We start from the raw sequence: 66,765 nt of genomic DNA, 5'->3' as shown, positions 1-66,765 counted from the left end.
GGATTTTTCCACATCCACTACAGCCAGAGCTCCCGCTAGTAGATGTCGACAAAGAAGCACTTCCAGAACCCGAAGCAATGGAGGGGACCTCCACCGAGCGAATCACTTTCTTGAAGCATAGACATGGTAGCTCCAAGGCGACTAGCGTCAACTTCGGGTACTTCTTCGACAATAATATCCTCCAAGGGAGCAGAAAAAGTAGTCGGGGGATACGACTCTATTCCTGCCTCCACAAAGATAGTCTACATCCTCGGGTGGGATTAGGATCTATCTTCACCTAATAGATAGTATAGGAACGTGTATATGCAACGTGATTTTTTATATTACTCGCTAATATGCTAGAGGATGGAAGATCGTCAGTGGATGTACACGGGCTGCTCTAGTCAGAATTCATTGACCAATGAATGGATTGACAAGACGGATGCTTTCTTGGAACGGGCATTTGCAAGTGTCAAAGGAGCTAGATTGACTTGGTGTCCGTGTAGCAAATGTGGAAACATGCGTCGGCAAACCAAGCTAGACAAGGGCAAACATCTTGTGAAGAACGGATTTACGTTAGACTACACCAGATGGATCTACCATGGTGAAGCCGATCGTGGGAGAGACGAGGTCTTGAGACAACGCATTGAGGAATATGATGATGATACTGGAGTGGGAGACATGTTAAATGACTATCATGAAGCACACTTCAATGAAGCACGTAGGGAGGAGGAGCCAGAGGCTACTGCAAAGGCTTATTACGACATGTTGTCTGCGGCACAGCAACCCCTTCACGGGTATACCAAGGTTTCTCAACTGGATGCCATTGCACGCCTAATGACTGTGAAGTCTCAGTTTAGCTTGAGTCGAGACGCTTTCAATATTATGCTGACAGTTTTTGGCAGTCTGCTCCCGAATGGTCACATCTTGCCAAAGAGCATGTATGAGGCATAGAAACTCCTTCGTGCACTTAAGATGTCATACGAGCATATACATGCTTGCCTGAAGGGATGCATCTTATTTAGGAAAGAGTATGCGGAAGCAAAGTACTGTGTGAAGTGCGAATCGTCTAGGTTCCTGGAGGTAGACTCTGGTGATGGTCAAAAGAAGCAGCTTGCAATCCCCATGAAGGTTCTACGGTATCTTCCTTTCATACCGAGGATCCAACAGCTTTACATGACTGAAGAATCCGCGAAACAGATGACATGGCACAAAAACGGACATCGATACAATCCTGAGAAGCTGGTACACCCATGCGATGCTGAAGCCTGGACAAGCTTTGATGCGATTTATCCTGACAAAGCTCTAGAGGCCCGTAATGTACGTGTTGCATTGGCAACAGATGGGTTCAATCCTTATGGAATGGTGGCCGCCCCGTACACCTGTTGGCCCATGTTCGTTATCCCCCTCAATCTCCCCCCTGGCATCCTCTTTCAATGACAGAATATATTCTTATCATTGATAATTTCAGAGCACCCGGGGAATAATATGAGTGTGTACATGGAGCCTCTGATTGATGATTTGGTCCGTGCTTGGGAGGAAGGGGTATGGACATATGACCCAGCTACAAAGACAAACTTGAAGATGCATGTTTGGTACTAGTACTCCCTGCATGACTTGCCGGCATATGGGATTGTCTGCGTGGCTGGTGTGTTCACGGGAAGTTCCCATGCCCAGTATGCAAAGCATCTTTGAAGTTCATTTGGTTGTTGAAGGGTGGCAACTATTCTTTGTTCGACAAACATCAACAATTCCTCCCTCCTGACCATCCATTTAGACGAGACATCAAGAACTTTACGAAAGATGTTGTAGTTAAAGACCCCGCACCACAGATGATGACAAGGGCCGCAGTTCGTGCTTAGTTAGACGCTCTCGAGGTCAATAATGAAGAAGGTGGTTTTGTGGGATATGGCGAGCAACATGCCTGGACTCAGAACTCGTACTTGTGGATCCTCCCCTATTTTGATAACCTTCTTCTTTCACATAATATTGATGTAATGCACACTGAAAAGAATATCACCGAAGCAATTTTTGGTACAATCATGGACATTTCTGACAAGACAAAGGATAACGTTAAGGTTAGAGTGGATCAAGTGAGGTTATGCAACAGGCCAAAGCTAGACATGGCGCCTCCAAGAGCTGGCAAGCCGTGGAGAAAGCCTAAGGCCGATTTCGTTCTGACAAGGGCCTAAAGGAGGAAGGTACTAGAATGGTTCCAAACGTTAATGTTCCCTGATGGGTATGCAGTGAATTTGAAGAGGGGAGTGAATTTAGGTACTATGCGAATCAACGGGCTCAAGAGTCATGATTACCATATATGGCTTGAGCGCCTACTTCCGGTGATGGTTCGAGGCTATGTCCCTGAGTATGTCAGCAAGTGCTAGCGGAGTTGAGCAATTTCTTCCGCCAGCTTTGTGGGAAGGAGTTATATCGTACCGTGGTTGTAGAAATGGAAACAATGGCGTCTGTGTTGCTCTGTAAGTTGGAGAAGATCTTTCCACTAGGCATCTTCAATCCGATGCAGCATATGATTCTATACCTCGCATATGAAGCACGAATGGGGGGGCCTGTGCAGGGCTGTTGGTGCTATTCAATTGAGAGATGTCAAAAGGTTCTTCGAACTAAATGTAAGAATAAATGCAAAATTGAAGCATCCATTGCAGAGGCATACATTCTGGAGGAGGTGTCAAACTTCACAACAAAATACTACACTAACAACCTTCCTAGCGTGCATAATCCACCTCCTCGTTACAATGCCAGCGAAGATGAATTGAGCTTTAGCATTTTCCGAGGGCAACTTGAAAGTGCAAGTGGTGCGACCCACAAGACCTTGAAACATGAAAAGTGGCGCACTATCATGTTGTATGTGTTGACCAACCTATCCGAGGTGGAGTCGTACATGATGTAACTTCTCAACAAACTTGTTCTGAACTAGTCACCATTATTTTTCCAACTCGCATATTTCTCGTTGGTACAGGAATTTTTATCGCCAATTCTAGCAAAAATCAAGGCAACCGTACCCGCACAAAGCTGAGACTCTTCTCAGAGAGGGTGCGGGAAATGGAATGTCCGATTTCATTTCTTGGTTCAAACAGAAGGTACAATCCAATTTCATCGTCAATTCTCGTACATGCGAATAATATAACGAACCACCCTGCGTGAACTTGCAGGGCTGAACTGATGCGTCTATGAATGTTGAGTTGAGACAGGTTGCCGATGGCTGTGACTGTAGGGTCAGGTCGTTTACCGGTTATGACGTCAATGGGTATCGCTTTCACACAACAAGGCACGAGCAGAGTCGGCCCAATTAAAGAACCACAAATACTGGAGTTTTTACGCCAGGCTTTGATGGGGTCGAGTACTATGGAAGAATTGAAGAAATATACGAACTAACTTTTCATGGTTGCAAACCTCTTAATCCAGTCATATTCAAATGCCATTGGTTTGATCCATCTGTCGTGAGATGGGCCCCTAATCTTGGGCTAGTCGAAATTCGACAATCATCCGTGTTACCAGGAGATGATGTCTATATTGTGGCTCAACAAGCCACGCAAGTTTATTATTTGTCATACCCGTGCCAAACCGATAGCTGTCTTAAGGGTTGGGATGTTGTGTACAAGGTATCACCACACGGTAAACTACCTGTACCAAACAATGAAGATTATAATATAGACCCCGACACGTACGAAGGAGAGTTATTCCAAGAAGATGGGCTCGAAGGGAGTTTTGTGATAAATTTAACCGAAGCGATCGGAATGGAAGTAGACAATGAGAGGGTTGCTGCAGAGGACGGTGGAGACGAGGTTCAGAATGTGAAGGACTTAGAATTAGTTCAATGATTACAGTTAGGCAATGACAGTGATGACGACATTCCTCCTTCGGAGCACGGGCTTGATTATATCGACACGCGTGATAGTGATGATGAGACTTATGATCCGGCTAATCCCGATCATGATGATTATTTCTAATACATGTATGAGTCATACTAATTTATTTATAATTTTTCATACCATGTTATTTTGCATATCTTTCTAATTATATTTTGTTTATCTATACTGATTGGTTTACTCTTTTTAATTGCAGGTCATTGAGCAATGGAGGGCGGTATGAGGAAGCTCACGGCAATTTGTGAGAGACTGGCCGCTACAGGGACTGGTTCAGGTTCAGGTTCTGGGTCAGGTTCAGGTACAGCTTCGGGGAGGGGTCGAGGGAGGTGTCGTGGCAGGCCTCAACGCAGGGTTGAGGAGGAGAAGGAGGAGGTCCAGAGGCCTCGAGGGAAGGGTAAAGGGAAGTGTAAAGCGGCGAGGCCCCTGTCGCCTGAACCTGAGGTGGAGGAGGGGGAGGAGGTACCTTCCGCACACGCAACTGGTGATGAGGAGGAGGAGGAGGAGGAGGAGGAGCAGGAGCAGGAGCAGGAGTGGGAGGGGGAGGCAGGGGATGCCCAGTCCAAGATCTAGTTGCGAGGTCCCTCATCCCTCCCGAAGCGTCCGATACCTGAGCATATACGCCCGCTGATTAAACCGAGTGGGACCAAGTAAGTAACTTTAAATATTCTCAATAATTTTGTTATGTTGAAAGTTACAAAAGAAACTAATGATTTATATTAATCACTTGTGCAGAAGTTGGATTAAGCTCAGTGGGGGTGGTCACAACCGCAAGGTCAATGGGATCCTTGGCCTTTTGTGCAGGCTTCACTTCCCTGGCTTGGTGGTGTACGCCGGACAGCAGCAGCCGGCCTACACGTGGGACCACTACGTCGCCACCCCCGACGTCTCTGATCATGAACAGAGGAGATTCTCCAACATAGCGGAGCGGGTGAAGGCCGAGCTGTGGGTAAGTATTCCTGACACTACATTGCTCAATACATCACCTTCGTTGGACATTCTTGAAATAATAATTGTATACATCGCATCTATATGCAGGACTTCTATAGATGTCAGGAGGGATTCGAGGCCAAGGCGATGTCCGTCTCTGAACTAGCCGCCAAGAAGCTCGTGAAGGACATGCACTACGAGGTGCGCATCCAGGCCATCATCGAATTCTATGCTCAATACAGAAGGATAAAGGTCAGAAAAGAGGAGGCAAGGATAATGAACCTGACCAAGGACCAATTCGACCAATTCATGAGGGTAAGTAAAGAACGTTGATACTTACTTTATTTAAGATTAATTAGGCTCAATTTATTTTTTCATATGTCACACGCTTCATGATGTAGGTGCCTCCGTGGTGGTGCCGTGCGCATATCCAGTGCTGGGAAATGATGGTGGACGTGTGGTTGGAGCCCGGGTGGTTGGAGAACCACCTTGCTTGCCGGCAGCGGTGTTTGCAGATGCTAAGTGCACGACACCATCAAGGCAGCCTGAGCCTTGATGAATATAGGGAAAAATGGGTACGCTTCTTCAATTCTTTATTCTAACGCTTAATTCTGCATAATTTCTAATCATTTTGTATTTTTTTTGCTGCAGCCGTCGTCACATGATGGCCGGCCTTGCTCCCAGCTCAAGGCATGGGTTCTGTCCAAAAAGGGCAAGGTGATGACCAACATCGACTTCAACCCGGAGGACCCGTTCGAGGCGTATAGCCATCCCAGCATCCACAGCCGCGTCACCAAGTATACAACGGTGACAAGGGAGGTTCACGAGCTAGAGTTCGATCCGAGCTCTGAGGATATTGATGGAGAAATCGTGATGAGGGTGGGAGGAGGCAAGAAGCATGGCCGATATTGGATTGGTGACGCCGTAATTAACACGGCCTCTACTCCCACTCTCTCACATATCCGAGCAAGGAGCACGGACTCGAGCCCTGCGATACAGCCACGACCAACCACTGCACAGTTCCAAATGGAGGCTCTCCAGGTTCTTTCTCTTCCATCCATCATTCGTTGGTTGTTATGTACTTTAGCTTTGCATTGTAACATTGCAATGAAATATTGTAGGCCCAGTTGGAAGCAACAAGGAAGCAACAAGAGGAGATGGCGGTAAGGATGGAGCAAATGGTTCAACAGAGGATAGAGGTCGAGCGGCAGAGGATGGAGGAAGAAAATCGGATGAGGATGGACCATATGTTCTAGTACATGCAGAATTTTTTTTTTGCTTCGAGCATGGGTCAATCTTTGCCACTGCCACCGATGCTATTCCATCCACCTCAGTCACCCATAACTACTCCTGTGATTCACTTGACACATTGTGCTTAAGATTGAATACTTTAATTTAAACAACTTTAGATGTTAGCTCAGAATGTCCTATCCTATGTGCAGAATCAATCGGCGGCTTCGAATACTCAAGACCAAGATTTGTCACAGTGGTCTCCTTGGCCTCCACGGTTTTAGGCTTTGCATTTGTGACTTGAACTTGGATTTATGGCTTGTTTCATGCTTACTTTGGATTATGTCTGTGATGTTTATGAATAATGCTTGTAATGGTGGTTGTGAATTATGCATGTAATTGTTTATTATAAATGCCTGTGATGATATGTATTGTGAATTGAGAGGGGTCCGTTATACGTGACAAAATAGGTAAAAAAGGGGGTACTGCCAACTTTACCGAGTGTTACACTCGGCAAAGAGGCGCTTTGCCGAGTGTTTTGGCTTTAACACTCGGCAAATGGGCAGTTGCACCACGTTCTGGTGCTTTTTTGCCAAATGTATTGGCTTAAACACTCAGCAAAGAAGCCATAAAATGCTGCTAGTGACCCATGTTTGTCGAGTGCCAAGCCCCCGACACTCGGCAAACTGCAAACTTTAACGTGTTTTCCGAGTGTCAAACCACTGACACTCGGCAAACGTTAAGGTGTTTGCCGAGTGCCATGCGGCCGACACTCGGCAAACTTTAATTTGTTGCCGAGTGTCTTCCGTCTGACACTCGACAAACTTGTCATTACCCTGGACGCTGTTACCGCCCTTTTCGCTGAGTGTTTATCTTCGCCGAGTGTTTTTTGACCTTCGGCAAACCTTTTGCCGAGTGCCCGATGTTTGACACTCGGCAAACACTTGTTTGCCAGCGGAAAATTCGTCGAGTGCTGAATGCCGAGTGTTACACTCGGCAAACACTTTGCCGAGTGTTTTTGGGTCTTCGCCGAGTGATTTAAGGAGAAATTCGTTATGTTTGGGTACAAAACAACCACATTACATCCTATTAATGCTTATAGAAAAATAATATGATCTTATCAACCATGCTCTCATAGGGTCCTACTTCTAGCCAAGTAAAATGTGGTCGGCCACTTGAACAATATAATGCATCCGTGTACTCATAGGAAAAAAACATCCGTGTGATGATGTATTGCATTCTTGAGAAATTAATCATGGACTCTCAGACCCTCAGTTGGAAGAACAGGCACTTCAGCAAGCATGACTCAAGAAACCAACTGCTACCCTCACGTGAAAACCATATTGAATCATTCATTACCTTCATCCGTAATCTTCCTTTGACCGCCAGAAACACATTCCTTTGCAGAAGCACACACGCCCTAGCATTGCGCACACTGTGGATCGAAAGTGCAATATAGAGTTGAATAAAATTCAAGAAAGCTTCCATGTAAACATATATTGGACATAGGAATAATTTCAAGTTGTTCAGCGCGCAAGTTGACACAATCTTGCACATTGCTCCGTTCCTGATGCCTTCTACTCCCTCCGTTCCAAATTATAGGTCATTTTGGCTTTTCTAGATTTATATATATTATTATACATCTAAACATACGCTATATCTAGATGCATAACAGTATCTATGAACCTAAAAAAGCTAAAACAACTTACAATTTCGAACGGAGGAAGTAGTTCTCTAGTAGGTATCCTTAGTTTTTCCCGTTCATCAAGAAATCTAAACCCTTCATATCATATCTATTACTGCTAGTCCAGATCTTCCAGTAAGTATATGCAGTACATAATTAACTAGTGTAGCCGGTGCATCCGCATGGCATGTGGATTGACTCGGTTGTTGCATTGCATGCTCGACAGTGGACGGATGCCTGCTGTTTATTAGTGACCGGATGGCTCAGGAGTGACGTTGCGGTTCATTCGTTTGTTCTATCGACGCAGGTATGCAGCCCACACACACCGAAATGATAAAAGGACTTGTTCCACGCCCAGAGGCATCTTCTGTTCTTGCCCGTAACATTATGTGGCAGTTTCTAATTCCTATGGTGGTTGGAACACCAACCGAGGTTCAAGCCCACTTCCAGTACGTTCTATCATCAAAGACGATAGATTGGCGATGATCTTCTGGTATCAACACAAACTTGCGCCCATAGACAGCAATCTATGATTTCTTGGCTAGAGCTTAATTTCACTGATCTACCCACTACATCCTACTATCGCAAGTTGTGGCAGCTTCGAACATACACAGTGCATTCCAATCTTTGTTTCTCGAGTTTTAGATGGTTAATCTGAATTTATATTTCTCCTATTGCCCTCTTTCTTCTTTCCTGTTTCCTGGACATGTACTCCCTATTTAAAGAGAAATAATCCTTCATGTTTGGTGCAACAATCACAAGAGAATCAAATCATATCCTATTATTATATTAACGATCCTGTTCTCACACCATCCTACTTCAACCCAAGTAAAAATGCAGTAAGACACTTGGCTAGAGCTTAAGCTCATCATTGCACTTTATGCAATATTCGTTACATATTTTACACTGATAGACCTAGTTCTCATTTTGCTGCACTCGATACTCAATACGACATGCTCTGGTTGTCAACTTCATATATGTTCTTGATGTATCAATGTTTCCTTAGTGGGCATCCCCTTAGCAGTTCGCCTGCCAAGAATCTCACATGTTTTCTGCCAGTTCAAATACTGAATTAAGATTTTAGTGTTGCTTAATTTGATGGTCTGAACAAAGAAGGTCTGGACGAACATAGACTAAAAAATGATCCAATTAATGTTGTTGGCAAACAAGATCATCAGCTTGAATAATGCTCCATGCGTGTTATGATATGTTGTGTTGCTTGAAAGATCATGGACACGGACTCTTTGTAGGTACTCCATCAACTCAAGAAACCTAGTGCTAGTTTTAAAACTAGTAGTTTCGCAACAAAATCATATCTTGTTCTTGGCTTCTTGCAATGGACTTATGAAGTCTGATAATTGACACAAACATAGCTCAAATAAATCCAACTGCATATACTAATTGAGCATCTAACCAACAGACGATAGCACACGCTGCAGGAAACAAAATTTGCAAAGAAACAAGACGTCAGCTTGTTGCTCCAAGAACTTTTCACGTTGTTACAACAGTTTGGCTCGCAGCCATCACGTTGGCAAAATATGGCAGCAAGCTAGCTCACAAAGCTACCCCTGTCAATCAAAATGTCAGCACAGAATTAACTTCGAGGCCAACAGATGTGTGCTAAGCTTACACGCTCGTCCAGGTATGGTTTGACAAACCATCAAGATACACCTGCAATTTCATTGCTTCATGATGCCACACTCAATCCAATAGGGCATGGCTACTCTCCCTCGGTTACCATTCACGGAGACAGCTGGATGGTTTCTTAAGAGGCGCAAAGTCCGTTGTGCGATAGGTCATGCTATATAGCGAAGCGTGCAAGCCGCCGGTGTGTCATCGTTAAAGCCGGTGGAGATTGGTCGCATAAGGTAGCTGAAGTCATGACCCTGTCGCGTTCTTAACTTTCTTTTTTTCTTCCACCCCCCCCCCCCCCCCCTCCTTTTTTTTGAGGAAATTGTATGTCTAGAGACTAAATGTTCCGCGGAACAACCCTTCTATCCATATTCAATAAAGGATAACTTATGGTGCAACAACCATGCATGGAGCTTAATTACCCATGTCCAAAGTTCACTCTATGCTACTCGATATGAAGAAGCTGTCTTGTTACTTCCTAGTCCCTACGTTCCAAATTATTATTGGTTTTGATTTTTATAAATACATAATTTTTTATATGCATCTAAACATTCAGTAAATTAGAGTACTAACACTAGTATATTCCTTTATGCACACGCACGGGGCTAGCAGTATTTTCAAAAAATACAATGGTACCATGACTTTGTTAAATACCTATATATAATTTAGGATTTATGGATGACTAATCTGCAAATATTCACTATATTTACTCGCTATATTCCTCTACGGAATTGAAATCTTATGAAAAGTTATTTTCTTTAATTTCGTTTCCCTTACATTCATGATAGTTGTTATATATTTTGTGGTCACCCATGGCATAAGATATCATTTCGTTTTTAAAAAAAATTAGAATCGAATCCCACCACATATTAGAGAGAGAAACTTGCATTAGTGTATATGTGAAATTATGTGGCACTTTCTGTAAACTCTTTTATAATGAAGTAAGTAGGCAATTTAAATGAAAGTATTTGGGTTCATAGGATAATTTTTCATAATGGTAGAAATGTGAAATTTAGAAGAGGTGGTAATTTTTTTTGATATTTTTGGTATTCTAGAGGTGATAATTTAGAAACAAATGTATGGTGTATTTCAGGTTAACTTTTCGTGATGAAAAACATGGACGATTCAGAAAATTGTCATATCCAATGCATATCATTTAATGATGATCAATATAGTATGATGTTTTGCGTTTCTACAAGAATTTCTATGATTTGTCTTTTTCCCTTGTTGCATGTCTAGCAAGAGAATTGCTATGGATGCTGAGCCTCTGGTTTAAGAGGAAATTCCTTATTTGACATATGATTTGTCTATGATTTGGTGAATTTTAATTTTAAAATCATAAATGCACACGTGTGTTTTTAAGAATATGGGGTTCATCTTCATTTATTTTATCACTACGAAAAGATTCATGAATTTTTGAGGTGATTTGATGGTTGATTTGTCCAACTTAACTAACAAAAGTGATGAAAATATCAAATAAAGAATGAAAGTTTGAACTCAGTGTCATATAAGGAAAGAAATTTTCCAGGACCAAGGAAGGAATTAAGTCATCTTGTAGTGTCAAATAAGAAATTTTCTCCTGGTTTAACGGTAGAAGATGCGCTCATTCCTTCAGCTAGTTTATTATATAGATTCAACTACATTGTTTCCACATCTTAACAAAGTTGCAATTCAAGTGAAACATGTTATTCTTCTTATAAGCACTGCTTAGCACATATAATGTGACGAAGAAAACAGGTTTTCTTAAAAAATTAACTGATCACTTCCATCCGTTCTTTTTTTGTCCACGGCCGTATACCAACCCAGAAATAGCAACGAGCGCTATAAAACGCCGGCCACACGCCCAGGAGCAGAACCAGGCACCCCGCAATTTTAGCCCGGAGACAGGCCGGCACCCACCAAGAATGGCACGCCTCGCCGCCGTGGCCGTGGCCTTCGCAGCCATCGCCGCGGTGGCCGGCGCCGCTGAGTCCTACTACGCGTCCGTGGAGAACCACCTCCCCGAGCGCGGCATGAAGCTGGTGTGCCAGGCGCTGGGCGGCATGTTCCTTACAGAGCTCAGCGTGGTGCCCCGGGGGCGCGTTCCCCACGGCAAGGCCGGGCGGCGCGTCGCCGAGCTGATGGTGGAGGGCGACCGGAGCGGGTGGGTGCGCTGCAACTGGGCGTACGCCGGCAACTACGTCGCCGGCCTCACCCTGCTCGACTCGCGGTGGCCGGAGGCCCGGAGGTGCCGAGATCCCGCCGGCGAGGGCCTCTGCCGCATCTTGTTCGAGCACGACACCGTGTTCCTCAAGACGCCCGGCGGCGGGGTGCGCGTCATCGGCGACCTGCCGGTGAAGCGGTGCCGACGGCACTGGCTGCTCTTCAGCACCGAGTGCTCGTACCCGGACCACCCCTATCCCTACGCCGGCCGGCGCCTCGGCAACGCCTTCCAATACTTCGCCATCTGATTGCCTTGTTCTTCTCTCGGTGACGGTTGTAATTGGGCCAGAGGGGTGCCAACCAATTTGGGGAGTCAAATTTTGTAAAATTTAGTCAAGGCCTTCCCACATATATAAAGTACAAATTACAAAAACATGCGTCACAAGACTGCTTATGGGGCGAAGGCGCAATTCAAGAGCATGAAACTGATGAGTTCGAATTGGAACTCAGCAAATCAACAGCTTTCAACTTGGATTTCCATTCACAAATTCCCAAATCCAACATGGATTCGAGAATTTTTGCCTGAATCTGGTCGAAAACCATGAGCTTTTGATTCAGACTGAACATGAAAAGAAACTAACGCTCAACATTGGTAAACAAAAGCGCGGTAAATGAAAAGCAGGTAGCAGATCGTCCAGAGTGCCACGGCAGATCCCTGCTCTCCGTGGCAGTAGCAGCGACGAGCCGACGACCAAGCTAGCAGAAGTGACGAGGATGTATGCATACGGTCATACTTGGAGAATGGCACGAGGATGGAGGAGACTAACAAGGCTGTCCAAGTGGAGAAAGAGGTCCAAAGCTCATCCGGTTCGAGTCTACAAGGTGGAGGCCCAAAGCAAATCAAAATTCGAGTCCACTTGAAGTCCAGAAGCAGCCCGCACAAAAAAGACGCCCAGGTCACGTACGGGCTCCGTTTTGGGTGTTCTATATATACATAAAAAGCTAAGGAGATAAGCTTTCCAATGGTACCGGTCTTAGGCCTAAATTCACTTAGAGTCAACGGGAATTATCAAAATAAGTGGATGTCCAGAATTTGTCATGGTGTTGCGCTATTGTCTTTTGTCATGGGGGCGAATCCGGGGGGGGGGGGTCATGACCTAGCCCTCATATATTCAGTAGCCGCCACCACATTAGGGTTTGGGTTTTGTTTAGTCCTAGTTTTGAGAAACAGATCATTGTTATTGGAACTGTGGCGACAAGTCATTTTACTATGATCTAGGATCTCTGTTCTTATTCTTCTTGACTGTGGCGATGAGTCCTTTCATGCTAAGAACTTGAACTCTTTTATCCACTTTTGCTTCATCCACATATGCAATTTCAGATTGCGTTCTTCACATCCTTATCTGTGTTCTTCGATTCGCTTGCAGGAAAAGCCTTCGTGGTGAGGTCAATCATGTTGTGCATGGTTGATAACCAGAGGAGACGCGGTGCTACGATTGCGGGGTTCAGATCTTGTCGATCGGAAGTCGGATCACGTGTGTTCTATCTCCACCAAATCAAGAGTTATCCCCACCTGACGGAAGATCGGGCTAGTGCTACGTCAAGAAGCCAAAAGCACGATCGACTCGGTGATGAACATGATGATTGTGCCATGGGCGTGGAAGAGGACATCAAATGGAGGGACGGCTATCAATGCTATCAGAGGATCTAGAAGGAGGGTGCTGCGCATTAGCACCATTCCTAACTTTAAAAAGCACTGCTAGCTTAATTCAGATGGCAGTTGTGCAAAAATGCTTAATCAATAAATCGTGGTACGCATCTGCTGTTGTTTCTTCCGGATTAAATAAAGCTTCAATTCATATCTGAACTTAAATGCTCGATATCTGTTTGCTGGTTGGTCTTGCCATTTTAATTTGCTGTGCAGCTTAATCTGGGATTTGGCACCGATGCAAAAGATCTACACAGAGGCGTCTGTCCGTGTTGTGAGTTTATGCAGGTGAAAACCTTGTCTTTGATGACTCGGCTCGGCGGACGCCGCTTCCCTCCCTGCACGCATCACTTTGCAAGAACTCATTCCTTGGCTTGATGTACTGTTGTCTTCATGGTTTAAGAGGGAAGTGTTGCTCAAATTCGATGGAGCTTTTGGAAAGAAAGAAGCTAGCTTAACTGGTTTTTATTTTAATTTTAATTTTATTTTTTTACTAAAGAAAGAAGGTAGCTTAACTGTTATTCAAGGGAATGCCGACCATCATGTTTGCTTCGGTCGCCGTTTGGGACTGCTGGTCAAATGCTATTGACCGGTTGGCGGAAATTAAATAGGTCTTCTAGGACATTTAAGATGCATTAGATGCACCATTCACCAGCTTCTTTTGTACGAGGACGACGGAGTTTTGGAAATGTATGGTACAAGAGAATAGAAGCAACCGTGTCATACTTTTTCTTCGTAGATGCAACATAGGCCGATAGGTAGTTTTGAGCAATATGTTGAGTCTGAGATCCTATATTTCTTAATGCTGCAAGGAAAATGGATCTTGCTAAGCCATGTTTGTGATTTTAGTAATTAATGACAACATAAATATTGGAACTGTGCATTTATCAAGATGTACCTTTGTAGGTCCCAAGGATGAAATCCAAAGCCATATAGATGATAGTAAAAAATCCAAAGCAAGGAAAATGGATCTTGCTAAGCCATGTTTTTTTTCTAAGGCATCCAAATGGTGGTAAAAAAGTCGAGATAAAGACACATGAAGACATGAAGCGAATCTTGCTAAAAATGGATTACTGGCGCATATCACCGACTAAGTCGGTGATGATAGTTATGGCACCTGATCAAATGGTGTCTGAAGGAACAACACCATGGCCAACATCACGAGATATCAGCGGACAAATCAGTGATCATCGGCTCAGCTCGGTAACAGCTCAGATTTGGCTCTAGAAACTTTTGTGCACTGTGTATGCGATGGAGACAACAGTAATCAGGAGCACTGGTGAGTCACTGGACAATATGGTGATGCCCATGTGGGGCCAGGGCAGCAGCGGCTCAATGGCTAGTTCAGTATGTACACCGAACAGTCCGGTGTTCGGTGTGCATAGATTCTGTGACCATTGGAGCAATGGCCAGCTCTTAATAATATAATTTCAGTATTTGTAGATATAAATGACACCCCAAGTCAATGAACTTCTGGTACATTTTACTCTAATTAATTTTAAAAATTGATAACCCCACGCAATTGTTCCTTTGTTTCCTTCCCCAACGAATTGCCGACCGAAAGTACATGAGTCCAAAAAAAGCAGAGTTATGGACTCTACAGAAGCAGCAAATGTTTCACTACAAGCGGTTAGTCCGCGCCTGATCTGACGTCTTAGCATACAGCCAGAGATGAGTCAGCACCATGTTAAGTTGTTACACAGGGCTGGCACGGTGATAAGAACCTCAAAAGCGCGAAGGCGAAGTAGTCTTCTTAAGCGTTTAATCCTGGGGCCTTCCACTCCAATCGCCATGAAGATGGCTCTCTCTGTCTCTATAGCCTCGCTCTCTCGTGCAATCCTTTATGCATGATGGATGCACTCATCATGCAAGGCTAGCAAGAGGTGAAGAAACAGAGGGAGGGTCGTGTATATGTAGGCACGGCATGTGGTGTTAGATGCTAGAAAACATGCAGTACCATATGGGTACATATATGTAGTTGTCAAGGAGCAAATGCTGTACAAATAAAGAGATAAATTACATGCAGTACATATATACTCCGAAGTTGTCAATGAGCAAAAGTTGTAGTGGGTGAAACTTAATTCGTATAGGATTCGAACCGGAACCTCTCGATTCGTATATAGTGTTCTTACCATCTCAGCTACAAAGCTTATCGAAAGCAGGGTGTGCGCATTAGTAGCTAGATCTGCTATTCTTTTCTCTGTATAGGCATGATGATGGCATGCACTAGCATCATTCAAAACTTCATGATTTTCCAAAGCACTGTTAGTTTAATTCATATGGAAGTTGTGCAAAAACCCTTATGTGTATGATAGAACTTGAGCAAAATTTCGTGTAAACAGGAAGCCGTTAAATCACAGCTATTGCCATACGCAACCATAGCTTTAGGCTCAGTACCAACTTCGAGTATTTGCATATGAACAGCAGCAGCAACCAATGGGTGTATTATGATTTAGGAAACGTTTTAAGGACACGAAGCAGGAATGGCAGTGAAATTGGTTCCATTGCAGTTCTTTCTTCAGTAATTCGATAGGCGATACAGTCACTGTTTTGTGACGTTGTATCAATTGTCCACGATCCCATGAAACTCAAGTGTTTATATTTGCCTTCATTTGTCATTTTTCATTTGATGTTGCAATACCTGATTGAATTTCTGTTGGAACATGATCTGGACTTCTCTCCGCAGGATTTCAACTTCCAAAGCATACTCTCTTCGTTCCTCTTGGGATGTCAACTCGTCCAATTGTACTCTCAATGCGTCCAGGGTACCATCCAGGCCTGAAAACTTCTGAAGATCTGAGGCATCAGCTGAAGTAAGCTGCAGCAGACTCCTAACAGCTAACAAAGCCTGCATAATGATCAAAACAATTGTGACAGGAAGATTAACATCTCGTACTTCATGGCAAACGTAAGGAAGTATTCACTTAGATTCCATTTTAAAGTTTACCTTCTCCTCAAGGTCAAGGTCAGGAGCTGATATCATGTCAACTACAGATTTTATGAAAAGGTGATTGCTTAAGAATGGAGCCTGTGACTTTCCTGCACTTAGCTGAAAGTCAGCTACATATGCCAGTAAAGACACGACCTTTTTCTGAAGCCGGATATTGGTGCTAGCTGTTGACAGTATGTGCTGCAAACAAACAACGCATTGGTACACTTCAAACCTTGTTTTTCTAGATGTTCAAAATATGATTTTCTTTCTTCTACCTGCAACATTGCATACCCATTTTCTGAAAGGAAGAGCTCCTGGCCATGTTCATTGTCCCTAATCAAAGAGGATATAGCATACAATGACTTTGCAGCTTCTGCTGCAGAACTGGAATAACCCATGTTCACTAATCTTTCCAATGCTCCATAACCAAGGATCTAGCCAAGTGCAGAAAGAGATGTGTAAATACTGATACCCTATAGAATGATGCAGTGAAAGAACAGAAATAGTTCCCTGAGTAAGGATAGGACTAAAAGAGAGAAATCACCATGGGAAATAGTTGGAGACCTGTTAAGATGTTGATAATACCTGGTTTTGGACAAGAGCATTATTCTGACTGGCTTTACCCAGCACCCATGCTGATGTAGTCCTTATTCCTTCATCTGTGTTGTTAAGTTCCTGAATCAACGGAAGAAGGCCTCCAAGTTTGTCAAGGTCTGAAAATAAGCATAAGAAAACAATGTGGCCATAAGAGAAGCAGAGAAAAGGTACAACTCTTTTTGTGCATAAACTGACAGAAAAAAAAACAGAAATAAGCTGCCAATTTTATCTAATGGAGTAACAGGAAATGGAAACTTCAAAACAAAGTTTTAACCTTCGGAACAAATAAGTATTCAATAGGTACATGGATCATTTTAGCATGCATCAATTGCAGGTAAATCACTACTGTGTTTGTAAACTGAACTCTGTGGACAAAAGACAGGAAAAGGGGAATCTGTTCTCTGTAACTGCACAATCTGACAGACAGTCATGCATGAGTTGAATTTCTGACGATCAGATTTCAAGCATAAGTTTATTCAAGAAAAGAACACATGATTTACCATTAGCATTGTCGATGGGCTCAACGAGAACTAAAAGCTCTTGCAGTGCACGCTGGCGGTCCTCCAGAGAAACAGAGGAATTATTTAAGTCAGCAATAGCAATCTTCATCAAGTCAGCATCTGATGGCATCTTTAACTTCTCCATCAGCTCCTGCAGGGCAGTTGTTTAGATGATGGTAAGATCACTAAATATTTTGTATTTTGCATCTTCCAAACCTTGGTCTGAACTCTGAAGATCAACTTTTACAACCAAGAGAAATAGCAGAGTTTTTATTCGGGAAATCCCTAAATTAATGGAGATTAAACTTAAAGAGAACTATAAACTTAAATAAATTAAGAAGTGTCCATCATTCTGAAGCAATCTGCCAATCTCGTCACCTTAATCTCCATCTGCCGCTTGAGTAACTCATCCGCTGATAACCTCTCCAATTCTGCAGCTTTTTCTCTCAACTTATCCGGGTCAGAGTTCCCTGCATCAACAATTCTGGAGTCACATTCCTAGATAAATTTGCGCCACTTCAATGAAAAATCAAACGAATAAGCAAGAATTAAATTTCCAATAAGAAGTTCACCCAAATTGCAAATAGTTCGGGCTAAAATCGGGGAAATCACTCAGCTAATGAGGAACCCCCGAACTCCCGAGCCGTACCAATCGCCCACTGCAGCATGCCATCCAGCGAATCGAACTCGCGCCCCTGGTCCCCCGTCACCGACTCCTCTCCTCCGCCGCTGCCGCGAGCTTCGGCCTCAGCGAGAATCTCCCCCTCGTCCTTGCCCGTGGCCCACTGCCTCGGCTGCCCGAACAACGACGACCTGTTCGACCCTTTCTCCACCGCCCCCGCTGCCGGAGAGAACAGGAGCAGGGCGGTGGCCAAGACGGCGGCGAGGAGCGCCGGGATGCGGCAGCGGAGAGGCTGTTTCGCCCCCGCCATGGCTGCCAGGAAGGATCAGAGTGAAGTGGAGGCGACGCAACGCAAACGCAATGCGGGCGATGGGAGGGAGGGATCCGGTTCGAACCGTGTAGAATTGCCGGGTGGATTTTGCAGTTTTATACCGGGTGCATTTATTTCAAATGAACCCTTCCAACCATGATATATTCCATCAAAACCATGTTATGTATAAAAAAGTGCCAACATTTATTAATTTGGAAAAAATAAAACAGTTTTTCTTATATTTATCAAGGAATTGAGTGCTTGAAGGAGCTCTTTTACACAATATGATGTGCACCGCACAATGCACTGTTGTTCTTTTAGCTAATTACGCAAGTGCAGAGCTAATCTATTGCACTCTCTTCTAACATTGCTAACCTCACACATTGTGACCAGTTTGCATGGCTTCTTGATCTCCCTGACAATATACTCCTTCCGTTCCAAATTGTAAGTCATTCTAAGAATCTTGAAGAGTCAAAGTATCTTAAGTTTGACCAAATTTATATGATAATATAATAACATTTATGATGTTAACTAAGTATCATTAGATCTTTATCAATTATATTTTCATAATATATCTATTTGATGTCATAAATCTTTATATTTTTCTCTATAATTTTGGTCAAACTTGAGATGCTTTGACTCTCCAAGATTCTTGGAATGACTTACAATTTGGAACGGAGGAAGTATGATTTAGGCGTTTGACACCAATCTTTTTTCTTCCTCTAGTTTTACATAGGTTCAAAAATATATTTCTCCTTCAAAAAAGGAAAGAAATTTCTTTAGTGAGATCATAGTGTTAAGCTTGTGAGACAGGTTCAGGCTAGAAAGCGTAACACCTTATGTCGTGTGTGTTGAGTTGCTAGAGTTGTTTTTCTTGTTTGTACAAGAGCCAGCCTTTTATAGGCTAGGCCCATGGGGGGGATTGGTTGGGATGAGCCTTGCACCCTAATCCATCCCACTACTTTGTGCGTGTGAACACGGTGGCCCAATGGCTGCGCTCCTTGCTACAGTTCCTCTGATGCGTAGTCCACTTGCCCTGACGCCCCCTTGCCTTGGTATGCACGGCACCGGAACACCCATCCAAGTCCTCTGTATCTCAATCTCATATTTTACCATCTTACTTCAGTAACCCTTGCTTTTATCATCCTGGGCCCACCGTCCTGGGACGGGGAGCACTGAACCTAGCTCCCGGGGACCTTCCCAGGAGTCCTTCACCATTTCCCAGGTCCCTAGTGAGGGGTCCACCCTTCTGATAGTGTTCCTGGGAGGCCTTTTGTTACCGCCTGGGTCCTTAATGTGGACCCGCCTCCTTGGCAGAGGGTGGCCGGGAACGTGGCAGGGCACCCTTGACACGAGGGCAGCGCCAGCCTCCTGTGGGATGGGACAAGTGAGGCTATCGGTCCCTGAGGCTTTTAGGTGTGTCCCATCGGCCGTAGTGATGTTGCTTTTACGCGGACGGGGCGCCTGCTGATGGCCTGCCTTGGCTGCCGCACCCTTCACACGCCAGGATACGTCACCGCTTGCTTCACCTCGAAGGGAGCCTTCCCGGGGGACCTCCTCGGGTGCGTCCTACCCCCACCATGTGGACCACTTGCGGGTCCTGCTGGGTAGGCGCGATATTTTCATGATCCTTCCTGGGCCTCAGATTCCCCGACCTATCTCCTTACTTGGGCTTCTCCAAGAGGGAGCCCCTTTTGAATAGGCGGGCCTCACTTGAAAGTGTCTTCTCGAGGGACCCTTGTTCCCTTGGCGCTGACAGCAGCCCCTGGCCCTATGCTGGAACACTTGCCTTAGGTCAAGCATGGGGGCTAGTAAAAGGAGGGGGGCCACCTCTTGACGCTTTGCCTTCACCTTGTGCCCAAATGCCTAGGATTCGGTTGGGATTCCCCTATATTCTGGGATCCTCCAGCACTAATTTCTCAGCGGCCATTTCTCGAAGCCGAAGCGCCACAGCCGTAATCTTATAAGATTGCATGGGAGAGCTCTTAGGGCTTTCTTCTTTTCCACTTATCTTTTTCAACCCTTCGCCTTCTTGCCGTGCCCTTTCTTCTGCTTCTATACGTACCTCCATGGCTAGGAGCGATCGGTCTAGTCGTTAGGCTCCTCCTCCGCCACCGCACGACGACCGGGTCGCCTACCTCAGGCGCTCCACCATCACAGCCGCAGACGCCCTAGATTGCATCTGGGCACTGCTACCTCCGGTCGGGCTAGACAGTGGTGGGGCAATCCGGAGGGCGACGGATCCGGTGAGCCCCAACGAGCCACCAAAGGTGGTCATGTTCCTTCCATTCTTCTTCTGCAGCCTTCTTCCTCTATTCTCCGTATTCTTCCTCCGCGTGCTGAGGAGTACCAGGTGCATCTGGTGCACCTCACGCCCAACATCGTCCTCACGCTAGCCATCTTCGCGCATCTGTGTGAGATGTTATTCGGTGTGTGGCCCTCGAACAAACTCTTTCGCCACTTCTTCTACCGCCAATGTCTGAGTGTGGTAGCCAGCAGCGCTCCCCGCATGGTGGGGGTGTGCTTCTTTTACATCGCCATGATCCTCCACGACAAGTGGGAGGACTAGAAGAGGTGGTGGTTGCACATGAACGCCATCGTGTCCCATCAACGCCTCTGACTTTCGGATTCTCCCCCAGTTGCCATCGCCGACACGGGGTTGGCTAAGCCGGACCTTGGGGAAAAATGTCACCCTGTGCTGGATCGGATCGTCCAGCTTTGGCAGGCTGAGCTTATGTCAAACCATGGTGGTGGTAGACTCCCTTCACCGCTGTATTGCGCCCCTGCGGGCGCGGGCTTGCCCAGCGTGGTTCTACACCGGCATCGATGACACTACCCGCACGCGCCAAGGGGTGGGCTCTGACCTCTCCGATGCGGAGATTGCAAAGTTGCTGATGCTGATCGTGGAGGTACGAGACCCAATGATGGGGATCCTGTCAGGGCCTGCTGTGCCCCTGTGTGAGGACCAGGCGTGCCACGCTCTCCTCTCGACACTCCCAGAGACCGATGCGCGTGGGCTCGTCACGCACCGCGCTCGCCCTTCCGGTGGCATCCACATCAAGGGAAGAGCGAGTGGATCATCACGGACGGCAGCTCCCAAAGGGGAGGGGAGGCGTCAGCGGCCTCCTAATCTAGTCCCGATAGGTCTTCTTCATCATCGACGCCGCCACCACTCTCTCCTCCACCTACTCCACCCGTCCCGAGGCAAGGGACGTCATATGTGATGGTGGGGAGACCAGCGGGTGCGTCCGCTAGCCGTTTCCCCCTGCCCAAGCGTCCTAGGGCAGGGACGACCGTGGTGGCCTCGGCGTCGCAGTGGATCTACACAGGGCCTAGACGCAGGTTTGACCTTCGCATCCTTTCTGTTCACTGTTATCCCCTCTCTTTTCTTTTCTTTTTTTATGGTGATTTTTATCTAGGAGCATGAGCGGTTCGTCGAGGTAGATCCTTCTTAGAGAAGCTGGCAGCAAGGACCCATTGTCTTTGCCACTTTCCGTCTCGTGGATCCTTCCTACAGAGGGCCCTCTTCTCGTCGGACTACAGTCCTCTGCGAGTGGGGCCCCTACGACTACGAATGACCCCAACGAGTCCCGCTAGCTTTTGCCTCGCCCACGTGTCATTAGCCAATCGGGTCTTGGGGTTTGTCGGTGTTTTAGACCGGCAACCCGCCTAGAGGGTACCCTAGATGGTCTTTTATGCGGTAAGGGTCGTCGAGAATCAAGGAATCAATGGTGATGCAAGGAACACGATTTAGACAGGTTTGGGCCGCTAGATCGCGTAATACCCTACGTCCTGTGTGTTGGTTTGTATTGAGTTATGTTGAGACGTGTATGTCTGTGTACTTGAGGGGGGTCCCTGCCTGCCCTTATATACATGGGAGGGCAGGATTACAAGTCTGAGTCCTAGTCGGGTACTATTACAAAGTTCTACTCGGTAATGGCTCGAGTAGTTTTCCGTAAACATACTTGACTAGTCCGAGTAGGATACTCCCATCCTTGTCCTGATCTTGTCCGAGTACGTCCCTTGGTGGGTCATCCAAGGCCTACTCGTGGACCTGGGGTGTATGCCCGACAAGCCCCCGAGTACTTTGTAGTTGTGCGCCACAGTCTTGGGTACTGCGGGCACTATCCGAGTAGCTTAGTCGTAGAGGTTGCAGACCGAAGTGCTCGAGTACTGTCGCGTGGCTGGAAGGTACTCTTTTTGCTCCTTCAAGTCGTTTCCATCCCGAGTAATTTTATATGGTAGTGCGATGTCAATCGCACTCCATATGGAGTAGCCCCCGAGCCTTAGGTTGAGTCGAAGAGTCAGGCTTAGGGTCAAACCAGCTTTTGTCCATTTTACCCTTGGACATCTTAGTAATTGAAAAAAACTGACCAACGGGTACGGTACCCACAGCCCCCGAGCACTTAAGCGATCTTTGTCGTTGAAGTGGTCAGCAGTCCGCTGAAAAGAGTAGCGGTTGGGTGTTTAAGGCGATTAATGCGTAATTAATCTGTCCGTTGCGCAACCGACGTTTGGAAACCGGAGCTGGCGGAGATAAAACTGGAAGGCCCCCTTTCGGTTATTGTTACGCCGTACTGTAATCAGATCTCTTTTTCTTCCTCCTCTGCGCCTCCGCTCTGCGTTTCGCCGCCGCCAGTGCCGCCGCCGCCGCTGTTGCCGCTTTTTGAGGAAGATCCGAGTGTGAGTTCCTTCTGAGGTTGGCATCAGCGAATGCGCACGAAGAAGATGGGCAAGAAACTCGAGAAGATCCAGGGCAAGGCTCCGGTGATGGGCAAGGTGAAAACCAAGAAGGGGAAGGAGTTGGTGCTACCGGCGCCGAAGGTGGGGCCGACGGACCAAACTGCGCCGGCGCCGCTCGGGGCAACCTGGCAACATTCGGTGATGAAGGAGGAAGCGGTCCAAGCGCTAGTCGATGCGAAGCTCCTTCAGCCGAAGGAGATTCTTGAGTGGCGCCCCGCATTTCCAAATGCGTGGCAATTTGAAGAACATCTAGGCGAGACAGTGATGCTCATGCATTTTGTGGAAAGGGGGTTGGCGGTGCCCACCTCCGACTTTTTAGAGGTATTCTCAAGTATTACAAACTTCAGCTTGTCCACTTGAATCCCAATGGTGTACTGCACATGTCTATTTTCGTACACCTTTGCGAAGTTTATCTGGGAGTTCCTCCAAGCCTTGAGTTGTTTAGGAAGCTGTTCCGTTGTAAGCCTCAACCGAGTGCCCAACGGACGAAAGTCTTTGGAGACGCTGGGTTCCAACTCAGGAACTCGGGCGCATATATTGAGTATAATCTGACCGACTCCCATGGGGAGTGGAAAAAAAGGTGGTTCTACATCGGGAACCATGAACCTCGCTTGCCTGTGGTGACTGGTCACGCGCCCAAGCACGCGGAGAACTGGGTGAGTGAACCCGAGGACACCCCTGAGCTCGATCACCTGATGCAGCAGATCGCCGAGTTGAAGGCACTCGGTTTGATTGGAATCAACGTGGTGGTCAGCTTCCTGAAGAGAAGGGTCCAGCCCCTTCAACAACGTGCTCACTCGAGAAGTGAGTATGTAGGTCTTAAGGATCCATCGCGTATGTCCCATGAGGATATATTTGATGATGACGTGGAGGCGCTACTGGCCAAGTTTTTCAGGAACTATCAGGGAGTACCAGTAATCCCTGCAGCCCTCCATCAGTATGATGCCTAGTATGAGCCAGAAGTGGTATGTCTTTGCACCTAACTTGTTCTCTTTTGACTTATGTGATATTTGCCGCTGATACCGACTTGTGTGTTTGTAGTCTCGAGTTCTTGCCGGCTACTTGGCGCAGTCGGAAGAAGAGTCGGGAGCTGTTGTTGAGGAGTCGGAGGACGAGCCCTCTCCTCCTGTTAAGAGACGCAGGGTAGTCCGCAAGATGTCTAGGGCTAAGTCTGCTTCGACCCCTGAGAAGTCTCGGGGTACCAAGGTATGTAGTCGTGAACTTGTCTGTTACTGATGGATTTGAACTTGTTAGTGATGCGATGAATTTTGTCTTTATTCGTAAAGGCTGTAGATACGGCGCTTGGTGGAGATGAAGCTGTTTCTGAAGAAATGGTCGTGACCGACCCAGAAGTTGGTGATGTGTCTGTTGACATGGTGCCGGAGAGGGTGCCATCAACAGAAACTAGGGTAGCCCCCGAGTTATCTGCGCTAACTCCATCGGCTGCCATGCCGCCCATTACTGACCAGGCGGTCCTGGGGCTGCCTGCTGGAGTAGCGGGTGCAGCAAAGGAGGTGTCGCCAATACTTGCTACTGGTACTTTGCTGTCCAATGTGATCGCTAGTGGTAAATGTTGTCCCTTCCGATTGTATTCGTTTGAGTAGTGCTATAGTCTTGACTTCAGTTTTGTAGGCCTTGGCGAGAAGACAGTGACGGTGGCTGTTCCCGTGGCACCCATTACTCGGCCGCCTGTTGCTGACAAGAAGCGTGTGCGACTGCCACCACGTTCGACTCGATGAGCTTTCTTGTCTGTTTGAATGACTTTGGGTTGTCTTGAAATCATGTAGTGATGCTTTTTGGTGCAGAGATGAAGAGGAAACCATCCCTGTAGAGACAGGGGTAGTGCCGGATCCCTCGACTACAAAGGTTGCCAAGAATGCCAACAGTTCGGAAATATTCAAAGAGCACCAGCATCAGCTATGAATCCAATTATGAAGCCTTGGCCATTTAGAGGATGTGGAATTGATCTCATCAGCTAGATTTATCCATCATCAAGCAAAGGTCACAAATTTATAATTGTAGCAACTGACTACTTTACAAAGTGGGTGGAAGCAATTCCCTTGAAGAATGCTGATTCAAGTAACGTCATTAATTTTATCAAAGAACATATCATCCATAGGTTCAGAATTCCTCAAACCATTACAACTGATCAAGGGTCAATGTTTATGTCCAGAGAGGTTGAGGAATTTATCTATGGATTGGGGATTAAGCTATTGAATTCTTCACCTTATTATGCTCAAGCTAATGGTCAGGCAAAGGCTTCAAACAAAAGTGTGATCAAGTTGATAAAGCTCAAGATTGATGAAACACCTAGGAAATGGCACGCAACATTGAATGATGCGTTATGGGCTTATTGGATGGCTTATCATTAGGCCATTAAAGTTTCACCTTATCAATTGGTTTATGGGCATGAAGCGGTATCACCTTGGGAAATAAAGACTGGATCAAGGAGGATTGATAGTCAAGATCAGCTTTCAGGTGATGAGTATTATGGTCTAATGAAAGATGAGTTGGAAGATTTGGTTCATCGTTGATTGATTGCATTGGAACGGATTGAAGCCGATAAAGCTCGGGTTGCCAAGTATTAGGTGGTACCCAAGAGTTTTTGAGAAGGTGAATGGAAGATGATATTGCCGATAGTGACAAAGGATAATAAGTTTGGAAAATGGTTGCCTAATTGGGAAGGACCCTATCGAGTTAATCGTTGTGTTCCTGGAAATGCATACATTTTGAAAACTCTTGAAGGAGAAGTATTCGCAAAAGAAAATGAAAGATATTTAAAGAAATAGAATCCTAGCATTTGGGTTGGTATATAATGATTGCCAAGTATTAAAAACAGGATAGATGCAAAAGAGTTATGTAAAAGCCGACATGAAGAGACAAATAAAGTGTTTTTACAAAGCCTTCTCGAGGGCCTCAATCGCACGCAGGCAAATCTGATCCACGTCGGCTATTAGCTTCATGTCCTCTTCATCTAATCCAGAGATCTTAGTGATGTTTTGGTGTTGGCAACGAGCTTCATTAACAAGGGTGGCCAACTCCTTCTTCTCTTGGATGGCGAGGGGGTGGTTGTTGATCCGATGCTTGGTTGTTGTAATCTCTTGATCGACTCGGTTTGTAGCTGATCGCGTTCAGCTTCCAGTTCTTTCAAGCATTGCTCTGCATTAGAGGAAGAGGCAACCAGCTCATCGAATTGCTATTTGATCTCCTTGGCTTTCAGTCGACTGACTTCCAATTGAGCTTCTGCCCTGTTGGTTTATTTGCCTCTCGGCTATGCGCTTTTTGGCCGATTGAACTTGGACATAGTTTGCTTCGATGAAGGCTGCAGGGGTCACCATTAATACTAGTTCTGGGCTTAGATGCTACCTAATTTGCTTGAATAGCTTCTGTATTGGCTCTACGTCCTCCATAAGAGTCATTGTGTCTTGGTTAAGCAGTTGCAGCATAGCCGACAGTTGGTTTTTAATGTTTAAAGGAACTGACTGAGCTTTGGGATTTGAGATTATTTCTTCATCATCCACATATTCGTCGATGCTGAAGGAGAATAAGGCCGATGTTAATGGCCTATCAACCTCAAAGATTGATCAATGTAAACATTTATTAATTAAGAAGAGTATTATTGACAAAAGCAAAAATTGATACTTGGATATAAGTCTGTTGCTACACATGGGCATCGGCTTGGATGTTGTCTTCATCAGCTACGGACCCTGAGGGATTAAGGAGATTCCTAGGTGATAATGAAGCCGACGGCATAATTCTAGCTGGTTGATTGTTTCTTCATGAATTATTTCTTCCTGCAAGAAGATTATGAGTTGATATATAGAGAAGACCAGGGGTGTTGTTAATCTAAGGTTTTACCTGAATCGATGACAGTAGTTGTTGCTGGTTCAGATCATGTTGCTCTTACAAGTCCTCACTTTCTGAATGATGAGCCAATACTGAATCTGGTATTATCTGTAGCAGAAGGAAAGTTAGCAAAAAGGGATTGTTGTAGGAAGTAAAGAAAGCAGAAATCATACCCTAGATGCTGATCCAATGTGTGATTGTCTTCTCTTTCATTGATGAGTGTCTGTGGAAGACAATTTATGCTTGCTAATGGAAGGGATGCCTTTGAGCAAAGTAGATACAGGAGGAGCACCGGATCCCAGGATTGGAGCAGAAGTTGGAGGACCTTAGTCAATCGGCCGACCAGAGTTGCTCACAGTCAGGCTTTCATTATCAATTATTTCCTAAAGAAGTAGGAAAAATAAGAGGAAGCAATAATAAAAATTGAAGATAATTAAGAATCAAGGCTATTACCTCATTGTTTGAGTCATATTCTGGAAAGATTTTCTTGTAGTAATATGTAGCCGATTTGTTGGCCAGATGACTCTGACATTCGCTCCACCACGGGATAAAGAGCTTTGATGCAAACCTCGAGAGACACTGCCATTCTACGAGGGCTGGAAAGGGTAATGAGGAAGTCAAGTTTTTCAGCCTGTCAAACTTAAGGAGTTGATTCAGAGGATCCCTGGCTCTCACTTTGTCCATAAAAAATAGGCCGATTGGGACTTGGCTAAAACCCAGCTGATGAGCAAAGACTGATGGGTTATAAAACCTGTAAGAAGGCTTTAAAGATTTTCCTTGGCCAAATCCGACAGGCAGTACGCAATGGGAGATGCTTGCTAATAAGATGGTTGTGCTACGACTGTCGATGCCCACTTGGTCCAAGTCTAGGTCAGTTGGAAATTCAAAGTTATTGTTCTTCTCTACATGTACAAACCAGCGAGATGATGTTGGAGAAATTCAGTGTCAAAGATCTTGAACAGATCGGCTATTGAGGATGTTGTCAATGAAGCTCCACGACAAGCTGATGCTGCTTCACCAAAAGAGGTACATCTTTGACGCATGATTCTATCGCCTTCATCATAGTTGGTGGGGAAGGGGTTTGCTGTCAGAGTTCTCCCAAATCTCGATGCAGTATAGACATTAAGATAGAGTTGGATGAACCACCATGGGCCATTTATTCAGACAATGGGTGAACCTATCCTCAGTTTAACTGACACTTGATGCATCAGATAATATACACCGCCTAGAAGATATTGTCCAAGAGGCACCACTAACAGATAACTTTTTAGCAAAACACTATGAATCTGATGAAGGGATTGAGGTTGATCTATAGAAAACAAAATTCTCTAGCCATTTGTTCAGGAAAGCTGCATGCTCTTTGTCACTGATGGTGCATGAGGTTTTGTTGAAGGTAGCAATATATCGGCTCCAGTTCATCATACTTTTTGTATCTAGTTTGTGTTTATTGACAACCTTGAGAAGAAAAGGGGAAGCAGAACAAGTGATGTCAAGACCTGTCAACATGTAAACGTCCAACAGACTAGGAGCCATTGGACCATCTCTAAACATGAAGGCATTCAGTGCATTAGACCAAAAGTATGAGGCAGTGGCAAGCATAGGTTCATCATTTTTCATGTCAGATAAAGAAAGTTCAATACGGTGGTCAATGCACAATTCATCCCATTCTACCCTCTTAGCAGCTGACATCCTATGATACCATGTTCTCCAACCTTGAGGGTTGCAAAGCCATGAGCGAAAGCCATTTTCCCAAACAGATAAATCCATGGAGGAGGTCTTGTAAGGAATCCTTTGGGTTTCGTCATTGATAAAATCGGTAGGGTCTTGGTCACCCATGGAGCCAAGGAAGAATGCATTATTCATATCACTAAATGGAATCAGAACATGGTCTCCAAGAACCTACGAATTGAGGTGAAAAAGGGGGGGAGTAAGAAGCATGGCGGAAAACAGATCAGATCTAAAAAAGTGCTTAAGCAAGGCAGCGACACGGAGATACCTTCGGAATAGAAGTAGGGGTCGCCATTGATTGACTTCAAAGCTCTAGTGCCCGCAGGGAAGGTTGAGGATGATCAGTGATGAAGACGCCCAGTTTTAATTTGTGGTGGTGGAAAACTTAGTTGGCTTGAGGTAGAAGGAGAAAGGACAAAGCGGTGATATAATAGTATTGTTGATCAGGTGAATCCCGAAAATTGAGGGCGGCGCCATCACAAAGACCAGGAAAAGAATCATGATTGTGGCACCGACTCTTTTGGATTTTGGAAGGATATCAGCTCCGTGGAGATGCTAACAAGAGAAGAGAATTTTGGAACATAATATTATATTCCAAAATTAGGGGGCAAAAACCAGTTATCAGAACCTTATCCACAACGGTTTCTCTCCCTAAAAACTGGTGTCAACACGACGAGCAGGGGTACGGTGTACAGACCCTCAGGTCTGTGCACCTATCCTACCTCCCTTCCCCTTTCTCACCCAGCATAGCAAAGCTGGTTTGAAAGGTGGGGAGGTACGCGGCTGGGTGACCTCGCGGGTGGCCCTCCCTAGATCATTCGCTGGGTTGCTATGGGTACAGCCCCCTGCGACAGCTCCCACATCGCCTCGCCGATGAGGTAGGCCACCCTGAAGGGTGGAGAAGTCAATGAAGGCCGCCACCCGCGACCGGGATGAGGCTGTCCCGGAAGCAGGTACGGTACGCGTCTGTCGACGCCTACCTCTTGTGCTGCCTCATCTCCAAGGAGGACCACCTGGTTGGATTCCCTGCTAGAGCTACGTGGGCATCCTCCCATAGGGACCCTTTCTAGGGCTCTTGTGGATGTTGTTGCTCCATCGCAAGCTGGTTCAGTGCTTCCTGAGGTCTGCCCAGTGGTGAGAGCATGCCTGGCGGGGTTGCTCTGCCGCTTCGCTAGCTTGACGTTCTCCTTCCCTGCGAGGCCCTTGATCCGGTCCCGAGATAGAGTTGGGGCATGCTTGCAGGGCTTCTGCTAGGAGGGCTAGCCTTTGACAGATCTTCAAGAATAGCCCTGCGCTGCAGCCCCCGGCCTCCTCTTGGACTGCAGCGACGCCGTCGTCCCCGCATGCCTCCGGCTGGCCATGGTCAAAAGGGCTGGCCCATATTCACATCTCCATCCACGGAGGATGTTATTGATGTGTTGTGCTTGCAGCGGCCAAGATGTCGGGCACGCCGCAGTGGTGCACTGGGGAAAGATACTCAGTACGTGCCTCACAGGTGCCTGATGTGGCTGCTCCTCGCCGTTCGCCTTCCTCCCGGGAGGGCGGAGCGTCCATGGTGGACACGGAGGTGCTCCTTCCACCCAGGGCTGAGGCCTTATCTGCTGCTGCTGCCGTTGTTGATCGGGGGTGTCACCTTTCACTCTCTTTTTCTCATCTTCAGTTGCAGCGAGGCACTCCTATCCTCGAGCGGTGCTCCACACTCATGGACTTCCCCTTCTCCATGGTGTGGAACCTCACGTTCCTACGCCATGGAGCTCGCTTTATCCTTGTGAAATTTTTTCTTTAGGTCACAATGACCATGTACTTTCCTGTGTACTGCTCCAAAATAAATTTCCCTTTTAGAGTACTTGGCTCCTTTTCATGCCGTAAAAAGGCCACCATGTACGAAACATGAAATAAAGGGTGTTTGTTTTAGTTTTTCTCTTCCAAGGAAGGTGCCATTTCTCGTACTTATGCTTGTGCCGGTAGACATTATTGTGGAGATTGAGAGCCGTTGGGTGTTGGCCATGCCCAGGGTCCGGGGACCAGGTCGGGAGCTAGGTGCTAACCGTTGGGACCCACCGGCGACTCAGCTACTATCGTCTTGGACAAAAACACTTTCCTTGAGGGGGTGCGTCCTGGGGTTTGCTTATTGTGATTAGAGGATTTAGCATAATTTTTTTCTTAAATTGCTATTAAAAAGGGCAAATGCTAAGAAGCTAACATATGACTGGAATTAACATTAAATTGGTAACATTAAAATGATACATGGGTAAATCGGTACATAGGTAGGAGCCCCCGGGCAACTGTCCCGGGGATGAACATCCCGGGGTAGTTGTCCTTGATGCCTGAGCAACAGGACCCCTCACGCTATCTATGGATAGAACTTACGGAGGTGTTCAATGTTCCACATGTCGGGTATTGGGATGCCATCTCTGTCGATCAACTTGACTGCTCCTGGCCGCCGCACTTCCATCACCCGGAAGGGCCCTTCCCACATGGGGGACAGCTTGTTCTTGCCCTGCCAGGACCGGAAGCATCGCAGCACAAATTCTCCAACCTGAAGTTCCCGTGGTCGGACATGTTGCTGGTGGTAGCAGCAAAGAGCTTGCTGGTGCTGGGCCGCCCGCAGTGCCGATATGCACCTTACTTCTTCCAGATACAAAACATCTTGCTGGCGCATGAGCTCTTGATCTTCTTCTTCGTAGGCGTGTACCCTCGGGCTTCCTAGGGTTAGCTCGGAGGGGAGGACCGCTTCCGCCCCGTAGACTAGGAAGAAAGGGGTTTCTCCCGTGGCCCTTTTGGGTGTTGTTCAGTTGGCCCGTACCACCGCCAACAACTTGTCGATCCACCTGGTACCATGCTTCTTGAGCTCGTTGTAGGTCCTGGTATTTAGCCCTTTAAGCACTTCTGCATTGGCCCTTTTTGTTTGTCCGTTGCTCCTAAAGTGAGCGACAGACGCGAAACACAACTAGATGTTTATGTCTTCACAATAATCACTGAAGAGGGCGCTGGTGAACTGCGTTCTGTTATCGGTGATGATTCTGTTGGGCACGCCAAAGTGAGCCACCAGGTCCTTTATGAACTTCAGGGCTGAACCTTTGTTTGCCTTGACGACCGGTACCACCTCTGGCCACTTTGTGAATTTGTCCACCACGATGTATAGCCACTCGTATCCTCCGACTGCCTTCAGGAATTTTCCCAAAATATCGAGCCCTCACACCGCAAATGGCCATGAAAGGAGGATGGTGTTCAGCACCTGTGCTGGCTGATGAATCTGCTTTGCGTGGAATTGACACACCATGCAGCGCTTAACCAGTTTGGTTGCGTTCTCGTGTTGACACTGGATTTTGGCCGATAAAATTCCACAAAGCTGCCAGGATAGCAATACGACGCTCCCGTCGCCGCTGTTACTACGATGCTCCCAGGACACCAGACTGCCGAGGATGACGGTGACGTCGTGAGGTGATCGGATATATGGTGCTAGAATGGAGGATCAGCACGTGCATGCAAGGTGGTTAAAATAAACATAGATGCATGGATGCCTGTATGGAAAGTGACGTCTCTAAAGTGCATGCGAGGTAATTAAGGAAAGGATGGTGGTTGGTTTGATTAATTAAGGGCCCGTTTGGTTCCCTTTGCTTATTTTTAAGCAAGTGTCACAACCAGGCCTAAGAAGCATGATAAGTTTGCCTGAAGACGCAAACGGAGATATGGGACATATAGAGTCGTAATTGTATCTTACAGATTAGTTTCCTTAGAGATTAGTTTCCTTATTTTAAATTAGGAGAGTTTGTATCGGTCATTTGTTGTGGCCATGTCCGAGTGTTGTAATTAGGAAGCTTTTAGTCCTTTTGGCTATATGAGTACGGGTAACCTCAAGGGTATAAATATGTGCATCCTGATGCTTGTAAAATAATCAATCATCAATTAATCGATACAACATTTCAACGCCACGCCGCCAAAACCCTTAGGAGTAGGAGTAACGTAGATTCGACAAGTTCCTTTTAGCGCGTAAGGTTGCATCGACTACGATCTTAAGCGAGCTTGTAAGTACCATCATCTGGTCATTACTACCTCTATCAGAACTTTCTAAGTTAAGTCTAATATTCTGATATTGTTGTGTGGCTAGTTATCGAGTTATCTTAGATTGCAAGTAGAAGTTGCTTAGCTTTAACCAATATTCTTATTGTCTTCGACGTTGCTCACAGTTATCGAACGTTTTAGATCTGATTAGGTTATTCTCATCAGTTTCCTAGTCTCTTTTAAGCGTTCACCAGTTATCTGACCATATCGGCTGGCTACACCTAGCATGCTCCACTTGTTTTATATATGCTAGGTCCGATAGATCTTTACCCCTGCCCCTCGTATTGCTAACTATCGGGCCCTTGAAATCAGCACGATACTGTTGAGAGCCGATGCTTCGGTCGGGTATTATCCGTATCTCACGGAAGCATGTTGACGTCATTAAGCTGATAGAGGCGCGTACGAAGCCTTGCTACCGCGAGCTTGTCTGTTAAGATATATGGGTCAAAGTTAATGCCCCCTCACCATGTTACCTTGTCTAAGTTCAATACACGGTCATGACATTGATTAGATTTTGTTACCTTAATCGGCTTGTAAGTGGTAGGCAAGAGGCCTTTGGTGATTGTGCTCTAGTCCTTTATTTTGACAAATTGAGGTTAATGCCTTATCATTCGTGTTGCTTTATCTAAGTTCAATACACTTATCAAGACATTAATTAAGATCTGTTAATGTATCTGGATTGCGTATAGTCAGCATCGGCTAGTCCTTGTTGCTATGTTCTAATATTTTAAGTTAGTAGATTGATGCCAAAGCTTTCTCATTCATGTTACTTTGTCTGAGTTCAATACACTTATCAATACATTGGCTAGATCTGATAGTTTATCTGATAAGCGTGTGGCTAACAAAGGCTTCCTTTTATAGCTGTTGTGATTATTGTTTTAGCTGATGGTACACGTCATTAATGCTTTCTTTATTTACACTGCATGATTACATTGAATATCCGTTTGTTATGGTGTTTATTCCAAGAACGCCTACCCTTGAGTTCGAAAGGCTTCGCCACCGATCGGCTTAGGAATTTAATGTCTACCTTATCAATTTTCAGGGCACGCCTTGCACCACTCGCGAGCCGATTTGAAGCCTGCACTGGAGTTAAGCAGATCTCTCATGTCCTTTGTATTGTTCAACGCAGAAGTCTGAGGTCCAGATTTTGCGTCAATACGCTCTTGGCACGCCCAGTGGAACACGTTCATAAAATCTAAAAAATCTAAAGGCGATCAAGATGCAGAATCGATCCTTATATCGTCTTGGGGGCAGATCAAAGTATAACATTGACGCTGAAAGCTGATGAGATATGTCTGTCGGCTACGTGTTATTCAGATGGATTTGGTGCCAAGTTAATTACGAGACACACAATGGTGAGGGAGAAGATTCGATGCATGCAAATTCATTTAATCAAATCGGTTACATGCCGCACATGGTATCAAGACAAAATGCTCAGTTCAGATAGGACATATCGGCTGCTTGGTTCAAAAGGATAGCCGATGGGAGTAATAGAAGAAGAGTCGATATATAGTGTTGGTGGAGCTTGATTAATTTATTGCTTGCAGTAGATTGGCTGATGACGTTGAATGGCAAGTCCGATGTTGCTACGTATATTTTAGAAAGCAAGACATGACTTGGATTTCACATGCAAGTAGAAAGAAGCAAAAGGAAACATCAAAGATGGAGATTGGATCGGAAATAACAGAAGGTTTTTTGCTTACCGAAATTGGTTATTTTGGCCGGCATGAAAGAAGTATCGGCCATACAGGAGTTAATTGACTCGTCTACAGCACCGACGTCCATAAGCTCGCCGGGGCCAATATGTCCACCGCGAGGATCAGCGCAAGGTCGCGGAGGTCCGCGCCGCCTGGTTTACAGGCAGTAAGTGCACCCGCGGTGACAGCGCCACGCCGCAGCCCGCCGCCGTGCTCGTGCTCACCGACTTCGTCAAGCGCCGTGCTCTTCAACCCCAAAGCACGACAGGTTGGCGTTGGCTTGTAGCTCGTGCGTCGGCTACGGGCCCTGTTGACATCGGCTTGTAGCTGGTATCGGCATTGGCTATGACACCACGATCAGTTAGATGCCAATATTGAGATAATAGCAAGGGGAGGTGGATTGACGACGCCTTGTTTAAATTGATAATGATGCTAGGCGTCGGATTGGCCATCACATCAGTTACTGACAATATTGAAACTTCAATGAGCACTTGAGCCGATGACTCATGCTATGCTCGATGAAGGAATATTCTAAGGATGAAATTATATCCAAGGGCAAAACGAGGACGTACTTCTTCCATTGGGAATGACGCAGGAAGTGCTAATCGGCTCCTGGAATGTCAATTGATCTTATCGGCTGATCACAACATATTACTTTATTAGCATAAGGCTAATCCCAATAGGAGTTTTATAGAGGTTTCATGCACATTAAATACGGTGACACATTAGCATATGTGATGACATGGCATGGTAGTTATGAAGTGAGAGAGGGAAGGAGTTTCATCAGGATGAAATTGTGTATACACTGTTTCCAAGACTATGAAACCTATTGAAACTTGCATTGGGGCTATAGAATTTCATTTCATCTAACCATATCCAATCACATGCATCACAATTAATGTCATGGGCATCCTATGAAATCGTGAAATGAAACTGTGCACTAGGACCTCCTATTTCATTCATGAGAATACACCTTATGGGATGACGTGGCATCCTTGGAAACAGTGCAATGAAACCTTGCAATGGGATAGCCTAAAAACTTCTTATCGGCTCATTTATTACATGCAGCGCCAGTTCTCATTGGGCAGCTATTTCCTAGCTGCCTATTCTTCTATCATTGTATGCTAGACGATGGAGGAGTCAGGCCTGCAGTCAAATCGGCTACGGAAGCAGCGTGAAGTCTTGTATCCGTGATGGAGACACGGCGCCCACGCCCGGCAGCGACGCCGCCGCAAGTTGCTGCGAATTAAGGTGACGCCGTAAATACGACAAGGTGGCGCGCTAATGAAGACGATGACGGAGGCTGTCGGGCTAGACAACAACACGGTGCTGCCGACAAGATTGATGCCGCCGCCGCCGCGGGGCTGCCGGAGGTAGTTCGGAGAAGACGATGACGTCGTCGCTAGGCTGAAACGACAAGAGGCTACTGATGCTGACGACGGCACGACACGAGGCCGGCGGGATGGGAGAACGACGCCAAGATGACGGACCATGTCGGCACCACGTGGCTGCCAGGGGCAACAAGAAGGAGCGGCCAACGACACGACGCCGCGGGCTGTCAGAGACGACGCTAGTATAAGACGATCCCCCTAGCTACCAGTTGCCATAATCTGGATGGTACCTGAGAGCATCATCATTCGTCGGCAGGAGGCCAATCGTCGCATGCTGGCATACTTGGACATGCATGCTCCAGTACTTCTGGACTTGCATGGGCATGCACGTGCACTAGTACTACAAGGCAATGAAGAATATATTGGAGAGATGATATTGTTGATGACAACGAGCACATCGGCCGATCCCTTGCTCAGTAGAGAAGCATTGGTCGAAGTTGCGGAGCTGCATTAATGACGTCTTCACCATGCGCGACACCCTCGTCGCCCGCTTCAGCTTCGCGACCAGCGACACAACCGTCCTCGTCGACGACGACGATGCCATGCTGACTGGCCGGAGGCGACACGACACAGCCGCGATGGTGCCATGCCATCGTGCGACCCACACACGCCGACGGCCAGAGGCGCTCGTACGCGTAGCTGGATGACCGACGTACTTCTCGATGACCGACGTACTTCTCGACATGCAAGCAAGAAGGCCGACACCCTCCAGCATGCATGCAAGTAAGAAGGCTCACAAGGTCATGACGTATGTACTTGCATGTGGACTACCTAAAGATGACCACAAGGCTAGCGACGAAAGCTCTGAAGGACGTGGCCCCTCCACGACTCCGCCGATCACTCCGTCCACGTCGACCAAGGACTAACAGCGCCACCGACCCATCATAACCTGGCCGCCGCTGACATGAGGCTACCGGAAGTGCCGGATATGATCGACGTCGCCACCGACGGTATGGATGCCAGAGTGCTTCCATGATGCTATAGGGTTGCCGGAACAGAGGAGCGGCGCCAGGACGACCAAGACGGCGATGACGCGGAGCTGAAGGATAAGATGGCGCTGCTGATGACATCCCAAGGCTGCCGAGCACGGAAGACCGGCGCCAAGACTATGACGAGGCCGCATGACCGACGGAGCCGACAAACCGGCGCCGAGACGACGACGAGACCGCGTGGCCGACAAGACGACGCTTGCGATGACGACGAGGCGGCACAACGATAATGCACGCCCTTATCATACTGACTGCCAAAGGCGTTCATTGGCACAGCTACGAGACCGAAGCTCAATGCAAGCAAGCCGCATAGTACTACTACCTGTGTGTTGGTATCACTAGTTGAGAATTGACTTTCGATCCGTCCCTTTTGTCCCGGTTTAAAGTTGGTCCGGGACAAAAGAAGGTGCGCCACGGTAGGCAGTAAAATAAATATTTTAGAGGCTAAATGAACTGGTATAGAATTAATGATTAATTCATACTTATTGTCAATTTACTCGTTAATTAAATATATTTTTGCATGTACAAAATCTGTGAAGGTTTTGTTTTTCATCCTGAAATGCAGTGAAAAGATAAAATAAAATCTATTTCCAAAAATTAGGCGGGAGAAGAAAACTAGGAAAAAAGACCTTTTGTCTCGGGTGCTAACAGCAACCGGGACAAAAGGCCCCCCTTTTATCCCGGTTGCACTTTTCATCTCCCGCCCGGACGTACCCTTTTATCCCGGTTGCCAACTGCAACCGGGAAAAAAGACCCCCCTTTTATCCCGGTTGGTGGTGGCACCCGGGATAAAAGGGTACGCTCCCAGCCCCACCTGGCGGGGGCACCCTTTTGTCCCGGGTACCATTACGAACCGGGATAAAAGGAGGGGGTTAAAAGGCACTGTACTCCCTTCTACCCCCGCCAGTTACACTTAGCAAAATTTTCGCCAAGTCCCGCGCGTTCTGCTCCGCCGTCGCCGCCCGTCCGCCTCCCTCGTCGGCCGCCGCCGTCGTCGTCCCCCATTGGCTGTCGTCGTCCCGCCGCCGATCGCGCCCAGACATCGTCGTCCTCCATCGCCCCGGCCAGCCCGCCTCGATCCTCCTCGTCCGTCGCGCCCGGCCCCCACCTCGTCGCCTCCGGCCACCGGCTCCATCCTCGTCGCCGGCTCCATCCTCGTCGCTGCCTCCATCCTCGTCACCGCCTCGTCGCCCCACTTCGCCCCTCGTCGTCGTCTCGTCGCCATCCCGCCTACACCGTCCCGCGCGCCTTGGTGGCTCGTCGTCGTCGCCTCGGCCACCGTCCTCACCCCACCGGCCGCCGCCGTCCCGCCGCCCGGCCGCCACCGTCCTGACACCCCGGCCGCCGCCGTCCCGCTAACCCGGCCACCTCGTCGCCCCGGCCACCGTCGACGACCGCGCGCGAGAGGTCCGCCGCCGCGCCGGCCGGCAGCGCTGGGAGGGCCTTTTTTTAAGTTAGAAAATTAAGTTATATTTTTATGATAGATTTTTAAGTATGATTGTTAAGTTAGAAAATTAAGTTAGATTTTTAAGTTAGATTTTTTAGTTAGATTTTTAAGTTAGATTTTTAAGTTAGATTTTTTTAAGTTATATTTTTGTATATGTGTCCCCTCCGCCGTCCCGCCGCCGTGACCGCCGCCGTCACAACCTAGTAGGCACCGCCTATGGTTCCGGGGAACCGTCCCCGCCTCCGCCGTACCGCCGCCCTGACCGCCGCCGTCACAACCTAGGCACCGCCCGTGGTTCCAGGGAACCGTCCCCGCCTCCGCCGCCCTGACCGCCGCCGTCACAACCTAGGCACCGCCCGTGGTTCCAGGGAACCGTCCCCGCCTCCGCCACCCTAACCGCCGCCGTCACAACCTAGGCACCGCATGTGGTTATTGCTAGAAATTCGTAGAAATTCGTATAAATATTCCGGACTTTGTAGGATTCATGTTATTTTATGATTTCATTATATACATGTATGATTCCGGACTTTGTAGGACTTTGTAGAAATTTGTAGTAAGACGATTTCTATGACTGTCATGTATGATTCCATGTATGTTTCCATCAATAGTTGAAATGGCAGACTATGAGACCGCAAGGTATATCATAGAGCAGATAATTGCTGGTGATGGTAGTGGCGACAACATTCCACTATCATACACGGATGAAGAGGGCACCCAGGCAGACATGTTCCTCAACATGTCTGCCGATGGGAATGAAGAGCAACAGCCGCAGCAACAACTTGCCGTGGCGGAAGGTTCCGGCGAGGTATATATAACCATTCTTGTATTGTTTCACGCCACCGTTACTACTACGTATTAATTAACGAATCTTGAACTGTTAGCCCTCCGGATCGACACAAGGGCAAAAGACCCGAGGTCGTACAAAGGTCATGGAAGGGAGGCTTGTCATCACGGAAGTGACAGAAGAGGGCAGGTCGGTTGCTCCCGAGAAAGTAGCAAAGAAGTACGTGAGTCAGATCGGGGCAATCGTCTGGGACAACGTGCCTATCAGCATCAGAGAATGGAAGGGCAGAAGCACTAATCCGTACGCCCTTCCGGAGATAGAAAGGAATATGCAGTGGGAAGACATGAAGAGACATTTGACATTCCCCGAAGGATATAGTGAGAAGGATGTCAATACATGGACGCTTAAGAAGATGGCTACTCAATTCCAGACATTCAAGAAGATGCTGGATACCCACTACATTAAGAAGGGCCGAACTCCAGACTTCAACGTGTGGCCAAAGTTGAGGGACCACTGGGATGCATTTGTTGAATATAAGAGGAGTGAAGACGGTGTGAAAAAGATCACGACCAACACAGCAAATGCTAGTCAGAAGGGCTACCACCATCATTTGGGGCAAGGTGGGTATGGCTCAGCAATTCCCAAGTGGAGGAAGATGGAACAAGATCTGATCGAACGGGGAATCGTACCTGCAACTATTGAATGGCCCGAACGATCAAAAAATTGGTACTACGCTCATGGAGGCTCCCTAAGCTAAGAGGATGGGATGTTGATTTTTAATGACACAATACGTGAGAAGGCCGAACATCTCATGAAGAACATTGAAGATTCTAAGGCTGGGAGGTTGAAGGTGGACCGAGAAAATGATGAGCTCACATTGGCCCTCGGTAATCCAGAGCACCCAGGACGTTGCCGAGGGTTCGGGGTGGTTCCATGGAAGTTTGCTTTCCGAGGCGACAGCGCCTCGTACAGAAGCCGGAAGCGAAGAAAGGAACAGATCGAGGAGAGCTGGCGGCAGATGCTAGAATCTAAAGTGCAGGCACAAGAACAAAGAATGATGGATGAAATCAATCGGCGGGTGGCCCACGCAGTTGTGGAGTTGGCCCAATCTGGAGCATTGTTGATTCCTAACACCGCCAGCCCTTCTCAACGCCTCTTGAGTAGTTGTGCTTCTACAGGGGTCCCCGATGCGCAGACGCCCAGGTTACCCGTGGATGCCATCACACAACAGACCTCATGTGAGCTGCATGCACCGGTCGGCAACCTCACTATTAAGGTATACTTATACATAATATTTATGCAATCTTGTCAATTGATCCAGGCCTCGAGATCGGAGTTCAACTTGTTTACTTCTACTATATGTACAGGTAGCGTACGGGAGTGCGTTAGCAACCCTGGCGGGACAGAGCAGTCATGGCATGGAAATTCCACCAGGCTACGCCAGCATCTGCGTAGAGCAAATAGTTGATAGCCAGTATGAAGGTCTAGAGCTCGACTTCCCGGGAGGCGACGGGGAAAAGACATTGGCAGATGCACTTCATGGGATCATTCTATGGCGAAAACGCTACATCATTATTCCCAGCACGGAGCCATCTCCTCAGAGCTCAAGACTGCTCCCCGTAGATCCCCAGCAGCGACCTTCTCCTCATACCTCGAGACTGTCATCTCCTGCTCTAGGACCGTCCCTTCCATCTATATCAAGGTCTCCATCTCCACCACATCCTGGTGCTGGGAGCGATGACGACAATAACAACACCCCACCCCGATCACCGTCGCCGGCACCAAGAGCGGCCCCCTTGAAGGAACCTACACCACCACTAAAGAAGTCACGAGCACCGCCTCCCAAGCAAAGATAGAGAAAGAAGAAAACAAAGGAGCCTGAAGTGACTCGTAAGGAACGCTGGGAGGCAATGTCTCATGCAGAACAGTGGGCAGAAATCCAATGAGAGGCCAGTGAGTGGTTCAAGAAACAAGCCAAAGAAAAAAAAGCAAGGGAGATGGAGCCACCGCCAGTAAGTTGGTGAGATTTAAACTTTTTTATCAGGATGGAAGAAGGAGCCAAGAAAAGGATACCACTCTTATCAAACTATGAACGGGCTTTAGTAAAGGCTGATGAAAAGGATAAAAGGAAAGGAAAGTCATCTTCCAGCGGTCCTGTCCCCGACCTTAGCCATTTATCAAAAAAAGATGCTCAACGGGTAAAAGCAATACCCTTGGATCAACAAGCAAATGTATTGAAGTTCATAGAAGAAACAGGTCTGGGACTTGATGAATGCATAGGGCAAGTTGAGACGCCAACTGCACCGCCCCCTGAGCTGAGATGGCCTTATGAGCTAGGCAAATCTCTAGTAAAGCCTTCATTGGTACGGAAGCTATCAACAAAGATGTACGCATTCCATCAATGGTACATGATGGCATCCGCCGACTCGAGGGAGATGATCGGCCTGATGGTAAAACCGATAGATTTTTATGGTGAAGGGGAGAAAGTGTTGTGGCTAGACTTCAAGGATATATACGAAGTGTACCATCATGATGCCCTGGACGTCTCTCTGATCAGCGCCGTTAGATTTTTTCCGAGAGGCGTACCTACATGTAGGCTTCATGGATCCATCTGTAGTTAACCAACAACAGATACAATTAGCGCCGGAAAAAACCTTTGCGGAAGTATACAATTTCCTAGACAAACAAACATTCAAGGATTTCATACTACTTCCATACAACTTCAAGTAAGTGTGTGTATACCGTCTACTTTCGATGTTTTTTTCCTTATCTCTACATGTTAGTTAGCTCTAATATGCATGAACATTTTACGCACGCAGCTTCCACTGGATCCTTATTATAATTGAGCCTGAAAGAAGCCACGTCACTGTCTTCGATTCGTTAAGGAAAGATCCGGTGGACTACCAAGAAGTGCAAGACATGCTAGGCTTGTAATAATTCTGGACCTTTATCTCTATGCAAAAGTTTATTTCCTAAATTTTATCCCTGTTACACTATATCATTCATTATTCTAATCCGCAGCGTATGGAAACAATTCATAAGGACACACAAAGGTCCATTCAAAGAAAAACTTACATGGAACACAGACTTCCTGGTACGTATGAAGTCTGCACATTTATTACATTGTATAACACGAATATTTCATAACTTATTTTTTTCCGCACTGAAGTCTTAAGACAGGAACCCGGGAATAATCTATGTGGCTACTACATCTGTGAGCACATGCATAGTTTTGTGGGACCCAAGGGACCGAAGATGACGCCGCACAACTTTAAAGTACGTAAAATAAAACTATTACTAGTTAATTATTTTCTAGCTCCTTATATGTATTTGTTCGGGTAACATTCACAAATTTCCAAATTATAGATGTTAAATATTCAACAAGGACTCTTGAAGGAAGAAAGAGTAGCGGCAATATGTGAAGGTCTCATTGGATTCATAATGGACAAGGTGGTAGATCCAAAAGGAGAATTTTATTACGATGGACGACAATTAGACACTCCGATCAGCAACACCACGACGGGAAGATTGTAGACAGATACTTTGATTTATTTGTATATATAATACGCGCTAATTATGATCGATTTGTACTAAGCTAGTTGAATTGTGTATATGAATTATGTATAAGGATTGTGTATATATATAGTAATTGTATAATTACAAATCCCATTCGTTTAAATAGTAGTTGATTTCATTCTAAAAAATCTCAACTACTAAAGGTTAACAAATTAAAAGGGCCGCGGTACTACGTATACGTGATGCATGCATGAAAAATTCAGGCGCCACGGTAGTGCCATGCAGGCGCCATTTAGTCCCGGTTGGAATCCAGCTGGGACTAAAGGGGGACCTTTACTCCTGGTTAAAAGACCCGGGACTAAAGACCCCCCCCCTTTTGTCCTGGTTGGTTTATCCCGGATGGATTTTCAAGAGATATGCACCCTACCAACCGGGACTAAAGGCCAATTCTCTACTAGTGTATGTATATACACCGGACAAGCACAAGGCGTTATGGTTGGTTGCTTGCGTTGGCCGGCCGGGGCAAGCCGATAGGATTACGTGCTAGACCAACGCCTGCCGCCCGGCCGATCAACCATCTTACTATGGGCATGTTTGGTTTCAATTGCTTATTATAAGCAACTTAAAGTTGCTTATTGTAGTTGCTTATTTTTAGCTCTAGATGTTTGATTTGGGTTGCTTATCTGATTGCTATTGACATATTTGCCCCTGCCATCCCATTTCCCTCTACCCCTAATAATTACCCAGCTCCTAGTCCTTGGCGCCAGAAGAAGCGGGCAGCGGCGGGGCGTGAGCGGCGGGCCGCGGCAGGGCGCGAGCGGGCCGGGAGCGGTGGGCGGGAGTGGCAGCGGGCGGGCGGGAGCAGCGGTGGGTGGCGCGGAGGCGGGTGGGCGGCGGGCGGGCGGGAGCGGCGGCGGCGGGCGGGAGTGGCAGCGGGTCGGCGGGAGCAGCGGTGGGCGGCGTGGAGGCGGGCGGCGAGCGGGCGGCGGCCGGCGCAGTGGCGGCGGGCGGCGAGCGGGCGGCGGCCGGCGCAGTGGCGGCGGGCGGGCGGCGCGGAGGCAGGCGGGCGGCGGGCGGGCGGGAGCGGCGGTGGGCGGCGCGGAGGCGGCCGGCGCAGCGGCGGCGGCGGGCGGAAGCGGCGCCAGAGTGGTGACAGGAGAGAGGAGAGAGAAAGGGGAGAGAGGAGAGAGAATGAGGGTAGGAGGTGTAGAGTGCCCCATAAGAAACCATAAGCAACCCAAGTGTTGCTTATTTGCTTATGCATAAGCAACTTATAAGCAACTCTATAAGCAAGAGTGATTGGTTCATAAGCAACTTATTTGCTTATTTTTAAGTTGCTTATGCATAAGCAACTCAAACCAAACAGGCCCTTATAAGCAACTCTATAAGCGAGAGTGATTGGTTCATAAGCAACTTATTTGCTTATTTTTAAATTGCTTATGCATAAGCAACTCAAACCTAACAGACCCTATATATAATCAAGATCGATGGGACCACTTGAGAAGATATGCACACGCACGGTGGATACAACTGAAAAGATGGTGGTAGCGGCAAGTTACGTTCGATTGTCGGCTGTGCATCTAAGTTAGAAAAGGAAAAAGGCCTAGGTTCAGGCGTCGGCCTATGGAAATACAAGAAGCTGATGGTGATGGTTCTATTACTGTGCAGCCGATGATCAGCCAATGGTCCAGTTAAAGTGCAGCCCATGGTTATTATTGAGCAGCAAGGACTCAGGATCACAAGATGGCGCTACTGCTGCCGACGCCGCCGTAGGATTGCTGGAACATAGGGACGGCGCCAGGCTTAACAAAGACCAAGAAAAGGAGATATGGCACGATGAAAGAAATCTTACTTCTTACCGTAAAATACTTGGAAATTTTATCTTGCACTTAGCTCCTCAATGATATGATAAATTTTTACCAATGCCATATGTTAATATCTTTGAAAAAACCTTATACATACGCTACTTGTTTTTGCATTGAGCTTTGTTAAAATGTTTGTGACCCTTGTGAGATTCATTTCATGCTTTCATGGTCAAGATCACTATCGAATTTATAAGCCCGACAGTCCACCAGGGGGTTACCCAAGTGGTTGATTTGTAGGTGAGGGCGATTGCGAAACCAAGAACTCGAAGGTGATCGCGAGAACACGAAGAGGACATGAGGATTTTAGATAGGTTCGGACCTCCGGAGAGTAATACCGTACATCCTGTATGCTGGATTGTATTGTTTCGCACTGGTCGGTTTGAATCTAATCTACTCGGTTATTACATGGAAGGTAATCTAAGTCGGACTACAATACACATTCCACGATATCCAAGCAGATTTGGACTGTCTTGTTGCCTTGACATGTACTCCAAGTATCTTTGTGTCCTTAGCCCGCACGCCCTGGTCAGGCGGGTCCACTTATCAAGTCCAACCAGTATGCTGGTCAGTAGGGACCCTGGGGTACCCATATCCCTCAATCACATACACCCTCGTATGCTCATGTTGACTTCTACGCTGGAAGTTACGCAAAAACAAGTCTTCCATCCACACAAAAATATTCCATCCCTTTAACATGACTCTTTATATTCATTATGCAAAAGGGTATAGGCTATGCAAAAAAGAAGAAAGGAAAAGAAAAAATATCCATGCTCAAAAAGCATAAAAAAATAAGAAAGGTGGATATCCGGAAAAAATAAAATAAAAGAGAGAGTCATGCAAAAAGGAGTTCAAATAAATTCTATCCAGAAATTCCACACACATGAACATCTTTATCTGATTGTATGACTTGTTTATTTCCTTGGATCTAGTTTTTAACTTTGCAAAATATGCAATACAATTATACTTTCTTTTCATCATCTACCTTGAGCTCCACGAAAAAGCCTTATTAGAAATAAACAGAAAAAGAGGCAACAATGCCTTGGTAAGAAACCATACATATTGAGTGATATGAGAGAATCATTTGAGAAGTAAGGTTACGTTTTGATTTAAAAATCCTTAAATAAACTGAAGTTATTTGAGAAGGAGAAATAAAGTTGACTTGATTCTTGTAAGTTATCTAAGCCTTTGAGTAAATCAAAAACTCGAGAAAAAGCAAAGCGGTTATGGGCTCAATCCTAAGACCGGCAGAGTGCCGTTATGAGATTTGGAGAAGGGGCATAACTATAATGATGATTTTATTTCTCATGAAGTGCATCGGCTTGGGACCTATGAAGAAGTGATCGGCTTGGGACCTATGAAGATGCTGACAAGAGAAAAGAATTTTGGATATAATATTATATTTTAAAATTGAGGGCATGTGTTGATACCGGATTTTGGCCTATAAAATCCCACAAAGCTGCCGAGGATAGCAATACGGCGCTCCCGTCGCCGCCGCCGAGGATGACGGTGATGTCATGGGGTGACCGAATACGGTGCTAGAAAGGAGGATCAGCACGTGCATGCAAGGTGGTTAAAATAAACGTAGATGCATGGATGCGTGTATGGAAAGTGACGTCTCTAAACTGTAATTAAGGAAAGGATGGTGGCTGGTTTGATTAATTAAGAAGCATGATAAGTTGCCTGAAGATGCGAACGGAGATATGGGACATATAGAGTCGTAATTGTATCTTAGAGATTAGTTTCCTTATTTTAAATTAGGAGAGTTTGTATCGGTCATTTGTTGGGCCATGTCGGAGTCTTATAATTAGGAGGCTTTTAGCCCTTTAGGCTATAGGAGTCTGGGTAACCTCAAGGGTATACATATGTGCATCCTGATGCTTGTAAAATAATCAATCATCAATGAATCAATAGAATATTTCAGCGTCACATGACCAAAACCCTTATGAGTAGGAGTAATGTAGATCCGACGAGTTCCTTCTAGCGCACAAGGCTGCATCGGCTTCGATCTCAAGCGAGCATGTAAGTACCATCACCCGGTCATTACGACCTCTGTCAGAATTTTCTAAGTTAAGTCTTATATTCCGATATTGTTGTGTGGCTAGTTATCGAGTTATCTTAAATTGCAAGTAGAAGTTTTGAGGCTTTGACCAATATTCTTCTTGTCTTTTACATTGCTCACAGTTATCGAACATTTTAGATCTGATTAGGTTGTTCTCATCGGCTTCCTAGTCTCTTTTAAGCGTTCACACTGGCTAGACCTAGCATGCTCCGCTTGTTTTATATATGCTAGGTCCGATAGATCTTTACCCCTGCCTCTCGTATTGCTAACCATCGGGACCTTGACGTCAGCACACTGTTGTTGAGAGCCGATGCTTCGGTCGGGTCTTATCCGTATCTCACGAAGTATGGTGACTTCATTGAGCCGATAGGGGCGCGTGCGAGATCTTGCTGCCTCAAGCTTGTCTGTTAAGATTAATGGGTCAAAGTTAATGCCCCCTCACCATGTTACCTTGTCTAAGTTCAATACACGGTCATGACATTGATTAGATTTTGTTACCTTCATCGGCTTGTAAGCGGTAGGCAAGATTTCGCTCATAAAGTTGGCGACGAACTCCTCACTCAAGTCTGACAGATTCCACAGGGAGGTTGATGAGCCACAACCGCGTCGACCCACAAAGGGCAACATGGAAGTAATTGGCTATGACCTTTGGCTCCCCGCTAGTGGCCTGAATGGTCGTCGTGTAGATTTGGAGGAACTCCTTCGGGTTGATCATGCCATCGTACTTCTCCAGGATCTCAAGACAGAACTTGGTTGGCCAGTTGACCTGACGAAGGTCGGGCATGAAGGCATGGCACCCGGCCCCGTAGGGGCCGGCGTCATCATCCCCATTTGTGTGGGTCCTCCCTTCTCACCGAGAATCCCCCCTAGGGGCGGATCCTAATGAGGCTTGGTCTTCCGTTCGTGGCAGCTCGCGATGTCGCTCCCGGCTCCGTTCTAGGGTGACACGCGCATCCTCCCTTGAGCGATTTCGCTCAAGGAGGTAGTGCAGGTCTTGCTGCCCAGAACGGGGGGGAGACATGACAGACTTCCACGAGTGGCTAGGGGACAATCGGCGGGCCGAACTGGACCCGCATCTGTCCCGACTGGTTTGGCCGCGTGAGCTTTTGCCCGGCCTGTACGGGGCCTGGGCCTTGCCTACTAGCTTGTCCAGTTCTTCCAACTACCGCCCCTCCAGGGTCTCGACCCCAGCTTCCACCGGTGGGTGCTGGAGGAGGGTCTGGGTAGCAACCAGGGCATCTCCCGGCAGCAAGTTATCAAAGTCGAGGCAGCGGAGGGTGCGGGACCCGTGCCGGTGGGTGGCTGGCTCAGCGCGCTTGTTGGCCTCCTCCCAAAAGTGGGCCACCCAACCCACGGCGAAGATCGTTCCGCTGGAGACCGAGTGGGGAGTGTTGATGTGTGGTGGCGTTGAAGCTGTGGCGTTCAGCCGCCGCGGAGCAGGGACGGGTGTTGCTAACTGCGACGCGGCCGCTCGTTGGCGGGGCGTCTCTTGCCCACCACTGACTTCACCATCTGACTCATTGTGGTAAGCCTGACGATGATCAAAATGGCTCCCTATTGTTCTGGCACGGATGGAAAGCTTCAAATCTTAACGCACCACTATCCCCTTACCTAGCGCGCTAGCTAACGGTGGTCAAGCACCGAGAGCGGGGATCTGATGGGACCCTCTTTTAGAGATCCAGCCTAGGGGTTAGTTCGTGCGTAAGGATTCAAGAGGTGTTTAGGGGAGTTAGTGTATGATTTTGCTAAGAGAGTTTTTAGACAGGTTCAGGCCGCTTGGAAGCGTAACACCTTACGTTCTGTGTGTTGAGTTGCTAGAGTTCTTTTTTTTGTTTGTACAAGAGCCTACCTTTTATAGTTCAGGCCCACGGGGGGACTGGTTGGGGCGAACCTTGCACCCAAATCCATCCCTCTACTATGTGCGTGTGAACACGGCGGCCCAATGGTTGCCCTCCTTGCAACAGTTCCTTTAACGCGCCATCCACTTGCCCTGACGCTCCCTTGCCTTGGTATGCACGGTGCCGGAACACCCCGTCCACTGCCTCGGCTGCCCGAACAACGACGACTTGTTCGACCCTTTCTCCACCGCCCCCACTGCCGGAGAGAACAGGAGCAGGGCGGTGGCCAAGATGGCGGCGAGGAGCGCCGGGATGCGGCAGCGGAGAGGCTGTTTCGCCCCCGCCATGGCTGCCAGGAAGGATCAGAGTGAAGTGGAGGCGACGCAACGCAAACGCAATGCGAGCGATGGGAGGGAGGGATCGGGTTCGAACCGTGTAGAATTGCCGGGTGGATTTTGCAGTTTTATACCGGGTGCATTTATTTCGAATGAACCCTTCCAACCATGATATATTCCATCAAAACCATGTTATGTATAAAAAAGTGCCAACATTTATTAATTTGGAAAAAGAAAACAGTTTTTCTTATATTTATCAAGGAATTGAGTGCTTGAAGGAGCTCTTTTACACAATATGATGTGCACCGCACAATGCACTGTTGTTCTTTTAGCTAATTACGCAAGTGCAGAGCTAATCTATTGCACTCTCTTCTAACATTGCTAACCTCACACATTGTGACCAGTTTGCATGGCTGCCTTGATCTCCCTGACAATATACTCCTTCCGTTCCAAATTGTAAGTCATTCTAAGAATCTTGGAGAGTCAAAGTATCTCAAGTTTGACCAAATTTATATAATAATATAATAACATTTATGATGTTAACTAAGTATCATTAGATCTTTATCAATTATATTTTCATAATATATCTATTTGATGTCATAAATCTTTATATTTTTCTCTATAATTTTGGTCAAACTTGAGATGCTTTGACTCTCCAAGATTCTTGGAATGACTTACAATTTGGAACGGAGGAAGTATGATTTAGGCGTTTGACACCAATCTTTTTTCTTCCTCTATTTTTACATAGGTTCAAATTTCTCCTTCAAAAAAGGAAAGAAATTTCTTTAGTGAGATCATAGTGTTAAGCTTGTGAGACAGGTTCAGGCTAGAAAGCGTAACACCTTATGTCGTGTGTGTTGAGTTGCTAGAGTTGTTTTTCTTGTTTGTACAAGAGCCAGCCTTTTATAGGCTAGGCCCATGGGGGGGATTGGTTGGGATGAGCCTTGCACCCTAATCCATCCCACTACTTTGTGCGTGTGAACACGGTGGCCCAATGGCTGCGCTCCTTGCTACAGTTCCTCTGATGCGTAGTCCACTTGCCCTGACGCCCCCTTGCCTTGGTATGCACGGCACCGGAACACCCATCCAAGTCCTCTGTATCTCAATCTCATATTTTACCATCTTACTTCAGTAACCCTTGCTTTTATCATCTCGAGCCCACCGTCTTGGGACGGGGAGCACTGAACCTGGTTGCCGAGGATCTGCCCAGGAGTCCTTCGCCATATCCCGAGTCCCTAGTATGGGGTCCACTTGTCTGACAAAGTTCCTGGGACACTTTTTGTTACCGCCTGGGTCCTTGGCAGAGGGCGGCTAGGAGCGTGGCAGGGCGCCCTTGACACGAGGGCGGCGCCAGCCACCTATGGTACGAGACATGTGAGGCCATCGGTCCCCGAGGCTCTCAGGCGCGTCCCATCAACCGTAATGATGATGCTTTTATGGGGACAGGGCACCTGCTAATGGCCTGCCTCGGCTGCCACACCCTTCACACGCCACGATACATCACCACTTGCTTCACCTCAAAGGGTGCCTTCCCGGGGGCCTTCCCGGGAGACCTCCACGGGTGCGTCCTACTCCCTCCATGTGGACCACTTGTGGGTCCCGCTTTGCAGGCGCGATATTTTCATGATCCTTCCTGGGCCTCAGATTCCCGGCCTAGCTCCTTACTTGGGCTTCTCCAAGAGGGAGCCCCTTTTGAATAGGCGGGCCACGCTTGTAAGTGCCTTCTCAGGACCTGTTCCCTTCGCGCTCACAGTTGCATTAATCATAAATTATGGTATATAAAAGTTATATGGTCCTTATTATGAGAAGGCCGTGCAAAATACGATTTCCCTTGTACACTATAATGACAAGTTTTGAACACAATACATTTTTTAAACTGTATTTTAAACGTAATTTACGTTACTTTAAAAGGTCATCCGCAAGAATTGCTATACATATGGTTATTGGCAAACTCAAACAACAAAAGAAAAACTCTACTTAATCAATGGTCTTCAACTAAAATATTCCATCTCTTCTGAAACTAAATATTCCATATCCCTCATGAAAATGTTTTGATGAAGCTAAAGCAAATGATCTTATATATGATCAATGATACTTGTGAGCACTCTGATGATGAAGAAATAAAATAGCATTCAAATACAACCATGCACTACAATCTACTCCCTCCGTCCAAATTGTTGGTTATTTTAACATTTCTAAATTCATAGCTTTTACTATGTATATAGACATATAGTGTCTAGCAAAAGCTGTATGAATTTAAAAATGTCAAAATGACTTACCATTTGGGACGGGTGGATTATATCAAATGTTCTTGTCTGACACCTCAATACCCCATCATGAACGATAATGTATTCCAAAAACCCACATAGAAAATGTTGACTTGGCAATGCACTTTAATAAAAAAATATCCCATTAAAGAAGACGCAAAGTAAAAGATCGCAAAAACGTTTACAGATGATAATGATTATAATAAATATAGTAGCGTTTGAAAATAATGGGGTTGAAAGTCCATGAAGAATAACAGGATGTGTCATGTTCTCAATTTTGGGAAAAAGTTAACTTCAATTTCTGTTGGCGCCACAAAAACTTTGGACCATCAAATTGTAGGTAACAGATGAGAAATATGGTTTTCATATGAAAGCATATCCTGTATTTACGTCAGCCTTTACTTCTGGTTTTAATCACCAACCAGTTATATTGACACAGCGGTTGGTCCTGTTTGGCACTGGTTAAACTTATTTTTAAGTCAACTTTTCCCCAGCTGGCCACATAGGTTACTTTTCGAAGAAGCCGTGGAAGTAAAAAGTCAAGTGTTTGGCAGCATAGTTATTCTTGGCTTTTTCATGGTGAGGGTCCCGCTAGTTAGCCTCACGGATCTTGGACCCCTGTTTATCTTCATAAACTATTAATCACACCTAATAAATCGGTTATTTTTACATGTGCAATATATTTTGGAGGATATTTTACTCTTAGGAAATTGGACTAAAAGTATATTTTTGGATAAAGCTCGAAACAAACAATGAACCAGAAGAAAACGAAGGCCAACGGGCCCAGGGTCCCCTGACCCCTCTCGAGCTCATTTTTGATGAGCAATCCTCCAAAATGACTTAAGGGTTTTGTTTGTGAAGATATGATAAGGATCAATTCGGGATCAAAAAGGATCAAGCGGAGATTTAGAAAGTGATCAAAGATCAATCTCATCTCGAAGCTACCAACATGCCAAGCCCACATGCAAGTGAAAATAACACTCCAGAGCATCTAAGAAGACTTGGGGACGAAGTAGGATGTGAGAGGGCAAAAGAAAAGCCCATGCCGATCGGCCTGGGGATTTCCTTCGCCCCCTCGCCTTCCAATTTTTGCCACGTACTTTCCAGACTATAAATACCCTGAAAATCTACCGAGCCCGATATCCAAGATGACGTACTCGACGTGAAGCAGCAGAGAAGTAGAAGGAACTTGAGGGACACCACTTCGGAGAGTCGAGGGTCGTGCAGTTGTTAGGGGTTAGCGTAGCTGAGCCTCTGCCGGCGTGATCACCCTACAAGGAAGATCACGATGGAGTTCTGTAGCTAGGAGTCATCAAGATCAAGGTAGGATCCTGGTGGTGATCTTGTGATGTACAATCATTCATGGTAAAGTAATAGATGTGTTCATGTTCTTAGCGATCTAAGTATCTCCTTCTATGGTTTTATGCTCTTTCGGGTTTGCTTACTTTTCAATCTATGAATCGATGATAGATTGCTTAGGGTGTTCTTGTGGTCGTGGTGACCGGATTTGCATGCTTGATCTACCGATGAGTACAACATGTTCTTTTGATTGTGTCCTTAACTTGCTTGCGCTGATAGAGGTGATCGTGATAGGATCTGTGGGGGGTTTCGGGAGCCGGATAGGAGGTGTAGATTTAAATATGCTTTTTACTAAGATCATATCTGTGTTGCTTTTCTATCCATGCTCAGATTACAATATATGTATAGTCTAGATTGCTCTAAATTGATTATCTCTGCTCTATCTGTTATCTATCTGTATATGCTTAGTAGATTGGAACTGAATCTCTCATAAACACTAAGTTAATTTTAACAATGCTAGTTGAAATAGATCTTGTACTATAAGTTTCACGGATTGATAAACCTTAGGGGAATACTCTGAGGGAAGAACTACAACTGATCCGTGCGCTTGCGGTTCAAACTGACGTGCTATCTGCCCCCAACAAATAAATGGTGTAGCTGGATCTCGGGAGCTCTGAGGTGTTGTCAACGGCGGTCAGGGGACGCAGGGGACCTGCAGGCGCGGGCAGAGAGCTCGAGACGGCACCGGGGTCGGGGAAAAGCCGAGAAGCTGCTTCTGACCCGCTGGCTAGAAAAGCTCCGTGCTAGTTCGTTTGCGAGAAGTGCAGGAGGAATAAACCATGCATAAGTTTTCCAGCACCGTTTCAGCTTATTGGTGATTGGAAGCTACTCAATAAGCAGTTCCAAACAATGGCTGGTTAGGTGGATGATGTGTTGTTGTCAACAAGATGTACTAATGGTTAGGAATTCCAGCTAGTTCGGGAGAATGTAGTCATTGTTCTAGATGTGTAGCCACTAAACCAAGAGTACATGCAATCGTCTCAACTAGTTTATGTTAGAAGTGACGACCCGTTCGCCCCGTAATTGACGGGTTGTTAGGTTCAGAATGTAAAGAAAGAAAAACCCGCGTGTTTCTTTAAGATAAGAAACAAAATTCTTTCTTTCAAAAAAAGAAACAACCGCAAAATTCTCGTGTTAAAATACTTTTTTTTTTTGAAAAGGTCGTGTTAAAATACTAGCGCCAGCGGGGAGTTGGCATGAGCACAGGTGCGGTGCGGGCCCCGCAGAGATCACTTCCCATCGAAACCGTCGCATCGCGCACGCTCCGGTCCAACCAGCAAGCCACACGCTGGACGGATCGCCCGGCGGCTCACCCGCTGAGCGGCGGGGCCCGCATGGCTTGCCTGTTCGCCAGCGACAGCTGTTCGTTGCGCCCAACGCGCGGCGACACGGTCAAAGCCCACGTCGGATCCACCAGCGCCCACCTACTCCTCCTGTGGCCCGCATGTCGGCGACACAGATTGCCCTAAGCGCTGCCTCGTTCCTGCATAAAGCCCCTCCTCCAAATCTCGCGCACTGTCACTTGCCCAGCACCACCTCGCCAAAACCGGTGGGAACCTCGTGCACTCCGCCGCCGCCGCCTCGAGACCTCCGCCGGCCTCCCGAGGCATCCGGAACCCTTCGGCGGGGAGGCGCGGCGACCCTCACCCCGGGACAATGCAGAGCGCGGCGGCCATCGGGCTCGTCCGGCCATGCGCCGCGCGGCCGCTCGTCGCTTGCCCTAGCCACCGCCGCGGCGGCGCCGTCGCCGGCGAAGGGATCCGGCCGGTCCTCCCGCAGCGCGGGATCCGCCTATCCGCGCGCGCGGGGCTCGTGCCGGCCTCCCCGCTGGAGGAGGAGGAGAAGCGGAGATGCAGGGCCGAACGGGACGTGTCGGCGGCGGCGGCCGCGGCGCAGGAGGCCGGGGAGGAGGCGGGAGGAGGGTTCGCCAAGACGCTGCAGCTGGGCGCGCTCTTCGGCCTCTGGTACCTCTTCAACATCTACTTCAACATCTACAACAAGCAGGTGAGCTGACTGACGACGAACTGGCATGCCGTCACCATCCCCCCTTCTCCTGTTTGGGTGTGTTGCATTCCTGCCGTGCGAGGACTTTGGCTGGATTGCTGACTTTCCTTCGTTAGTGATCGCGCACCAGTGATTTGCTTGCGCAGATCTGTGAACTGGGTGCTAGTGATTTTGGTTCGTATGCACGAAGGACAGAACAGATCCTTCTCTTAGTTTGCATTTCGGTAATTCCGATGATGGCAGGGACAGATCTTTTGCAATCCTCCGTTCATGCTTGCCCTGTACAGTATGCTGAGAAGAGACGCATGGAGTGAACTGTTCATTTGTTTTCTATTTTTCCTTTCCATAAGGTGTTGTACTTGTGGCTACTCAAGTCATTTTCTTCATCGATATTGGTGATTGATCTTGATGGAGCTTTCACATGGAAATTTTCACTAGCTTTGGTGAAGTGCTAGCTGGCCTCAGCTTACTGTCTTGAGAAATTTATGAGTCAATAGTAACGGATGTACCTTTTGCCATTCTCTACAAAATTAATAAAAACAAAATCAAGTTAACAAATGTAGGCCAACCCCCTCTCTTTGTGAATGTACGAATTTGCTCAAATCCATCATGATCTTCAACTGGTACAAGCTCCAAACGTCCTTAAACAGGAAGAAAATATTGCTTTTGCTCCCTTTTTTCTTCTTCCTTTTAGATAGTTTCCCAATAATAATTTTGGACAAGATTTTGCTCAACTTTGTAACATTCAGCCAAGCCTAGGAAGTATGTACGCTTGTTGTTTTAGTGATTACGATCAAGTCAATCCTTGTTTCATACACGTGTAAATGCGTAGCAGATGCTGCCTTTTTTCTCAAGCTTTTACAGAGCTAACTTTTGTTGATGATTTCACTCAGGATGTGCCTGTCATTTTGCACTGCGGAGTGCAGATTGCACCCAGTGATGTCTTTCCATTTTTAGTCAGTCACATAGGTCATCATTTTTGTATATCTGTAGTTAATAGTTCAGAATGGTGCTCTTCTACTGTGATAAGAGGCTGTGTGCACAAGGAAACCTTGCTGCTACATTTTCCATTGTTTCAACATTCACCCATGTAGCCGCAATGTTTTCTGGTGAATATAGCCCTTATGTTTTGTGGTGGATATGCCAAGGCTTTATCTACTGACAAACATTTGTTTGTAAGTAAAGAGAATATAAGTGTAATTGCATTAGTTTTATTTGTTGATGTACACGATGCCACATTTTAGTTACATGAGAAACATTTAGATGATGAACATCGATTACCAGTAATGAGTACAACATTCTGAAATGTTTCTTTTCTTGGCAGGTTCTGAAGGTTTTGCCATATCCCATAAACATCACAACCGTGCAGTTTGCTGTTGGAACTGCCATTGCCATGTTCATGTGGATCACTGGTATCCTTAAAAGACCAAAGATTTCCGGTGCCCAGGTAATTTTTTAGTTTCCCCAAACAAACTTTCAGTATACACATAGGGCATCAAAATGACATCAGCTTTGTTCTTGTTTTCCAGCTTCTTGCTATCCTTCCTCTGGCAATTGTCCACACCATGGGCAATCTTTTCACAAATATGAGCCTTGGGAAGGTTGCAGTGTCATTTACACATACTATCAAAGCCATGGAGCCTTTCTTCTCGGTTCTCCTTTCAGCAATCTTCCTTGGTGAGGTAATTTATCTGTTTGAACTCTGTAGCCCAATACGTAGTAACTATTTGTAGGTAATATGCTAAATTGTTTTCTTGTTTTTACTCCGGAAAATGAATGATTTTGCAGTTGCCTACTCCTTGGGTTGTGTTGTCTCTTCTTCCAATTGTTGGTGGTGTGGCACTGGCATCTCTTACTGAGGCTTCCTTTAACTGGTAAGGAATATAGCCGCCTTCTTTTGACTACAAGCAGGTGTTAGGATGATTCTTGTGCAACTTACAATTATAGTATATGCTTGTTCAACTTATCTTTTACTACTGATTGCCTGTCTTTTCTCCATTGCTTCAATCATCTGATGTACTTCAAACTTAAGTTGAACCAGTGTTCCAGTGCCATTGTTTCTACAATTGTAGTTAGTTTTTCTCTGTTGTGCATATTGTGTATGATGTGTGTGCATGCTTTTTACACACCATCAGGAAGTTAGAAGCAATGGCTTCCTTGTTATCTCATTTCATACTCATGTGTAAGTTCAACTTCTATGACACAGGGCTGGCTTTTGGAGTGCAATGGCTTCAAATGTAACCTTCCAGTCCAGGAATGTGCTAAGCAAGAAGCTGATGGTGAAGAAAGAGGTCTCTGGACTATCATTTTGCAATTTTCTGGAATAATTAAGCAATTTACCTGAACTATTGATTTATTGTTTTTAGTTATGGATGGGCATTTTATGCCCTACCCTTCAAGTGTATGCCTAACACTCTTTTCCCCACTTCAGGAATCTCTGGACAACATTAACCTCTTCTCTATCATTACAGTCATGTCATTCTGCCTCTTGGCCCCAGTCACCTTACTAACAGAGGGTGTCAAAGTCAGTCCTGCAGTGTTGCAGTCTGCTGTGAGTATCCTGTTGTTTATTTATCCATGACACCTTGCAGACTGGCTTGAGGACAATTCTAAATTTCTGGAGAAAAAAATATCTTTCTTGTGCAGGGCTTGAACTTAAAACAGATATACACCAGATCCCTGATTGCTGCATTCTGCTTCCATGCCTACCAACAGGTCAGCCATCTATTCAGCTGTCTGATGACTCATCTTGTTGAAATTATTGGAATTATTTGTTCCTTAAATTACACCATTGGTGCTGAATTCAGATTGTTTGATATGCATGTACAAATTCCATTCCATGTGTATACATGGTGTCAGAGCATTCACAGTTTGGAATTTACTGACTGATCTTGTTCTGCTTATTTTGTTGAAGGTGTCATACATGATCCTCGCTAGGGTGTCCCCAGTCACCCACTCAGTGGGCAACTGCGTCAAGCGAGTGGTGGTCATTGTGACTTCCGTTCTGTTCTTCAGGACCCCTGTTTCACCTGTCAACTCTCTCGGTCCGCATCTTTTTCCTTTCCCCACTGATTAAATCAATCATGTTATATCGTTCACCCTCCTCCCCACTCTGATTAAATCAATCATGTTATGTCGTTCACCCTCCCTCACGAATCTGAAACACTTGATTTGTCCAGGTACCGGGGTTGCCCTCGCAGGAGTTTTCCTCTACTCGCAACTGAAGAGGCTTAAGCCCAAGGCAAAGGCTGCTTGATCGCATATATGGTCAGGTCTATCCAGTAGAACTGTCGAAGCCTTGCCATGCTGTTGGAGTGGCTAGTGAGTGCCGTAGTTTAGAATGATATTGAGAGAATCCCCTCTGGTTTGCTGTCAGTTAATGTGATCGTTTGCGATTTAACTACTAGCATTTTTGAACGGATCTGTTGATGTAATCAATAATTTTGCTGTGGTGCCATTTTTCTTGTGCTGTTTATATGCCTCTGAAACTGAGCTGCGTGGATGTTGCTCCAAGGTACCATTTTCGATCTAGTATAGTGCTAAATTAGTAAGATAGACAAAAAAAGAGTGGTGTAATGATTACATAATCGTGATCCTTTCGGCCAAAACTAATTCGCGTGGCCTGGGCACTGTGTGGTCACCTACTAAAAATTCAGCGTGAAAAAAGATTATCCTACCTATTCTATGCTTCTTGAGAAATAGTCATACATGTATCGAAAAGAAATAGACGGAAAATTCTACTCTGACTACTCTCCTAGTATAGCCGTCTTCGATGTCTCCATGGCCGTCAGCGTCATTGCCATTCTAGTCAAGGGGCTCTACGGCACAAATTAAGAACGCGACGGCCAAGACGAAGAAGAGCACGAAGGCGGCTGGAGGAGAAGAGGCCAGGACCGGGGAAGGGCTCGCCAAGACGACGATGCTGCACCAGCTGGGGGCGCCGGCGCTCTTCGGGCTCTGGCCCCTCTTCACCATGCACAACAAACAGGTGAGCTGACTGACAAAACTCCGACATGCCGTACGAAATTTCGGGAAGCAGCGTGTTGTTGAATCACAGTAGTTTTGATTTGTCGTGATGTTATCTGAAGACCATCTAGATGATCACATCGATTACCATTTACCAGCAATTACACGGCTTTTTTCTTTTCTAACCGTTCCTGTAAACGCATGCATAGCAGGTTCTCAGGGTCTTCCCGTTCCCAATGAACGTCACGACAGCACAGTTTGCTCTTGGAACTGTCGTCGCTTTGCTCGTGTGGACAACTGGTGTTCTTAAAAGACCAAAGGTTTCTGTTGCACAGGTAAACATTTGTTTGTTTTTCATTTCCCCATTTGGTGAGCTTGCAGTAGTACGTGCACACATTATATCATTGCACCAAAACTTACCTCTGTTGCAATTATATATTATTCTTTTTTTGAAAAGGAGATATATTATTATTCTTGTTTCCCAGCTTGCTGCTATCCTCCCCCTGGCCATTGTCCACACCATGGCCAGTCTTTCACAAACATGAGCCCTGGAAAGGTTGCGGTGTCGTTTACACATGTCGACAAGGCTCACAGGGAGCTGAAGCATTCCTTTCCGCTTCTCCTTTTCCGCGACGATCTCCTCCGTCAGGTGATTTTCATTTCCTGTCCAACATGTACTTTTGCCTAATAAAATATACGGTTGTTAACTTGCTATGATACAACTATCTGCAATATGATTAGATCAATTTTTTCCCCTTCTATTTGCTACCACTCATGAACGTCTTTATTGTTTTGCAGTTGCTTATTGCTTGGGTTGGATTGTGTCTTGTTCTAATTGTGACCTTCCAGTCAAGGAATGTGCTGAGGGTAACCGAAATACCGAATTATCAGTCTAGAACTTAGTTTCTTGAATAATCAACTAGGAATTCATCTGTTAATTACTCCCTCCATCTATATTCATAAGGCATGGCATGATTTGGCACGGTCTTCCAAATAACACTTTAACCATTCATTTACCTTATATTATATTGTTTATGGTTATAAACTTATAATCATTATATAGTATATTTGATTCTGAATCCAACCGTATAAAGTTTACATTATAAAAATAAAAGAGTTAATAGTAAAATTATTGATCAAAGATTGCAAAGTTTGAATCTTGGTATGTGTGTACGCTTTATAAATAAAAACGAAGGGAGCAATTCCTTAAGCAAGCATATATGTCTAAGGGTGCGTTTGGTTGGGCTGTATCTTTTGGAAAAGCTGCTGTGAGCTGTGGGCTGTGGAAAAACAGCTGTGAGAAAGCAGCTGTGGGAAAAGCAGAAGATCATTTGGTTAGAGGAGCTGTGAAACTGTAGGCTGTGTAAAAAATACCTGTAATGCCCCTAAAGGTCTGTGAGTATGTTTATATGCAAATTGCTCGTAACAAAATAATGCGTTCACTAATTCAAATGTAAACCACTATTTTAGGAAGAAAAAAATAAATTTTATATGTTTTTCATCCATTAAAGTAATTGGTCCACATAAATAGAACTATATCCATCAAAAAGTTCTATACAAGGATGCCATCCATCAAAAAGTTCTATACAAGGATGCCATCCCTCAACATTACTCTCCTCCTCTCGCACTAACCAAAGCATCAGCTATCCTAGTACGAATGGTATTCATGGTATCCTCATTCTCCACATCATCACTATCATCTCCTTGTGTTTGTCTCATACCACATGTATGTTGTACCAAGTAATCCTCATCATCATCACATCTCTTGAACTTCTTATCACACAAATTGCTATCACGAATAAAATTATGCAATGCAAGATAAGCCATAATGATATGTTTCTGAGTACGAGGTGAGAAACTTGGCATGTCCTTCAAAATACGTCACTTCTGCTTTAAGACTCCAAAAGACCTTTCAATGACATTACGAAGAGATGAATGTAAAAAATTGAACATCTCGTACTTTCCTTGAGGAGGCCCCGAACGATGCTGAAATTCTAGTATATGGAATGTGCTTCCTTTGAAAGGCGCAAGATACCCAATTCGGTTTGGGTAACTTGAGTCCACGAGATAATACTTTCCTACAAAATCAAGTTAGTAAGGTACACAATAATACAAATATTACTAATTTGTTGAAAGAACCATGTATACCTTTAGGAGGCATGGGAAATGAAGGAAAATTTACCAATGCATGATTGAGGATACGTGTGTCATGTGCAGAACCCGGCCACCCGGCAACCGCAAAGGTGAACCTCATATCAAAGTCACAAATATCTAGCACATTTTGAGATGTATATCCATGACGGCATGTGTGGTTAACCACTTCGTCCACTGGTACTACCACTTTGACATGCGAACCATCTATTGCTCCAATTGCGCCTTTAAAGTATGGCCAAAAACGGTCCTCTCTCACCCTTTCATGCTCCGTAGAAAAAGTAGGATCTCTCGGCTTAATATTGTCCTTAGCTAACTTGCGCAAACATTTCAATACTTCATGAAACTTCATGTGAACTGTCCAAAGTGACCGTGTGAAATGATTTTCAGCTTGTGAAAAAGATTGTGGTCCTCCGACGATCCAGAAGAACATTGCCAATGACTCAATAGACGAAACATTGTTGGTTGAGGCCAATCCGTAAGTAGAGACTAGCAAATTATTAAGTTTATCGAAAATCTAGGTGCTCATCCGAAACATCTTATAAAAATATCTCGGACGTGACATACACCTCATCACTCATTGAATTCCAGTCCTGTATTCAGCTTTGTGCAAATACCGCTCAGTATACAAGTTGCCCATTTCTCCAATAGCACTAGCATGCTGTGCAAGTTCAGCTAGCAGTAGTAGTCCTTTTTGTCCTCCTTTAGCCACATCTCCCAATCTATCATCCATCTACACGAGACATTAGTACTAATACAACAAATATCTTGACAATACTAAATGAAAAAGCTCAACATAACACACTAATAGATAAATAATGTTTCAATATAGGGTAACAAATTATGGTTCAACATAGGGAAATTGTTGTCACATATGACAATAAAATAATTTGACAAACATGGAAACAAATCAGTGGCGCTTCATCATCTCCTTTTCTAGCTCCCTCTCAATCAAATCCAGTCTGCCTTTAGCTGTTTCTAGAGAGCTAAAGAGCTCCCTAAATTCAGGTTTAACAATTAGGGAAGCGACTGTGTGCATTAGAGTAGTTCCTTCTTGCACCCCATATTCTTTCACCATCTTCATAGTCTCTGTAATGGTAGGAACTAGGTTAGTTGGAGGAGCTGATGATGCTTCAACACTTGTGGAGATCCTCTCTGCAGCATTTTCTATCTTCAAACAAGTGGACTTGTACAAACGAAAGAATGGGCTCTTCTCATCCTTCTCTTCAACACCAATAGAGGTACCCTTGCATTTCCTTTTTCCTAGGTTCACTGTCATATCCTTCTGCGTAGGTTTCACTACCTCATCCACATTCTCATCACTTGCCTCATCGGATGATATATCTCTAGGACAGGATGTAGAAGACCCAGTTACATGTACCTTGCCAAACAAGATATGCAGGTCATCGAGAAACTTGGGTCCTTGTTTTCGAAACTTAATATGGTGGCATTTGATTTCTTTCTCACGATTGTTGCATCTCTACAATTAGAAAAAAAAATTAGCAAGGGACACCATAACAAAGAATGGGAAGAATATAATTATCAAGAAACATAGTTCTTACAGCAAGGTGGGGTTGAAATGGCCGCAACAAGTCCTCAACGGTGGTCAGCGGGGGCTACAAAAGTGTAGATCTGATTTCGGGCCGCTGTGGACTAGGAAAGTCACCGGGCAAGGCCCGTATGCCCCTCGCACATGGTGGCATCATGCTAGCCTAGCCAAGCAACCTAGTGGGGGGTGGTGGGTGGCACCACAGGTTGTACGGGCAGGACCGCTGAAGCGTCCCCACATCAGCGGAGACTAAATGTGATGCAAATATCAGTCCCAAGAGGCTGATAACATATTTATTCAACAGATATGTCAATTGCCGTACAACTCCTGAGGGAGTGGGCGTGAAAGCCACGCCACGATAAGAAGTAGATAAATAACAATGGCTAGCCAAGTGACTGCCAAAAGACAACACTCGGGACTACACGGCAGCAGAAGCATCTTGCGAAGGCCAACACCACAGGTAGCGTTGGGTGCGGACACAACCTCCTACTCAAAGTCCTCGGCGACGAAGTTCGGATCTTCCTCTGTAGCAATGAAGGAAGGGTGAGTACAGAGTCCAACCCCATCCACGGAGGTGGGATACAATCAAGAATATGCACAGGATATTAACAAGGATAAGGCTAAGGTTCATTTTGCCATAAAGCTAGGTTTTCACACATGCAAGGGTTTATTTTCAAAGGAGTTTTCGCAAAGCTTTTCCTTTAGTAACCGAAACATTAAGTGGGGTTGATCCTCCACAAAGGATCCATATTTTATTGCTATCGGACTTCCCGTCCGCCATAGCCCACGGCACAACTGCCGAACACTTCCAAAATCCAACACACGCCCTAAAAACCATCCATCTCCCGTGCTAGTTATGTGACCAAGCCGTAACTCGTCCAATGCCGTGGACACGGCTACCCGGATAGGTTTTAACTCTACAGACATTGTACACTTTTCCCACAAGTAGGGTACCGCAGCACGATCACCTTAGTGCCGGTGCGGATCCTAACAAAGCCATTACCCACCTTAGCTAAGACTGACTAGTCCACACGGAAGCGACCAAGGGGTTAACGACCTACCAACGAGATCTTAATCGGGACTGAAGTCACAAAGATCTTACCCCTTTTCCATGAGCTCCGTTGCTCACCAGCTCACCCGCAGACTAACAGTTTAGCTAGTGGGATTTACACTAAGCCGTTAATCTTTTCTTGGTTACCACAGTGATGTCGTTCCTCCTCTTGTCCCCGGTAACCTTTCTAACAGAAGGTGTGAAAGTCACACCTGCAGCTCTGCAGTCCCTGGTGAGGACCATATGTATATGCTGTTTTTTTTGCCATTGCGCCTTTCAGGTTCAGGCTGGCATGGTCAGTGTTGACACTTGACACTGCATGCTGTTCTCTCTTATGCGTGTAGGGTTTGAACACAAAAGAGATATACACGAGATTGATCTGATGCATTCTGCTTCCATTCTGCTCAAAGGACTGCCATCTGTTGGATTTCTTTGTAACATGTGATATGTTTGTGTTATTGTAATAATAGGATTGGTCGATGTGTCTATGTTACGACTTGGAATTCGCCTAGTGATGCTAGCTATATTTTGGTGAACATGATCCTTGCAAGGGTGTGACGGTTGTATGTGCAATAGCGCTCATTGTGAAATCACTAGGGCTTATCGTAAAAGGAGAAAAGGTAATGCAATAATATATCTTTATTAAAAATTCAAAGAACATAGAGCATGCGTATTGAACATTGTCATGAATAAAGTAAAAACTAGCTGCTACGGAGTACTCTAGTACTATGAACACATAAACTAATTAAACTCCGACTATACAATAAGAAAATCTGAATAACTAGGCTAAACTAGTTCTTTGCCTCGCCGCCGCAGCCCATCTCGATGTCTCCCCGGCCGTCGGCGCCGTCCTCGCCGTCGTCGACGAACCGCTTCCAGTACCAGTGCTTCTTCCAGACGCCGGCCATGTCCTCGATGGGCACGCCCTTGGTCTCCGGCAGGAAGAAGGCGACGAAGAGCGTCATGACGACGACGCATGCGGCGAAGAAGAAGAAGAGCAGGAACTTGAGTTGGCAGAGCATGGGGAGGAAGGCCTGCGCGACGGCGAAGGTCATGAGCATGTTGACGGCGACGGTGATGCTCTGCCCCGCCGGCCGCACCTCCAGCGGCATCACCTCGCTGGGCACCAGCCACCCCAGGGGGCCCCACGACCACGCGAACCCCGCCACGTAGGCGCACATCACCACCACCACGGCCGCCGCGTACCCCGCCGGGATCGACGCCACGCCGCTCCACCCGAACTTGGCGCCGATGAGGGCGCCGACGGCCACCTGCCCGGCCAGCATCTGCGCGCCGCCCTCCAGGAACAGCGCGCGCCGCCCGAGGCGATCCACGGTGAACACCGACACGAGCGTGGCGGCGAGGTTGACGAGGCCGGTGATCACCGCCGACATGAGCGACGCGCCGCCGCCGAAGCCCAGCGTCTTGAACAGCACCGGCGCGTAGAACATGATCACGTTGATGCCCGTCAGCTGCTGGAACAGCGGGATCGCCACCGCCATCACCAGCTGCGGGCGGTTCTTGCGCCGGAGGATGTCGCGCCACGGGCTGGTCACGGCCCTCGACGCCTCGCCAGCGGCGACCAAGTCTTCGTACTCGGCGGCCACGTCGTCGGTGCCGCGCACGCGCCGCAGCATCCGCTTCGCCTCCTCGGGGCGGCCGCGCTCCAGGAGGGAGTTGGGCGTGTCCGGGAGGAACAGCGAGCCGACGGTGATGACGGCGGCGGGGACGGCGGCGAGCGCGAGGCTGAGGCGCCACCCCCACCCGCCGGCGATCCGGTCGGCGCCGTAGTTGATGAGGTTGGCGCAGAGGATGCCCAGCGTGATCATGAGCTGGAAGCCGTTGTTGAGCATGCCGCGCATCCGCGCCGGCGCCATCTCCGACAGGTACACCGGCACGCTCTGGTTGGCGAAGCCGACGCCGACGCCGAGCAGGACGCGGCCGAGGATGAGCATCGCCACGTTGGCGGCCCCGCCGTTGAGCGCGCAGCCGACGAGGAAGGTGGCGCCGCCGGCGAACATGGACCACTTGCGGCCGAAGCGGCGGGTGACGGAGGCCGCGAAGAGAGAGGAGACGAGCGCGGACACGTAGAGCGACGAGGTGAAGAGCGTCAGGAGCTGGCTGTCGAACTTGCAGTACTGGTCGCCGCCGCCCGCCGCCGCCAGCTGCTTCCGGTACACCGACGGGAAGAAGCGGAGGAGGAAGGGGTCCATGGAGGTCACGCCGCCGGAGATGCCGATGTCGTAGCCGAAGATGAGCCCGCCCGACGACGCCACCAGACTCGCCATGAACACGAACGGCGTCAGCTTGCCGGGGTAGTCCGGCCGCCCGCCGCCCGACGCGCTCGGCGCCACCACCGCGCCTACCGCCATTGTGACGTACGCAAGTACTCACTCGTAGACTGGACCGAAGACGATCAACGAGGACACAAGAACGCGACGCGATTGGTTTGTGATCACGAGTTGCAAGACGAGCTCATGGATTTGCGTTTGTTGTGGTTTGGAGGGAAGCCGTCGCGTGGATTTATTGAGCCGGGAACGAGCGAGGCTGCGACGATCATTCCGATCAGGATTCCGACGAGCGCGTGCAGACGTTCCTGCTCGGACTCGTAGAAGCGATTGGGAGTGGGCCTGAGCAATTGCACGTACGTGCGAATCCGTTCGGTTTGGACAGTAGTGTGTCGAGTTCTTTTTCCTATACGTGTCCGTACATCGGATATGTGCCCACGTGTCTGATTTGATCAATTAAGGTACCTTTTTTCTGTGCTCCGGTAATTTTCCATGGGACTGCGATCGCTTGACCTGCAAAGTGCGGAGCTGCTCACGGTGCAAGAAGTCATAAGCGTAGTGCTAGGACTCACACCCCACGCGCACAGAGCAAATCTTTTTAAATAACAACACAGACCAAATTGTGTGCATGCGAGCAGAGCGCCATTGTATGCATGCGAACAGTACAAGCTTCTTATCGTCACATAGAGCAAATCATGCCGTACTATTTACTTTTGTTCAATTTTCTTTGAGTGATTTTAACTTTCTCACTAAACTTCAGATTTCGAATCCGTTTCCACATTTATGTTCCTTATAATTTTATCTACGAAATGAGACCCACTTTCCATAGGTTTCCAAGTAATTTTATTTTTATCATCAACTTATGTGTAGTGCTAGTTATATTTACATTATATTTCGAGAACTAACAAGTTCGAGACCTAACAAGTTGTCTTATTTATCCGCATAAATTGGTGGATGAAAATATAGTAACCTATGTTGTGGTCCTGTAACTTGTATGTCTAGTAGCATATTTACTTATGTAAAGAACTTGTATACAATAATTAGTATCATTTCACGTAGAGAGCATGTGATAACTTTTATATTATTACAACTTACATACAGAAAATGGAACAGGTTATATAGGGGCAATAGAACAATTTATGTAGAGAGGAAGATGGCACAGTAGATACTCAAGATAGGTAAGAATTCTAGGTAAAATTTCTTTTTTAGCAATTTATGTATATAACTCGTTGGTAGATAGTTGCTACACTTAATATAGAACTAACTACTATATATTCAACATAAGTTGTCGGTATATTGAAACTATTTCAAAACATATGCATCATGGGTCTAGTTTTATAGATCTCATCGTAAGGAACGCAGTGGTGCAAATGGAATTGAAAACGAACATCTCACAAGAAAGTTATCACATTTTTAAAAATGTAAAACACATTAAAAAAGGCTCGTACAACGTGAGCCCAATCTCCTAACATGGGCCACAGCAGGCCACGCATGGACGCGTGTTACACGCGAGCACGACCTCGCGCGAGCAACTTTTTCCTTTTCCTTACCTTTTTTCAGTCCTTTCTATTTACTGCCCCCGCCGAAAGCCTTATATGTTGAATGAAGGCAGCCTTGGATGAATGTATATGAGAAAAACCGACGAGCACCAGTAGTGACAACCTTGCCATGGCTTCA

At 46.5% G+C, this 66,765-nt stretch overlaps 5 protein-coding genes across 5 annotated transcripts; 3 read left to right on the top strand and 2 right to left on the bottom strand.

The window, feature by feature from the left end:
- Positions 1 to 11,220: 11,220 nt before the first annotated feature.
- LOC101762656 lies at positions 11,221 to 11,885 on the top strand. The gene has a single exon (XM_004959284.3). It carries the CDS (start codon positions 11,244 to 11,246, stop codon positions 11,787 to 11,789), a length of 546 nt encoding a protein of 181 aa, XP_004959341.1. The 5' UTR covers positions 11,221 to 11,243; the 3' UTR covers positions 11,790 to 11,885.
- A 3,609-nt stretch (positions 11,886 to 15,494) lies between these two features.
- LOC101753323 (hsp70 nucleotide exchange factor FES1) lies at positions 15,495 to 18,223 on the bottom strand. The gene is made up of 7 exons (XM_004956445.4): positions 17,868 to 18,223; positions 17,597 to 17,688; positions 17,219 to 17,369; positions 16,707 to 16,834; positions 16,397 to 16,555; positions 16,137 to 16,319; positions 15,495 to 16,037 (listed from the first exon to the last, which is right to left on the bottom strand). Exons 1-7 carry the CDS (start codon positions 18,148 to 18,150, stop codon positions 15,798 to 15,800), a joined length of 1,236 nt encoding a protein of 411 aa, XP_004956502.1. The 5' UTR covers positions 18,151 to 18,223; the 3' UTR covers positions 15,495 to 15,797.
- Positions 18,224 to 53,589: 35,366 nt separating this feature from the next.
- On the top strand, positions 53,590 to 57,558 carry LOC101752914 (phosphoenolpyruvate/phosphate translocator 1, chloroplastic). The gene is made up of 9 exons (XM_004956444.2): positions 53,590 to 54,083; positions 55,408 to 55,530; positions 55,613 to 55,765; positions 55,872 to 55,957; positions 56,290 to 56,374; positions 56,515 to 56,634; positions 56,730 to 56,798; positions 56,998 to 57,127; positions 57,263 to 57,558. The coding sequence occupies exons 1-9, from the start codon at positions 53,736 to 53,738 to the stop codon at positions 57,337 to 57,339; spliced, it is 1,191 nt and encodes a 396-aa protein (XP_004956501.1). The 5' UTR covers positions 53,590 to 53,735; the 3' UTR covers positions 57,340 to 57,558.
- Positions 57,559 to 57,913: 355 nt separating this feature from the next.
- LOC105913871 (phosphoenolpyruvate/phosphate translocator 1, chloroplastic-like) lies at positions 57,914 to 59,031 on the top strand. Its single transcript, XM_012843945.2, has 4 exons — positions 57,914 to 58,071; positions 58,262 to 58,384; positions 58,535 to 58,698; positions 58,848 to 59,031. The coding sequence occupies exons 1-3, from the start codon at positions 58,003 to 58,005 to the stop codon at positions 58,592 to 58,594; spliced, it is 252 nt and encodes an 83-aa protein (XP_012699399.1). The 5' UTR covers positions 57,914 to 58,002; the 3' UTR covers positions 58,595 to 58,698; positions 58,848 to 59,031.
- A 4,560-nt stretch (positions 59,032 to 63,591) lies between these two features.
- On the bottom strand, positions 63,592 to 65,172 carry LOC101762255 (sugar transport protein MST6). Its single transcript, XM_004959283.1, has one exon. It carries the CDS (start codon positions 65,170 to 65,172, stop codon positions 63,592 to 63,594), a length of 1,581 nt encoding a protein of 526 aa, XP_004959340.1.
- Between the last annotated feature and the right edge of the window lie 1,593 nt (positions 65,173 to 66,765).

This window comes from Setaria italica, chromosome II (assembly GCF_000263155.2).
Source record: "Setaria italica strain Yugu1 chromosome II, Setaria_italica_v2.0, whole genome shotgun sequence".
NCBI lineage: Eukaryota > Viridiplantae > Streptophyta > Magnoliopsida > Poales > Poaceae > Setaria > Setaria italica.
This window is presented reverse-complemented; position numbering and strand designations above follow the sequence as displayed.

Coding starts and splice junctions, on each gene's coding strand:
- LOC101762656 (XM_004959284.3), top strand. CDS start 11,244: ATGGCACGCCTCGCCGCCGTGGCCGTGGCCTTCGCAGCCATCGCCGCG.
- LOC105913871 (XM_012843945.2), top strand. CDS start 58,003: ATGCTGCACCAGCTGGGGGCGCCGGCGCTCTTCGGGCTCTGGCCCCTC. Junction 58,072..58,261: donor TCACCATGCACAACAAACAG/GTGAGCTGACTG, acceptor CATGCATAGCAG/GTTCTCAGGGTCTTCCCGTT. Junction 58,385..58,534: donor CAAAGGTTTCTGTTGCACAG/GTAAACATTTGT, acceptor CTTGTTTCCCAG/CTTGCTGCTATCCTCCCCCT.
- LOC101752914 (XM_004956444.2), top strand. CDS start 53,736: ATGCAGAGCGCGGCGGCCATCGGGCTCGTCCGGCCATGCGCCGCGCGG. Junction 54,084..55,407: donor TCAACATCTACAACAAGCAG/GTGAGCTGACTG, acceptor TTTTCTTGGCAG/GTTCTGAAGGTTTTGCCATA. Junction 55,958..56,289: donor ACTGAGGCTTCCTTTAACTG/GTAAGGAATATA, acceptor TCTATGACACAG/GGCTGGCTTTTGGAGTGCAA.
- LOC101753323 (XM_004956445.4), bottom strand. CDS start 18,150: ATGGCGGGGGCGAAACAGCCTCTCCGCTGCCGCATCCCGGCGCTCCTC. Junction 16,320..16,396: donor ATGGGTATGCAATGTTGCAG/GTAGAAGAAAGA, acceptor GTTTGTTTGCAG/CACATACTGTCAACAGCTAG. Junction 16,038..16,136: donor ACCTTGACCTTGAGGAGAAG/GTAAACTTTAAA, acceptor ATCATTATGCAG/GCTTTGTTAGCTGTTAGGAG.
- LOC101762255 (XM_004959283.1), bottom strand. CDS start 65,172: ATGGCGGTAGGCGCGGTGGTGGCGCCGAGCGCGTCGGGCGGCGGGCGG.